This window comes from Apus apus, chromosome 1, assembly GCF_020740795.1.
Source record: "Apus apus isolate bApuApu2 chromosome 1, bApuApu2.pri.cur, whole genome shotgun sequence".
In the NCBI taxonomy this organism is placed as follows: Eukaryota; Metazoa; Chordata; class Aves; order Apodiformes; family Apodidae; genus Apus; species Apus apus.
Genome location: NC_067282.1, coordinates 76,763,578 through 76,835,666, shown reverse-complemented (window position 1 = coordinate 76,835,666; position 72,089 = coordinate 76,763,578). Strand labels below are relative to the sequence as shown.

The following is a 72,089-nucleotide window of genomic DNA, read 5'->3' as shown; positions in this document are numbered from 1 at the left end:
CCTACATAAAGGCTATGACTGAAGCTCATTCTAGTACATTTTACTTCAGTTTACTTAAATCACCATATTTCACAAATAAATTTCATTTGGAAGTGGAAAAAAAAAAAAAAAAAGAGGCTGAATTATTAAAACAAGTCAGAAACATATTTGTTTGACTAGAAACAGTGTTTTTCCCTGTATTAAAGGTCTAAGGTTTATTTTTTATCCTATTTTCCAAAAATATTGTTTGACCTTAGTAACAACATTGAAAAATCTTATTTATAATCACAAAATTACCCAACCCTAGCACTTCCTTCTAAACAATAATTTTAAATTGGGGTAGTTTTTATTTTTTCCCCCACTCATCCTGTTTGGAAAATACTCTTTGGAATTTAGTTACATTCATGCAATCTTTTTGTCTGCTCAAAATGGCTGTTTCAGAAGGTTTTATTTGCAAGAAATACTTCATTAAAATTGCGTAAGACTGGATAATCTTCTTCTTTGGCCTAGTCTGAATTACTTTGCCTCTTTTGGTACCTGGGATGAAAAAAGTGATAGTAAGAATGCATACCTCTGTGATAGGATGGCAATGGCTGATTTCTACAGCCAGTTTACCACCTTTCTCTGAGTCTGTCATCTGGATGCAAGTGATCTCTAGAGCCATCTGTGCTGTTTCTCTCAAGCTGTTCAGTACATTCTTCACAGCCCTGTGCTTCACATTTTCTTAGGGTCCCATCACAGTAGTTTAATAAATCCTCTCCCTGCACAAAAACCAGGCGATGCTTAACTTCCAGGTGCTGCTACCAACTTACACATTTTCTCCTGTCTTTGAATTTCTTTCTTTCTGCTCCCTCCCCCTGCGCCCCCCCCCCCCCCCCCCCCCCCTTAATTTAACAGAATTTTGAGCTCCAGTAGGAGGTATTCAATGAGGGCAGTATAGCTTGATCTTTATTTTTCTGTTCTATTCCACCTCTTTGTCCTCCATTCTTATTTTCTCTTGCCAAAATTAAGTCACTTTCACAATTTCTTTGTAATGTATTCTGTCCACTCCTTGTTCTTCAGAATTTCCAGGAATTCATGCTGCCTCCTTAGTTGACCTCTGTGGGAAACCTGCCACTTACAGACTATGTCTGTAAGTGTTGGGTGGTAGCTATTCTGAATTCTGATGAATAAAGCAAAAAATTTCAAACCTGCAATGCTTTGGAGACAATGAGCTACCTGCAGGTAAGATGCAATTATTACTATTCAGATGATTTACTAAGTTGTCCTTGATCACCAAACATATATAGGAAACCAACTTCAAGTGTGAGTCTAGTTTGGTCAGCTCAAGCTACTACATCAGTGCTAGAGTGAAGTTAATCTTTTCCCATAGGCAGGTACAGTTTAAGACAGATTGAAATTGCATTAATCAAGGGCAAGATACCATCATAAAATCTTGGCCTAACTCATTGCTTAGCTCATTTTATAAGTATTTATTTTTACAAAATGAAGACAATTATATTGAGGATCTCAGTCCTTTTTCACTGCTGTGAAGTCATAATCTGAGATAATGAGAAGCTCTCATGAGAACAATGGTCTTTTTTTCCATCCTCCTTCTCACACAGACTTACTTCTTCAACTCAAGACTTATAAGCAGATCATTCTAAAACACTATGGACTGTAAAAGCAGATATGTATGTGGGTGTAATTGATTCTCAGAAGCTGAGATAATGCTGTTTACTAACAACATATGTGCCATTTCTACTTGGTACACATCTGTGAAAAAAATTCTGCCAAACTTACTTTCCTTTTATCTTCATGTTGCCTACAGCACCCACAGCTATAGTATTCCTGGCATGAAGTTTTCAATAGTAGAGCTGAAAGAGTTAAAGTGTAAGGTTGCACACCCAGCGACTTTACTAAAAGCGAAGCTGGATGAAGAAGCAACATTATTTCCCTGACATTCCTTCTTCATAGTTATTGCATATGATCTGTTAATGGTAGCCTTTGGTAGAGCTCTGCTAGAGTACTCCTTATTTGTCCTCTTAACCACCAACAAGAATATGCTAATATCTGTGCAAATAGCAACCTGCACAAGTTCAGGTGAGGCACAGTTTGTGACCCCTTGCAAGTGCTCAAGAAACCAATTGCTTGCTAGTGTTCAGGCATTCCTATTTTAAGGATCATTGCAATGCAATTAGGAGTGCCTTGCTGTTAAAGAAGAACTCTGGAGCACCTTTAACTCAGGTCAAAATCAGATGGATGCAAATGGGAGTTTGCTTACAACAGAATAGACAGCATCATTGAAAATATTTTTTTTAAAGCTGCAAATGGAGTTAAAAGGAAGCTGTTCTGTTAATTTGTTCCTGCTAAAATCAAACAAAAAATACTCTTCTATATTAGACCAACTGCTCACACTGCTTTTTGGCTAAAATGCTCAGGAAAGCATTGTTTTCCTATGTGCTTGTGAGTAGCAGTGGATGCAGGACCTTCCAAGGCAATTGCAGTACACTTTGCATTTACTTCCTTGGAGTCTCTTAGGTTTCCCCTTACATTCAGGTCTGCCTCTCCTTTCTTTCCCCACTAAGAACACACTAACACAATAAAGAAAGAATCTAGCTCTTTCTTCCAGGAAATGATACAGAAAATCTACTCACTTTGGAAAGCCTAATAGGACTTTTGACAGCTCAGGTGCTATCTCTAAACACAATTCTATTAAACTCATTAAGGGCATAATACCTTCCCCTGACTCTCTCCCTCTCAGCCTCTCAGCCAGTACATTTTGTTGTGAAATGTCTTAGGACATTGAACATTGTGTCTTATTATCAAGTAATAAATGGACAGGCATACTCCAGGCAAACAATACCCACTTAAGGAGCACATGCCTTCCATTACTGGTTGTTGATTTAGAACAGATACTCTGTTAATCAGCCATTTTAGAATGAGTGAGTGGGTTTCAGGCAGGCAAACTTACAGCTGAAGGAAACCATAACTGAGGCTTCCATGCAGAAGGAGTTGGGCGTCAAAAGACAACTGTTGAGAGAACTTTGGTGGTCTTAAATTGCTCTGTTTTCCCTTCATTAGGAGATTCATCACCATACAGAATTGGGGCATCAGAGTAACCTTGCTGGATTTACAGAGTTGTAAAGACTATTACTGTAATGTCCCATTTGAGAGCTGAGGCATAAATGCCTGCAACGTCAGGGTGCCCTTCACTCCACAAAGGTGAAACCATATTGTCTCACAAAAAATAGATAACAATTTAAAAGATCATTCCAGCAAAGCATGCTCTTGAAGAAGTCAACAAAGTGAAACCTGGGTCCCATCTTCATGCTAAATCATGAAAGATTTCCAGGCTCTCCTGTGTGTGAATTGAAGCCTCAGATCTGGCTGTGACTATGCCCATGTCTGTTCTATAGAAAAATGCCTCTTGGAGAAGATGATTTCACTGTAATTCCTAAATCAAAACAAACACTGCTGGTTTTGTCAATGTCTAACACTACACAGCATGTGTTAGTGCATGACATTATTTTGCATGCCGGCACTTGCAATGGATCAAATTACAGAACAATTACCTTTGCGATAAAAATGTGCCTTCTTTTATAGTGTCTTCAATTTTAATGAAGATCAACTGTGACAAAGCCACATGGAGTAATGGAAGTACTAGAGCGAAATTGCTTTTTGAAAACAAAAAGCTTTTTAAAAAGTCACAAAAGGACTGGGCAAGCCATGAGTGCATTTTCTACCCTAACATTTTGGCATTGCTTTGTGGAACCTTCTGCTATCAGCAGGGAATGAAAAATTGCATTTGACATCTACACCTGGCATTTGTCTCCATTAATGGTTAATCTAGGGACTGTTCTCTCTTGGCTTAGTCTCTACCTGTCAGCTACTCTTTAGGAGAAAAGAAAGCAGGGATAAAACAAATAGATTTTGGCTTCCTTATTTTGAATCAGGTTTCCAGTGAAATCAATAGGCGAGGGCCAAATCCTCACCCTTAAGGAAACAATTATATTGTGGCCCTGCTTGTCTCATTCCCTTCAGATCCTCTGTTTCATCCACTCATTTCTGGAAATTTCCTGCCTGTTTTTTCATATCAGGAGCTAGAAATAATTTTTTAAATTTGAGGTATCCTTCAAAGATTTCGGAAAGCCTGTGGCGCAGGTGTATTTTGAAATAGAGAACATACTTCTATGTCTCTGACACAGAAAGTAAAATGCTGCTGAAAGCCAGAGTCTAAAGAGTGCTTGTTTGCTATGGGAACAACAGCTCCTTGTTGGAAACTTAATGAAGCAGCAAAGCTAGAAGGTGTCTTCATGTTGTTTCACCCTCAGAGGAATGTCCCACAGGCTGCCGGCAGTAGGCCTGACATGGATGTAATTGGTCTCAAATTCCCTGTCTCCTCCTAACTGAGATATGCTCTGTTGCATCCTCAAGGATCCCCTCTGGCATGATACGTTTGTGCAGAAAACTGGTGACTTTTTTATTGCATGGAGCAAGAACAACTGCAACTTAGGAAGGCAAAGCAAAAGTATCACGCTGGCTAGCTTTTAAACACACTGATGTTAGGGATATCACAGAATCAGATAATTTTTTGAGTTGGAAGGAACCTTAAAGATCATCAAGTTCAAACTTCCCTGCGTGGGCAGGGACACCTTCCACTAGAACAGGCTGCTCAAAGCCCCATCCAACCTGACCTTGAACACCTCCAGGGATGGAGCCCCCACAACATCTCTGGGCACCCTGTTCCAGTGTCTCACCACCCTTATACTGAAGAATTTACACCTGATCTCTAACCTAAATCTCTCTTCTTTCAGCTTAAAACCATTACCCCTCATCCTCTCACTGCAAGCCCCTGTAAAAAGCCCCTTCCCAGCTTTCCTGTAGGCCCCCTTCAGGTACTGGAAGGCCACTATGAGGTCGCCCCAGAGCTTTCTCTTTTCAGACTGAACAACCCCAACTCCCTCAGCCTGTCCTCATAAGAGAGGTTCTCCAGCCTTCAGATCATTTTCCTGGCCCTTCTCTGGACACTTTCCAACAGGTGCACATATTTCTTGTGCCGGGGGAACCAGAGCTGGACACAGTATTCTAGGTGAGGTCTCACTAGGGCAGAGTAAAGGGGCAGAATCACCTCTCTCGATCTGCTGGCCACACGTCTTTTGATACAGCCCAGGATGGAGTTGGCCTTCTGGGCTGCAACTGCACATTGGTGGCTCAGGTCGAGCTTTGGATCCACTAGTACCCCCAGGTCCACAGGGCTGCTCTCAAGTGTGAGAATATCCATATTGTCTTTAAAGCATGTTAGGTGCACAGACTCTATAATGACTTTTTATAGCTCCCAGGAGTACTTCTCAGCTTCTAGATTTGGATGAACGCTACATAAGTAGCCCAGCTCTGTAGTTTTTTGGACAAACATTCCCGCCATAAAATGGAAACCCAGGCCTAGTTCTTCTAAGGGAGCTGGGCCATGCTCCAGTCCTCTTCCATGGTTGAGACTTATCATTATCCAATGAAAGGTGCTTTTCAACCATGGCAAGTTAAAATATCTTTGAAAGACCACAGAATGCAATAAAAGGAATAACAAAATTAAAGTCTTGGCCAACACTGTTGCTGAGTAGAAAGGCAAGAGAGTTGTTATAGCAACAGATGAAGGAGATTTTTTTTTTAACAAGTCAAAGTACCTGAACCTTAGAAAGCTAATGTAGCTGTAACAGTGAGAAAGCCTAAATGGTACCTTTCAGGCTTATGTGCAATTGCTGAGCTTGCACTTCAAGCTGACCAAGGGCTTAAGCTCTTAAGACGTGTTGAGGAGCCAAGCATGTATCAGCCCAGCCCTTGTACAGCTTTAACTGGGACTTGCGGCTCTTGGATTAGAGTAATTTACACAATGCTCTGGCATACATGTGGACCAAGCTTGCATCTCCTCACAAGGTACTGTGGAGGCATGCCCTGACTGACATGACCTTGGAGAAATATTTCCCTCTTGGTTTGCTGTCCATAGCACAGTTCTAAAGACCAGAGTTATCTAAAGTGGGGTGGCAGCTCCTATTTGTCATCTGGCAAAAGACTGGTCCACCCTGCTCATTAATACCTGAACATCAGCCCTCTGAGGCCAGATTTGTGCTAGGATTCCTGTAGTACAACTAAAATGGTAGTTATTACAAGAGTCAGTTTTTCTGGTGCACAGAGAGCCAGGGAAGGGATTAGAAACAGCCACAAATAAGGCGTACATTAATACAGGTATGAGTAGAAGCCAATCAGTTATTTGACCTCAGGTTCAGTTTCTGTAAACATGCATCTTGGCAACGTATCTTTCAGTTCCTCAATACGATGCAATGCAAGCCCCTTCTCATTTATCTCAGCTGTCTTGTTGTGTTATGCTGCAAGTGATTGCTGCTAATTCAGCTTTCAATTGTGCCTAGCATAATTTATTTGCTATCTAGTGATTTTAACTGTTGGACATAACAAAATATGATTGTTTTCTCTTCTGCTTCCTTCTGCTTCTCATTTGTGGATGCTGAAAGCAGCTGGACCTGTTCCATGTGAATGGAAATAATTATGGGCATGTACAACAAATTCATTAATCTCAAGAAAACATCTTGTGTGGAGTTATTCCTGGAGTATTCTTCATGAACTGTCTTCCTCTTTCCTGCCCTTCCAAAATTACTTCCTTTTAATTTTCCATCACAAACCTGTTTTCTATGAATTTATCTCCCTCCTCTTGCTAATGGGGATTGGAAGCAAAACGCATTTCAACTAAAATTGGCAAAAATTACATGTTTCTTAAACCAACTTGCCTGTTCCAGATGTTCTGGAGCAGATGAAAGCTCTAAGCGCAATTGGAGCACTGGGACCGTTTCACACAACAGGAGCCCAAAAGAAGAATTTTTTTCCACATCATTGCCCCTTCCTTTTAAAATACATTTATTCTGGGTTCCAAATGCAGAGCACTCAGTACCCCTGTAATTTATTTTATGAACTTTAATATTCTGAATATATATCATGTTTCTTCTGTGATACTCTTATTCTTCATTTTGCATTTTAATTCTTGTGAGCAATTTGTCAGTCCCTTAAACAAACTACCAGCAAACCTTGTTTCAGTGGTGCCTAAAGGTACTTCTTGCCCTTAAATTCACTGTCTAACAAGGGACAGTCTGTTCAAATCTCATTCTACAGAGCACCTGAAGTGCTTGAGCAGGAGGAGCCCAAACAAAAGACCAAGCTCAGAGCAGTGTGCTGAGGTCAGGCAGTGACTGTGAAGGGCACCGTGATGGCTTTCAAAGAGAATAGCAGTGACACAGCCAGCGTAGCAACAGATGTGGGCATATTTCATTACATACACATTAGTGTACATATTTCAAGAGGATGGTTATTCATGCCCTTTCAGGTCTGAGCACAGTGATTTGTGTACATAACCCTATGGTATGGTTAATAAACTTTTCAAGATAGGCAGATAAAAATTGCTCCTCAGTCTCAAAATCAAAGTCGATAAGGCCTGTATTATTTCCTTTTGAATACAGTTGGGTTTCTTCTTATCAGGGAATATTTCCAGCTTATCCATATTCAATTTGGGTTACTTCTATTTCTTATTTACCATAAATACACTCCTCTATGTGAAAAATGAGGCCAGCATTTGATAAGGGCTTAATGGAAGCCTCTGAGGATCTCTCAGCTATTGTTCACTGTTATCTGCCAGCAGAAGAATGACAAAGTAGAAGAGAGTGCCTGCATTGTATATAATATGATTAGTCTTCTAATGCCAGGGATGTTGGGAAGAACACACTCAGCAGGTAAAATGCACCTTTGGGTAAATCCATAAAGAGCGCAAGGCAAGTTTGAAAACCAAAAAACATACAAAATCAGCAGTTTCTTCAGTTGTAGATTGTGTTTTTATGTATGTATAGTATTAATTTACTTTGGGGAGGAATTGCAGTCAGATTGCACGAAGATGGAGTGTCAGGAGAAGGAATGTAGAGACTATTGGTATGGTAAGTTTTTATTGAATCTTTACATCAATTAGATTTTGCAAAGCTACACCTCAGGCTGTAATCAGAATCATGAGAGCTGAATGATAGTAGAAATTCAATAATGTATTTATCTTATAATGCACTGAAAACCCATCTGCACGAGCAAAAAATTCAACCACCTAAAAATGAAGTCAGTTAGGAGCTGAGCTATATCTGCTACTCAGCACCAAAGTGAGATTCTGTGTTTTATTTGAATTCTGAATTCTTGCCCATTTTCCTATGAAGGGCTTGATGGTGGAACATAGAGCCTTCTGTTCACTTCTGTGAATGTGCTTCAGATCTATGTGTTAAGCCTCATTAGACTGTCAGTGCTTTCAAACTGGAAACTGGATTTCATGATCTTCAAGATTCCCAGAGGATACATGTATTTGCAAATTGTCACTATAACTAGTGCTGGTCAGAAACTTCTCACAAATATTTTAATCTTTATAAATTGCTGGTAAAAGTTGTTTTTGAAACATTGCTGTTTTTTTTTTTTTCCTGATATACTTCTGTATTAGTGCCATTGGTAAAGAATTGCCAGTCCATAATAGAATTCTCACTTGAAAAAGAGATAGGCACAATAGTAGGCATAATCTAGGAAATCAGTAGACTTTAACTAAGTTTGGTAGAGAAGGGGTTCATTCTCTGGTCTTCATACTGCTAGTGATTGCCACAGGTACCTGCATGCTGATGAGTCTGAGCTGTAGATACACATAATGCTCAACCCTCTCAATCCCCCTCATCAAACTGAAAGGCTGTGCAAAGTCTTAGGCTCATATAAATTAAAAAACCTCCACAGCTGAAAAACATTTGAGGATGAAAAAATCCTTAGTGGGAAGAAAAAAGCAGCTGCTCTTTCCTGACCTAAAATCCTGCCACTGCTTACAGCATGTCACTGCAACATTATTTTAAATTGGAATAAGTTGTTTATTAATGGAGGAGTTTTTCTAGTGTTATGGTCCTTTATATACCCCAGTTTTAGAACTATGGAACTAGTTTACTTCACACTTTCAAAAACTCAAGCACAAAATTTAAGAGGATTTTTTCTGGTGGCTCTTATGAGCAGAGCTCACTGAAAGGTCCAAAATAATTTTGATAGGAACACCTGAGTTCTTAATTCAAAATGCTGGATTTCCAATCGAACCCAAAGAACAGACCTGATTCATGGAGAACAGATTTTTTTGTTGGTCTTAATTTCTAAATCAAACCTGAGGATGGCAAACTGCATGTGCACATAGATCCACACGAGGAATTAGGGCAATAATTTGTCTTACAGATGGTCTCTGGCAACATACCGTTCCTTTTAAAATATCCTTTCTCTCCTAAACAGTGATACCTTCGGTTAGGTAATATATTGCAAGTGAGGAAAAACTCAGCTACTTCAGTAGAAACAAACATTACTTGGATTGCTGTTATTGTATATTTCCATATCAGTGAGGTACCATCTGCCTTAATTTTCTAGTGTTGCAACTTTTATATCTTTTCCAGTTCAATAGCATTTTCCAAGGGAAATATCTCAGCTGGTTTCTGTTATAGCCTCCCACCTAGGAAGAAGATTGCTGTGTCAGCAGATTGTTCTTGCTGGCATTGAGATTGTATTTTCTTCCACCCTCCCTGTGTACCCTAATGCCATTTTCTGTTCCTTGCCACAACTCTGCTAATGAACCAGCCAAGTAAAATTAAAGCATCTAGGCTTTCTAGCAACAGGAGTCTCCTAGGCAAAAAAGACTGTGTATCAAGACAGTCCTTTGTTATCAGCAAAATCTTCCTGACTATGGAGACCTTTGGAAAAATTTGGTTATGGCAGGGTATTGCACTAAATCTGATGCAGAATGAGAGAGTGGTAAAAAAAAAAAAAAAAAAAAAAAAAAAAAGAGAAGTAAGCAACTGCTCATGTGAATGTAGCAAGCTACATTCTGGTTCTTCACCAACTTTAGACTTTTTGACTTGAGAGCATAGAACTTCATTCCTACTGTCCTAATTAGGATGCCAGGGGAAGTAAATTGTTTAGATCTTTGTTTAGGATTCTGTAGATGTGGTAAGTCCAACAAGAGTAAGGGCTAGATCCATGGAGCTCTCTAGGGAAGAAGGAGACCTAAGGAAGCATGACAATAATTTAATGCATACAAATGCTGGACAAGAATAGTTATATCTAATGAAAATGCTGCTGTTGTGATAGGCACTGCTTTAATTTGGCTCTGGTTTCAGATTATATTTCCTGTATTTGCCTTCTTTGTGGATGTTTTCTGTGGAGTTTTAAATGTATAATTAATGCAGTGTAGAAATGTGCACTAACCATATTATTAAAATATAGCATGGCATTAGCTTTCAAAAATTAGTAACAAGGCAAAGCTAAAGCTGGAGAAAAATTGAGTTCTTTGTGAGTAGCTCCATCATACAAAGCATTGACATCTATCTCAATATTATTTTACTAGAGCTTTTTAATTACTACAGCAGACAAGCAGGGCTGCCCATTGTCATTGTAGAACATTTGTTTTAGTAATGTCACACAATTTGCAGGGATTGATAAAAAATATAATAATAAAAAATAAATAATAAATCTGCTGTCCCCATTAAGAACTTAGTTCAAGCTGATAGGCAAAAGCCAGTCTTCTCAGGTCAGAAGGTTCCCCATTCTCTTTCACAGGTCTCCTGAGTCATAGCCATTTTTCTCAATTGAATCACAGTCTTCCCTTTAACAATACAGCCAGAGAAAACATAAAATTCTCTGAGTATACCAGAAACAACAAGTTCTGAATGCATGCATGGTAGCCAGAAGCATAGTCACTTTTTTTCTTTTTAAAAAATTCTGCTGTTTACAGAATGCAAGACAAGATCATTTTGTAATCCAAAATTATGCTTTCAATTACTCACCACATAGTGGGTTTTTTTGGTTGGTTGTGTGTTGTTTGGGGGTTTTTTTTTGGAGATGAGGTGTTTTTTGGTTGTTTGGTTGGGGTTTTTTTGTCTAGATAAATAATGTGAAGCTCAGCAGTTTATTTCAAAGTACATCTTTGATACTATGTTTCTTAGTGGGATATTTGTAGCCATAAATAAGGGGTGAAACAGTAAGAGATCACATACCATATATTCTAGTCTACCTGTCATCTTCAAAAATAATTAAAATATCAAGTACTGACTGGATTTAAATTAGTAGTGGCAGTCTTCTCCTAATGCTACTGAACTCACCGAAGCCCTTTGTGTACTGTTCCTGCTTTGGAGTGATATCCAGAATTAAATATATCAGTCAGGAGTGATATTTTAGTGAAAAAATAACCAAATATTTATTCATGGATATCTTGTATCCTGCATGGTTCTGTAGTTAACCTATGGGAGATCCAGTCTCTGTATTCAGAACACACATAATGGAACAATGCAGAAATTCAGTGATTGTAGAAGCAACACAAAAATAATACCACATTCAGCTTATAATGAGATTTTTAAAGAACTGCTGAGAAGATTTCAAATATCGATATTGGCTGCAAGCAAATTTTTGTCCTTGAATTATCTTGACTTAATTCAGTTCAGGACAGTTCAATGTTTGCACTGTAACTTCACAGCACTGGGAATCAGACACAGAGAAGGGTCATGAAGATCCACTGCACTCCCTCTTCTTTGTTTGTCAAGACAGTGTTGTTCTTTAAATAATATTTTTCTGCCTGGCCTGAATAAAGATTTATTAGGCTGCTGTTGAAAAAGGAACAGCTAAGGAAAAGAGCCACACAGCCTGAAAATGAGAAGGCTTCCAAATTTGGAAGCTTAGAGATTGGGGTCCTGGAATTCATGCTAAAATAGGTAGGATGACTCCTACCAGTAAGTGTAAAATTGTTAGTAAGGGTATCCACTTGTGTCTTCCAGACATGAAAATGTAAGTGCTCTGTGAGATATAAATTTCACAACCAAAAGAAGCTACAGTCATGCCCTGGAAGAAATTAACAATTTTTTGGGATGCGGATAGAAAAGTGAAGGAATACTAGGATGAAGTCTTAGGTGCATCTGTTTGATTTGTGTTTTTTTCTATGAAGTCTGAGACTTAGATCCAATTGACACAGCTGGGAAAAAGCAAAGCAAGAAAACCTTTTCCTAATTTTAAAAAATTAAACAAATTATAACTTTTAACACAGATTCTTCTAAGATGTCCTTTTGGTCTCCTGGATAAAGGGAAGTGCTTCATCAAAGGGGGAAGTTATTAATTGTATGGCCAGCAGTAGAGTGCTAGAAAATTGGAATCGTGCCACTGAAGATGCACTTTATTTGCTAATCTTAGTGCTATCATGAACAAAATAATAAATATGAGGATACTTCAGATTTTTTAAAAAAAATAAATAATAGGATGAGTGGTTTGTTCAAATATTTATTTAAAAAAAAAAAAACATTTGTACAGCTCTTTCTGGTCTTCCTTGTAGGTTTTGTACAGCTTGTGGAGCACAGAAATAATTTGCAGACCAATGTGGAAATATGACAACTGAGGGGAAAAAAAAAAAAAAAAAAAAGAGATAACAAATGGAAGTTGCAGATTTTTGTGGTGTTAGATGGTTTACCATGAGGTATTACTGAAACAGATTGGATAGTTGCTGGTAAGAGTGTCTTTACCTATAATTTCTTTCTTTCAGTGTGCTTTTTAATATTACCATATTCAAATATAGTATCTGGTTTTGAAATATCAGAAACATCCTTCACAGTATGCTCCAAACTTCTGCAGCCAGAGCTCCTCCAGTTATATGTTAACTATTGTCATCTTCCTTTATGCAAGCACGCTTCTTTACAGTCTCATCCTGTCCTAAAAGACTTTTTTCCTTGATTTATGCATCCTTTGTCTTCCTCTCATGTGTTAGCCAAGTGCCCCTGTAGATCTTTGTGGGCATCTTTTAGTCCTTTGATAAGGACTGGAAAAGGAAAAAGACTTAAAATCCTATTTAAACTGTCAATGATAGTGCATGAGATAGAGCTCCTCAAAATGAGCTGGGTTGCCAGTGGTTGAGATCTATGGTCTCTCATCAAAACCTCAGGGAAATCTCTCCACAGCTGAAATCTTTCTTTGCAACCAGAGCAGTTACTGCAGTCCAGCAGATTATCGTGCTTCCAGTTACTCTATGCCAGCTATGCTGTAGCAACTGTCCTTCTGCTCACACACAGCATATATGAGGTAGTGCTAATTATTTTGAGCTTTTGTTCTCTGGAAAATCCTGGGTGCGTGTTTGCTGAGTTTCTTTGTTTTGCTTTTCCTTGACAGAGAGGTTGGCTTCCCAGAAGAGGATTCACACCAATCTGTTAGCTCAAGGCACCACTCCATATGGCCACACATTCCTCACTGTTTACGAGAAATTGCCACAAATGAATGGATATGCATTCTTCCATTTCCTCTGAAATGCTGTGGAGAAGAGAAGCCCTCACACAGGTAGGAGGGCTCTGACCTACAGCTCCATGATATGCTGCTTCTGGGAAAGGGAGTGGGACAGGGGCGAAGGGTGAAAAGTGACCTTGAAAAACTAAATCACAGCATGATAGGGGCTGCTATGCAAAGAATTAACTCCATCCCAGCCAGGTGCAGTACAAGTACAACAGATATTCAGTTCACAAGGAAAAGAGTGAAACAGCCCAATCCCCTCCACGCTGAGCCTGTCTGCAATGACCCTTACAAAATTCTCCATAAGCTGCCCAAACCAACTTATCATTTTTTCTCTGGCATGTACAACTGTACATTTACTGCAAGCCAAATTCTGCCCTAATTTGTGACACCTATACAAACACACTTGGCAGAAGTGTTTGGGTAGGACTGATTTCCTCCTCATGTTTACTGAGGGCCATGGGTGGGCAAGCAGCAACAGCATCCTTCCCTCTATCATGTGGTCTCAGTTAATTGGCAATCCAGAAAAAAAGAAGGGAGAGATTTCTAGTCATGGCAGTCTGCTATGTGATGGTTAACAGGGTGTGGATCTGCAGAGTAAAAATAATCTTCAAGCAGATCATCAGAGAGTCTTGGAATATTTATTTTCCTTTTTTTCTTCTCTGCCTCCAAAGGATGCCTCATGTGGAAAAGCATAAAAATATTAAGCATATGTAAATTTGTGAGCTGGAATTCTCTACTTGCATTTAGACATATAAGCCATTAAAAAATAAAATTTGTAAGGAAGATCAAACAAATGTAGAGCAGCCACTGTCAGGTCAAGCAGTTTGTCTGTTACTCATATACTTGAGCACCTGATACTTCCTGTGGGTTTCAGTGAGACCTGCCCTCCACATGTGCCTACTCTCCAACAGATTTCAGTGTAAGGGACAGGAAGATAGGCAACTATCAAGATTTAACACTGGGCCAGCAATTAAACAAGTGACAGATGCTATTAACTGCTCTCCCTTAAAAAAATAATAATAATTAAAAAAAAAAAAAAGGGAGAGACAATTTGTAAATTAAACTACACAGATTTAATGAAAAAGTAATTATTAAAAGGATAATAATTAAATACCTACAAATATATCCAAAACCACTATCACATTGTCCCCCAGTAAAGCTCACCTCACAGGTGAGCTGCAGGCTGCAGGGCATCCCTGAGAAAGTCCTGGTCTGGAGTCTTGGAGTCAGTGACAGACAGGACCTGGATGCAGGAACACATGGATTCGGGAACACATGGACTGGGTGGCAGGTGAATGGATGGAGTCCTCCCAGGCTATGAACACAGCCAGCTGTGGGTGGAGGGATGCTCCATATTTTTTGTTCCCAAACATTTGAGAGATAGCATGGACTAGTTTATAACCTGGAGCCCTTCCTTCAATAATAACTACTACTCAGCTTAAAAAAGGTTCCTAATAGAAAAGAGAAAATGGTCATGAAGGCCACACTTGTGTCCAGTGGCTTACAACAAGCTTTTTTCTTGTTGTTTGGGTTTGTTAAGCTATCAGTGCAGCATCAGTAGCTTCAGTACATGTCAATTTCAAGTTGATCTGAGTTCCAGTGTTTTCTGTAACTCTAGAGATGTTGCTTGCATAGAGCAAGATGAGGAACGCTACTCCCAGAGTTTATTCTGCTTTCATATGCTTCAGTGTGTCCATTGAGGGGGAATTAGACAAGGCTGGAGGGACTGCTAAACAAGACCAAGTGAAGATTCATCTCCATTGCCTCTTTCCTGCTCTTGTCTTATGTTCTACAGCTCTTCTGCTGTGTCAAAGAATCTTCCCAACTTCTCCAAAGCCAAAGGTAAGCCTGCACCAAGAACAGCATTGCTCCACTTTCTTCACCTGTAGATTTACTATACAGGTAAAGGCCTAAACACATGTTGCTGCAGTCTTGCCCCTGTTAAGTCATGGTTCAGGGAAATGCCTCTTCCTGTCTGCAGTGAACTTGCCACCGCTCCTGTAAGAATCTCCAGAACTGGGGACCTGTTGTAGGGGCTGGATGGAAGCTCAAGTCTGAAGTAACTTTTCAGAAGAAAAAAAACCACTCTGAACTAGAGTCTGGACAGTGAATAATTTGAGGTTAGTTTTCTGTATGTTCCTTTGCTGTTGCTTGAGACCTTCTTTCTGTAAGATGTCGTGAAGGCTTGTTGTTTCTCTGGGATGGAAATGGAATTTGTTGAACAAATTACAAATAAGATGTTTCTACTGTGAAAGCAGAGAGAGAGGATAGGGAGAATTTTTTTTGGTTGTTTGTTTTTCTTTTTTTCCTTTGATTGATTTATCTCTTCAAAATACAGTATGGGCTGATTTATTTGTCTGAACTGATATCATTGGTATTCTATTTATCTACAGAAAAAGTGCAGCTGAAACTGACACAGGTATAAGAAATGCTTTTCTATTTTTAACACCCGTCCATCAAGTGTCTTACCATAAATCCATTTCAAGTAGAGAGATCACTAAGTGACACTTTTTCATCACTCTCAAACTGGATTTGGACAAAGGGTGTTGACATAAGACTCATGGTCTCTGCCATCACTTCTAAACCACAAACCCTTCCCAGCCCTGTGTGTGATTTAAGGAAATGCTATTGTGCCCTCATATATAAAATGCCTTGTTTTCTTTAGAAGAAATACCCTGAGGCTTGGATATCATCTTCTTTTCTTTCTGTCTGTGAAAACCTGCTTATCGATAGGAGGAAAAAATAAAAATAGCTCTTGCAGGGTAGAAATACTGTTCTGTGGTGCCTTTGGTAACTGTTTTTAGAAAAGGCTGGTAAGCCCAATTAGGTTATCGATGAGCAATTAGTGCAGTGCAAGCTTTTTTTCTTCACCTCAAACATTTGCTTTTGACAAAGCTGTACACAACACTTGAACTGCAGAAGAAACACTATCACTTCCTAAACAGGGCATGGGAAATGCAAATGGTAATCTAGGATTATAAGCAAGTGTTAGCTAATTAAATTTTACCTGTGCCTCATATATTCTAACTCTTGTTCATGTGTTAGGTAGAAGACTAGACATAGATGAGTTGCTTAAGATTAAAATAAGAAATTAAACCAATATAATGTAGTTCTCTTCTTCAGACTCAACTAAAAGTAGTTACCATTTAAAAAAAAAAAAACTTTTTACAGGCAGTGAATGGCAAGATTACACTTTTGCATGTTCTTACAAGTTCCTTTCTCTTGGCATGCAAACAAGTTGCCAGTCATTGTAGAAAATGTTTTGGCAGTACCTTTCTGACAGTTCTGCGTGGGAGGTGTAAGAAGAAATAGCAAATTTGCTCTCTGCTGTAACCGTTCTCTCAAGAAGTGATATTTGAGGTGGAGATGCCTTCTGAGAGCTAAGCAATAGGGGTTGTCAGAGGTTTTCAAAGGAGGGAATTGCTTGAGTTCTCAAATGGCCTTTTAAAAAAATGTATTTATTTATTATTTTTCTTACCTGAGCAATAATCTCATGTGAACAAGCTTGTGTGCTGAGTCTAACCCATCTTCAACCAAACTCTAGCTTCCCAGGATCGAAGTTCAAGCTACTCGGATGTCTTATGGGGCTTGTGTGACTTCTGTGTGGGCCCTGGAAGCCCTCTAGATGGGGGACGACAGGGAAGCCAGGAAAAGAAAGGAGGAGTGATGTTCTCAGCACAGATTTTTCCTCCAAGAAGACACCTGAAAGCCCCGGTGATCTAGATTTCTTTGGAAACAAGAATCTGCACAAATACTGCAAGTTCAAAGAAAGAGTGGACAATCTCTTCTTCCTCTGAAGACTTTTGTGGGTCCCCCCAACCACAGCCCAGGCTGACTTCTCCCTCTCTCCTCCTGGCCAGTGGAAACACAATCCCAAAGATCGCAAATGCACTGCCCCTTGTTTAAAAAACACACACACTGTTTGCATTGTACATGAGTCTGCTCTGTCCAAGCTCATGGGAGGCCTGTTCCACTCCATCTCAAACCCCATAACCCTCCTCTGGTTTCATCAGCAGGTAAAGCTTTAGCGCTGGATGATGCCACTTCCCATTTCCTTTTGCTTCCTCCCACCAGTAAGGCAGGTATTTGCAGCTGCAGGCAGGTACATAATCCCAGAGCATGGCCCAGGCCCTTTTTGGATAAGGGCTGGAGTCTCCTCTGTGATCTCTTTTCAGCAGGCTTGCCTCCTTCCATTAATCCTGCTTAATGCAGAAACAAGCACAGTGACACACTGGTATAGTTGTTCCTGTAATGTTAAGCACTCTGCTGGGGGATTAAATTGCTCTGCCTCCCCCATGTTAGCCTTGAGCCAAAAGAAAATTTTAAAATTAAAAAAAAAAATAAAAAAATTAAATCTAGACTAATGCAAGTCAGAAGAGGCAGGAGGAGAGAAGCCTTTCAGAGGGTCAGCGTGGAAACCAATTTCCTGGAAAAGAGTGCTCTGTGTGCAAAATCTTTAAACTGTGAAGGTTTTAAAGGGCATTGTCACAACCCTGCTGTTGAGGAGCTGTTGAACTGTGGCAGGCTGCAGTCAAAACCCAAAGGCCAGGGCTGTTTCACTAACTTAGAAAAGAATAAGGGAAGGGGAATTCAAATGTGAGAAAGCCTGACATTTGTGGAACAACTGGGTTGAAAAAGGGATTACTAAAAATCCAGCTTGCTTTTTTTTTTTTTTTTAAGATAATTTTTTTCCAAGGTTTTTAATTTGGTCATTTTCCCTATTTAGTTTATTTTGTTTGGTCATTGCCAAATGACATTACAATAGTGATTATTAAGGCAGTTTCAGGGGACACTGGCATTTTTAGTGTTTGTTATTTTTATTTTGTAAAACATGCAAAATAAGCAATGGTCTAAGGAAATGGAAGCAGAGTTAACCTGGATCTGCCTTCCCTTTGCTTTGAAATCAAAGCAGAGTTGAAGAATAACATCTGTCCTCAGACTATTGGACTTGAACTGAATTAAAGCCCTGGGAAGAGCTTATCTTTGGCAGTTTGCTGCTCTCCTACTGTAGCAAAGTGCTAGGTGTTTATTAATTTATGCTGTAGTGCTATCCCAGACAGATGAACATCAGGGATCATCTGTTCCCTTGAATGGTTGATGCTGTAACACCTGAACTTGGACCTGCTGGTAGTTCAACAACAAATGCCTCTCATTTGATTTATTGGTGTGAAGACACAGGTGAGTGAAAACAAGCAGATATAGGTATGTAAATCAGTGTCAGGGAAAGTAAAAAAGCCACAATTAGTTTACTCTGCTGAGCCCAGATGTTAGATATGCTATCAGGCTTATACTCTCATGATAGGTAGGACTTTTTTTTTATCATTACTTTTATCTGAACAGCAGCTGGTGTGGTCATTCACCGCTTGAGTTATGGCTTTCTAGTTTTTAACACGTTAAAGCCACTATGGCTGCTTAAACTGCTTTTGTATTTTATTAAGGTCCTTCTCAGCAGCCGCTTTGGTGACCCGCCACCCGCCATTGTTCCTGGGTGGCATTTGAGCTTTTCCTAGCTGTGGAAAGGCTCCTTCCTTTCCTGAGGTCTTTGTCTCAGGGTCTTGTGAGTTTGCAAATCTTTCCTGTGACCTTCATCCCCCTCCACCTGCACTTACCATGTTTTGTCTTTAATCCTTTCTGAACTTCGGTGTGAGATGCCTGGATGCTCACCTGTTACCTAGCAATCACTTTCCACACAAACCAGGTTCAACTGAATTATGAATTCATCTGGATTAATCTGCAGCATCCAAAAGGGAGAGCACTGGCACAAATATTTATGAAAGTCAGTTCTGAGGAAACTGCTGCAATTCTATTGAAACTAAATCTAAAAGGTAACCCTCCACTTTCCTGTTTCCAGCTGCCTTGTACAGATGCTTTCCTTCTTCAGCAGTTCTGTGCTCGCAAGTGCCCGAGGCTCCAGACTGCATCTGGTGGAGACAAGGTGTGGGGAACGGTCCATCTTCTCTCCCCCCACATAAGACTAAACAAAAAGCCTTTCAAGCCAGCAAAGCAAGAGCAGCGTCTTTTTGCTGATTTAACCAAGGACAGACTGGAACAGGCCCCTTGCTCTACCAGTGAAGTCCACAACAAGAAAACAGCATAAGGTTTATGATACCTGGCAGAAAAATGGACAATAGGTTAAAGCCTGCCTCTGACAGAGTACATACCTGGCCAGTGCTAATTGGCTAATTTGAACAGTGGTACTTTACTTGAACAGTGGTTTCTGATCTGTAAAAGAAGGCAAGTTCTGCAGGCCCAGGGCTCTCTGCCTGCCAGGGAGGAGACCTTGCTGCAGCACCAGAAGCAGCCTGGGATGCCAGCATCGCTGTCCAGAGAATCCCGTGCGGAGATGCCCGTGCCTGCTCCGTGGGAAGCCAGCCTACTCCCTGAGGGATCCACTGCTCACCGGAGCCTGCCTGGCTTGAGCCTGCCCGACCTGGAGCCAAACCGGACTGGAGCCCACAGCTTCCTGCCCAGCCCTCCTGCTGCTGCTGCTGGGGAGTCACCCATGGTACTGGGGTGCCGGCCCCCTACGGACCTGCTACCGAGCCCTTCCAGCCGAAAAGAAGCCGCATCCCAGGAACCACATACAGAAGGGTAAACACGCACACACACGCACTCTCTAACTTTCCTGCTGGGCTCAACTCCTACCATTTTACTCCATTGATTCCACACCTCTCCCTCGGAGTGTACGTTTAATAAGACCATAGTGCTTTTGAATTATTTCCCTGATATATACCTAGCCTACCTCTCCTGAACCTTGGTCCCTTGGTCCCTCAGTTTGTGTTAACCCTTAATAAACCGGTTAATTCATAAACTAAACATTGGTCTCAGTAACAATTTCTGAGCGTGGTGAGGATAGTACTCTAATTTCCACTTTAAAATATTGTCCAACAGCGGCTGTTCCTCTGTGAGAGGTGAACGCCACGTGTGAGCCCTCGGTCTCATTCAAAAACCCCTCCACTTTGAGGGGGAAAGTCGTGGAAGCACCTGACAGCCGGTAGCCCCCCTGGCATGGGCTCATGACACAAGGTCTTCCAGCCAAACCCACTCGCTCGCATGGCCGATCTGCTCTCCTGGACACAGAGACAGGGTTATTTTTTTATTCAGGTTTTACTCTCCCAAACTGTATTTCTTTCCAGTGTTTTCAGAAGGATGCATTCCCACTAAATTGAGACTTGGTCTCCTCTTCAGAGAGGAAGCTGCAGGAGTATTTCCATAGCATATTATGTCCCATATCTAGCATTTAAGTAGCTTATTTAACTTTTTGTGAAGTTACCAAGGAGTAACACCCCTGTTTTTCTCCACTGTCTTCACAGACACTAATCTTTCAATGTGAAATGTCTCTATCTGCTGAATTTTCTATGGGGTACCAGTTCAAAAGTTGACCTTAACACTTGTCCAAACCTCCAAATCAGAACAATACATGCAGCTCATTACTAACTCTTGAGACTAGGCATGATGGTAATCAACTGATTTAGACTGACTGTCTGCTGATCCTTACTTTTGAGGAGTGATCCTGGCCTTACAGAAGCTGTTAGGATTGAGACTCTGGTTTTACCAGATGTTAAGTAGGGAAATGACTTTCACGACTGACAGTCTTGCAAGAAGAAACTCCTGAGTATTCCCATGTAGTTTTTAAAATCTGAGGCTCTTCTGGGAAGTATCTTCCTCACACACAGCTACGATAACAGTATGATGAGGAAGGAAAAGTCATTTGTGCAGTTATTCTAAACAAGCTGGACCTTAATAGGATAAAACAAAACTGTACAGAAGCTGTTGTAGTGAATTGATGGTGGCTGGCCTTTTTAAAGTGCTGTTTAATTAAGTAATTTTGCAAATTTAAGTCAATTTCATAGCCATTTGACTAACTTGATCTCCTTCGAAAGTGCTCAGAGAAAGTGTTTACTGTGTAAGTGGACCAAGTGTGGCCACAAGGCTGTGGGCTACTGCTAAAAAGTGGCTCTGCAACATGGAAGGGCATCCATGTAATTCAAATGTGTATTTATGCATATATAAGTAAAAATTCAAGTAATTTGTCTTCATTCTCAATTTTCAGCTGCAGTTCATATGGCATGAGTGTCTGTGCATGAATATTTGTGAGCTAAGAATTTTATTTGTTTTTCTGCTGGCCAGTAAAGTGAATGCCCAGTAGTAGCTGTGCTAGTTCCCCCTGGAAACAAAGACATCACAGTATGATCGGCAGGAAAAAATGTGGCTAGGCACTCCATAGTAAAATATGATTTTGTAGCTTCTAAAAGCTGTAATACCCTAAAATAAATAAATAAATAAATAAAAATAAAAAGCTGTAACATTTTAAAAATACACAAAAACAACTGAGAGATATAACTCTGAGCTGCTTAAAATTGTACAAACTTCTTCACTAACACTGAGCCCAGGAAAGAGATGAAATTGAAAAAATGAACTTGTATTACTGAATACACTGATAATACACTGCTAGCCTATTCATACATCTGTCTACTGTAATGATCTTTCTATTCCAGCTGTGCAATCTTTGCATGGATTCATCACTCTCCAGTGTTACTATTGATTAAGTACCTGTGCAACTGCTATTGTTAATTATTTCTGGAGGTACACACTGGCACTGGCATATCAGATTAGCAGGATGTCCATACATGCTGAAAAAAATCTTGGATCTCATTACCACCTTCAAATTCGATGACACTTCCAACCTTTTTCTGGAAAACCATATTCTCAGTGTGCACTGTTATATCATCTTAACAGTCAAATTTTTGGGGTTTGAAAGAATTCAGTAGTATATATTCACTTGTGCAAACACAAGTTTGAAGAACTATAAAACCCATAGTATAGCAGTCACCAAATAGTCTCTTCCACCTAGGACACTTGCTTGCTATGCAATGGGGAAAAAAAAGGCAAATTAATCAGGCATGTATATGTAGCATGTCCTCAAGGAGTCTTTCTGTAAAACTGTTGTGTAGTCACAAGTTAATAACAATCTTGTCACATGATAATGAGACAGGGACACTTATAATCCATTATTTTCATTGGACATAATGATTGATAGTGCTGTTACGCATTGTATGATCTTGTACTAGAAAGATAATGAATTCACATCTGCACTCTTTTGTGTTAGGAGACATTTTGTGTATAAACATACACATCTCAGGATGTCCAAGTTTAGAGGATGGCAAAATCAGCTCTTTAACTTGATAGAGTCCTCATGTTGCAGGACTTGTAAAAGAATACATATTTCATGTACGAGCGTCAAATGCAAAGGACAGATCCACTCCTTTTCCAGCCACCTTATTGGCATAGATGAGCTACTTTCAGTCTTTTCTCAGAACCAAACCCAAAAAGTTCAAAGCATTACTGAGTTCCCTTTCCAGACTAATAGTAGCAGCAGGTTCAAGCTAGTAGATTTCAGGGCTGATTAATTCAACTTGAAGAGGACTCCGAGAAAAAACTTGGCTGGCCCAGCTATCCTGTGGGCTTCTGAGACAAATACAGGGATCTCTTCCTAATTCTCCTGGGACTCATTTCTTCTAATCACCCAGCTACAATGCAGGTGATACAGCATTTTTCTGCGTTAATCCCTGCTTACTCATTAAGTGTTACTCAAGAAGCTTGTTTCAGGCATGCCTAATGTTTCCAGAATGTGTAGTTCCTGTAAACAGTACCTGTGGATTTACTTGGTCTAGATCTAAGCCTTTTGCAATTATTGAGGGAAAGAAAATAGACTTTAGCCTGGGGCAGAGAGGATGAGAAAGGAGTAGGGAACTGTGTAACAAACAGGGAGAGTATATTTTTTCTTTGTAGGAAAATTATTTCTGTAGTCCAAAGTACAGTGATTCTGACTAAATTGTTTGTACACCTAGAAAAAAGTAGTTGTCCCAAATGATGTAGGAGTAAAAGCATGGGGTTTTTTTCCCCTTTAGTTTCACTAAGATGTTTATAAACAGACTCTTCCTCATTTTGGTAAGCATTTCTGAATTAAAACCAAAAATTCAGTAAATGTAACTTTGGTACAATGAAATAGTAGTTGCCTTCTGAGGTACTATAGCAAAAATCAGACTGTATCCTGTGCGTGAGGCAACACTGGGAGGTATAGGTCCCATTCCATCAGAAAGCTTGTAGTAGGTTTCTCAGCACTGAGCTTCCTACCTGAACCCTGCAGCAAAGGTAACACCATACATACTTGAGCACAGACACCCAGAAGAAGCAGCACTTTATAGTTCTCCATGCAAGGTTCATCCAAAACATGTTTAAAACTGCAGACAAGATTGTTTTTAACTCATTCTTCTAAGTAACTACCTAATCTGTTATTTTGCGGTGCTGGGCAGCCACCACCAAGCTCGATGGTTGTTTTTGTAGCCACTTTCTTCCTGTGGTTGTTTTCCTGTCTTTAGACAGTCCTACCTGCACTTTGAGGTTGCCAGACTAACTGCTTTCTCATGGCACTTTGCACAATCAGGCCTTGGATTTATGATAATAATATTGACAGCAATTGTAAGGATGTTTTTTTCAAGCCTTCCCTGAACTAGTTCCCTGCTGTGCAGGAGCTTTCAATCACAACCAGGACACAGTTGAATTATTCAGACAGGATCTCACATGCTTATTTAGTCCTGCAAAGGAGGCAGTGACTGGCATGAAATCACCTTAGCTGTGGTGGTGAATGAGAAGTGTCACTCCAAGCTGACTATTTTGTAATGCCTTGTAAAGAAAGAAGCTTTTATAGGTTTATCTGTGAAGGCTTAAGTGCACCAGTCTGTCCCTTCTTCCTCCCCTATCCTTGCCTGGACTGCTGCTGGCATAGTGAAAGCTTGCTCCTCTAGGGATGTGCTGGTTAAATTCATGTTGTAGGACTCAGTGAGCATTTCTTTCACCTCTCAGCCTGCCAGAGCACTCTGCCTACCTAATGCTGTGGTAGGACATGCCTTTGGTCTGAGCTCAAAGAGAAAAGACATCTGCTGTTGATCACCTTTACAGAAATCCAGCTTGATACCACTCAGCTCTCATGAAAAGAACTGTTCCTCTTTTTCAGCTAGTGGAAAGTAGGTTCCACAGGTTTGATGTCATATTATTTTTGGGGGCAGAATAGTAATTCTTGATGTTTGTTTGCTTAAGATAAGAATCACACACAAAGAATGCTCATTTCTTTTCCTGACTGAACTTTTCAATTTTGGATAATTTTCTATCTTTACATTCTAACTACTGATCTCATTGTTTCGTATGGATGAAGAAAAATGTAATAATTTATTTTCCACTCTATATGGAGTGTTTATGGCAATGCACCTGCTGGTTTGCATATTTAATCAGCTAACAAAACATTGCTTTGAACACAGCTCACTTACAGCATTACAGCAGCAGGTATAGATTAAATTAATATTTTGCCTGAGTGGTTCGGTTTAAATCAAGACAATAGAAGATTAAGAGCAACGCAAATGCATAACAGTAATGCAATGCAAGCTCAAAAGGTTTATGCATTAAAATCATGAGACCAGATTCAATCATATGAATTACCATAATAATGAAGCAATGTGAAGATCTTTCACTGAAAACCAGGTGCCACTGTTCTTTCTCATTACTGCTATATGCTCACCTGTTGCCTTGAGTTTATAGAAAACAGTGTATCTTAGTACTTGCACCACATTCAGTATTTGTAATGTAGGTTATATATAGGTTATTTGGGTTCTAAAGCTTCCCTTATTTGTTCTGTTCAGAATTACTTGTTTTTCTCATTAAAAGAAAGCCCATGGAGTATTAATCTTTTCTTAATTATTACTGGAGAGATGAGCTTTCTTACTTCTTCTGTCACATCATACTCCACTTGAATCTTTCATCTGGTTCTCTAACAAAGCAAGGTTCTTATAATTGTGTTGTCTGGGTATGCATGTGTTTTTTTCCTCTGTCTAGCCACAGTAATTTTTTAACCCATGGTTTGTTTTCAATTCAACTTGACAGAGTAGCAGAGATTGCAACGGTAATTCAGTTTTTCTAAGCTTTGCAAAAATAGGGATCAAAGAAGCTGAGGGAATATTCAAGTGATCTGACTGAGGAAGGGGCTGCAGCACAATTCAGATCTGACATGGCACTAGAGCACCCCCGTGGGAGGGAGAACCTTTGCCTGGGGAAGAGTTTCTGCTGGACCTAGTAATCACAGAATAACAGAATCTTAGGGGTTGGAAGGAACCTCGAATGATCATCTAGCCCAACCCCCCTGCCAGAGCAGAGTCACCTAGAGCACATCACACAGGAACTTGTCCAGGCGGGTTTTGAATGTCTCCAGCAAAGGAGACTCCACAACCTCTCTGGGCAGCCTGTTCCAGTGCTCTGTCACTCTCACAGTAAAGAAGTTCTTCCTCATGTTGAGGTGGAACTTCCTGTGTTCCAATTTGCACCCATTTCCCCTTGTCCTATCACTGAACGTCACTGAAAAAAGCCTGGCTCCATCCTTCAGACACTCCATTATAACATATTTGTAAACACTGATAAGGTTGCCCCTCAGTCTCTTCTTCTCCAAGCTAAAGAGACCCAGCTCCCTCAGCCTTTCTTCATAAGGGAGATGTTCCACTCCATCATCTTTGTGGCTCTATACTGGACTCTCTCAAGCAGTTCCCTGTCCTTCTTGAACTGAGGGGCCCAGAACTGGACACAATATTCCAGACATGGCCTGACCAAGGCAGAACAGAGTGGGAGGAGAACCTCCCTTGACCTACTAACCACACCCTTTCTAATGCACCCCAGGATGCCATTGGCCTTCTTGGCCACAAGGGCACATTGCTGGCTCATGGTCATCCTCCTGTCTACCAGGACCCCCAGGTCTCTTTCACCTACACTACTCTCCAGCAGGTCAGCCCCCAACCTATACTGGGACATCGTGTTGTTCTTCCCCAAATGCAAAACTCTACACTTCCCCTTGTTGAATTTCATCAAGTTTCTCCCCGCCCAGTTCTCCATAAGAATCAACATGAAATACTCGGGCATCCTGATTTCTGTCATGCTGTTGATCTTAGACAGTTGCCCTGCTTGCATCACTCAGAAAAGTGTTGGAAACTCAGGACTGCCTGGTGGATGCCCTCCTGCATCTGTCCAGTTAACGTCCATATGGAGAAAAGCCTGACTTCAGATTTCTGTGACCACTCCTCCACTCCACCCATTTCGCCTCTTTCCCAGGATCTCTGCTGTGTCTGGCTTCAGGGATCTTTGGTGTTTTGTGGTTTAGGGGCTTTTTGCCCCTCAAAAATGTTGAAGTACTCAGAAACAAGTTAGAGGAACTGCTCTCCACTGTGCTAGAAGCAAAGATCTTGTGTTCTGAGGCCGGTATTTGCACCTTCATTACCAGCAGAGCTGTACGTGAAAATCTCTTTAGTTTAGCCCTGTTCTTTGGATTTATCATCAATAAGGTACTGCGTATATATATGTGCTGTGAAGAAAAAAAACATAGAGTGAAACCTGTAGAAGGTAACTTACAGATGTGCAAGGAAATGCAGCCAAGAAGGGTCCAAAGTTACTTGTGTTACAGCGCTGAAACAGTATGGGAAGCTAAATAAGGGGAGCAAATTCACGGGGTAAATATTTTTCCTTGTTATTAATAAATGCAGAGGAAGGAGTTTAACAATTCACAATGCCTGTGAAAGCCATTTGCTTGTTGTCACGAGCGGCATGTATTTTGATAACGCTAAATAAGCACCTCATCCTCTACTGCTACTCATGCGTGCACAATTCTTCCCATTTAATTCAGCAAGACTAATTATCTGAATTAGTGACATTAGCTTGAAGCTACAGCTTTGCAGATTGACGCTCTGGCTTTCAGAACAACTTCTTTAAAGGAATTAGTCATGTCTAAGTACAACAGAACTGTCAAATTGCATCCCCTGGATTTGTCTGGCACTTTGGTCACAAAGCCAGCCTTATGCAAGACTGTCCTCGTAGCAATAGACTTAAGGCAGTGGCTGTTCTAATTTGATGGCTCTGACAACCATAAAATGGCTCGTAAAAGTTGGGCAATCCCCTCATCAGCTGATAGTAGATGAGGTTAGGTACATTTCATTTTTCCATCCACCTCATTGGTGACCTTTGTCATCCACACTCCAGGGATGCCTGTTGTCCATTTGCAAATCAACTCCTGAACTAACTCCCATTTCAGATAAACATGCCGGCTGAAAACTGCAGCTAATTCTCAAGCAGATCCCAAAGCTCTGTCTTGGCAGCAACAGCATCAATTAGGGAGGCAGGCCTGAGAACAGCAGCACTTCAGGAACTGATGTGTAAGTTGCTAGTGCCTGACTGCCCACAGAGCAGCAATATCTCTGGGACCAGCAAGGTGCACAGCTGGAGGAGGTGGAGCTTTTGGTTTTTACTTTACAGACATTTAATATAAAAGGCAATTGGCAACGCTTATTTTTACAGGTCTGATTTTTGCTATAAATTGAAGAGTTCCAGTAACTCTGTCATGCCTGCACTGTTACCAAGGAAAATACTGGAAGGTTTAAGATCTGAAACACTCGTTTACCCAAGGTTGAGCAGCACAGGAAAGGGGAGCAGAGGGGACAGGCTATGACTATGTTTAACTAGTGAGGATTTTTTACTCTATACATCACTTGTCACCTGTTATCTTTGAATGAACTCTTCATAATTAAGTAGTGTGACTGAAGCTGTGAAATTCTACATGGCAAATAATGAACTTGCACCTCATTTATCTCTTTGAAGTGTTTAATGAATTTTCAGCTTCAGCTAATTAATAATGGCAATTTCAGGCCCATTGTCCTATGCAGGGAAATAAATAATGGCCTAAGGATACTTTTATACCTAGGAGCATGATAGAGAATGCCAAACTGGCAAAATATGCATTTCCAACAGTTATCTTCAAATTCATTGCAATTGTTATATCGTGCGTATCCACAAAGAACCCCAAACACACAACACAGAGAATCTGCTCTTTGGAGATAAATGTGAGAAAAATTGCTACCTTCACCTAGTCTGCTTTTAAGGTTACCATACATTTCCGTTTTCCCAACAGATCCTCTCTGTCCATGCAGAAAATTTGACCAGGGTCAAAAGCTTTTAATTGCTAGCTGTATATTAACAACACATAAAATAAATGCATGAGCCCGGTCCCATCTTCAAAGACATCCTAAAATAAGGTAGATTAATGGGTAGGAATGGGGAAACTTACAGACTTGGTAACATGGCGTAAAGAATATTTTGTCATCATTGCTTTTATTAGAAAATGACCTGTGAAAAAGTGTTTCTACCAGCTTCTACTTCCATGGAGTATGACAAAGTAAGTCACAGTGGTAGCTGTGGTTTCAGTTGGTTTCGGCATTAAGGACCAAGTACAAAAGTTTAAATGTGGAAAGCAAAGAATACATATGATCTAGATATATATTATAATATAGACATGATCTAGATATATAATATAGTAGTTTGACTGCAGCACTTGAAAAAATGGAAATGCACTTGAAGTACAGAAGTACACTCTTCTCACTCGCTAAACCTGTAACAAGTGTGCTCTACTTCTCTTACCCACCCAAAGTGAGATTTCCTTTTCTTAACTGCCTCTAATTGCATAGCTAAAGTAAAATACTAAGAAATAGAAAATGTGGGTTTCAGTCACAGAATCAGGAATGTACATTTAAAAACAGATGTTTAATCAAAAAAATGTTTTATCTGAAAACACAGGGGGTTTTAAACCTAATTTGTTAAAAGTTAATGGTTGCCTTGTCTTCAACTTCTTACTCAATTTACTATGACTTACACCTTACTTCTACTTATGAATATAAAATATGCAGTATTGAGAAAAATAGTGTGTTAATTTTGGTTTTAGACAGTGGGATGAGATAGTATCATCATATCAACTGCGTAATGGCAAATACACAACATGCCATATACTAATGTAGTGCGGTATGAAATGTAGGATTTAATAGCTCATCCTTGTCTGTTGCTGGAGGTGAGTCCCATGTTACTGTTGTAGCATGTCCATGTAAGATCTGATGTTGTCGCTAGAAAAGATGAAACAAATGGCTTTTAGAAAAAATGTGCAAAATTAATTTAAAGATCCTTTTGGCAGCCCCAGTCTTCAGTTTTCTAGCTTTTGCAAATGTTTTCTTCTGGAAGTACAGCCCCAGAACCAGATTCCTGCATATACTGTATAGTTTTGCTTTTCTTGGCCATCGCTGAAATATCATTAATCACAAACAATAAGGTTGAAAATCATTGGTTTACCTTATCCATAATGGGTTTTGTAACATCTATCTTGGTGTCATTGCTACTATGTGCCTTCATAAAAACTCCGGATCTTAATTTTGATCATATTAGCATTGGAAAGTTTATCTCAGTCTGGAACTTAACCAGCCTTGCTTTTAAATCAGAAACATGCTTCAGTGGAAGTGCCTATAAATGTGTTTCTGTAAACTGACTTTAATCCTGTCATATAACTATCATAAGAATTATCATTCTGGAGGCATAACTCATCTTGCAGTATGCCTGGCAGCTGTCAGGATCACAGCCTTCAGACACATGTATTGGACAACTAATAATTAGATGCAGTTAGGCATTTTCTATCTAAATAATTTTTCTATTGGAAAAGACAGGATGTTTTCTTTTCTAGAAAACTGAGCAAAGTGTCTCCAGGTAACTTCAGATTTGCCAGAAGGCAAAGTGACTGATGCTAGCCAAGAAAGCTGTTGTACCTATGAGTATTAAAAATGGTGGGAGAATATCCTGCTGCTATGTTTCAGTTGCCCAAAGGCACCAGCTGAAAGCTTGGCAGTAGGGCAGGGAAATAATGACTTTTACGTATTCTCTTTTACTTTCCTTCTGCACAGAGTGAGTGAAACTGGCATCACCTTTTAGGTGGAACAGTTCTAGAAAGCTCAATCTGAGACTCTTCAAATCAAATCCAAATTTCAAAATGAAACTTCATGCTCACTTTCAAAAAGAAAGCTACTTTTAAGTCAACGAAATTGAAAGCATCTTCAATTAAAAATATATTATGAGAAGTCTACTAATTTTCCTATTGATGGTTACAGTCAGACTGATCAGATTGCTGTCTTAGTAACTATTTTAAGCACTGAAACTTGAAGTTTAGTTCTACCCACTTGTGTCTGTTTCAGAGAACTGGAGTATCTTCTTTGAAAAGTGTTCCACAGCAATAATGTGTGGATTCTGCATTGTGCTTGTCAAACTGAATAATTTAGCAATTGTTCCGTAAACAAATTGTTCCGTAAACTTGACAAAATTATGTCCCAGAAATGTGTACATTTCAGCAAAGTCCTAAACAGTTTTTCTATGAAAATTTGAGACACTTCATTTCATATACTTGTGTGCTGATCTATAAACACAAGTTTTACCAACTGCTATGTCTCATTCTCTGTTTTGTTCTTCTGAGGTTTTATTCCACACTAAATACAGTTTTATTACTGAAAAACATGGGGGATTTATCATTTATTTGTCTCCTCAGAAATTGCTTTCTGTCTGCTTTTTAAATCAACTATGTAGGATAGGTTGCTGCAGTTTAGCTACTTTTAGAAAGACGTATATTCTTTAAGCTTTTAATTAATTATTCCAAAACATAATTAAAATAAAAACAACTTACCACAATAAAATTATCACATTTAAATAACAATAAAACTTGGAAAGTAAAACCAAATCCTATTTATTCTTTTCAAAATGTCTCTTATAATCAGGTTTGTTAATGTTTCCAGCTATGCCACTAAGACCCAGCTGCCAGCACCATTTTGTTGGTTAATTTTACATACTTCGTTAGAGCCATGCATTCTGAGTCTATGAAATGCTCTGCTGAGAAACCCTATCATACCTGGCAACTGAAGGCTCAAAGGCAAAAGAACCCAAGTCCATATAGTATTGTGCTGTGTCTCTCAAAGCTGTCCATGATTCACCAACCTGAAAGATGAAAACAGAAAATTCTGATGGCTGATACTGAAGAGATACAGCATGTAACTACTGAGCAACCTTGCCTGCGTTGATAAATCAGACAGGTTTCCTGCCTTGCCCCAAAGGATAACTGTTCTGTGTTAATCTCATACTTGTATTTTCTTTCTTTCAATAGTTGCTGCAAGATAGTGGAAGAAAATACCTGTTTAGCCAAAGTGTATCTCCATGCATTCTGACTGCTGCTTGGGTCCCAGTAGGTCTGAGAATATGGTATCTGTCGCTTAAGTCGTAAAAATTGATTTGCTGACTCTTCTGCCAGCAAAGGTGCTCCAAGGACACCTGAAATGGAAGCTGAGAAAAAAAAAAGAAAGTAATATCAGAAAAATATTTTGGAATGTGCACTTCAAAAAAACTTATTTATACCCAAGGAGCATGTCTTCAGACCCATAGTTGATTTAACTGAAATCAAAGATGGTCCTACTTTAGATCTTCAGAATTATTTTACATTTTTTTAAGCCTGACATTAATAAAACATCTGCAATAGAACATAATTTTGCTGTCATATCCAAAGTAAATAAAGTTACAATCAAATTAAGGCATTAATTTATTTTTAATAGAAGATTTTGTGACCAGAAAAGCCCTAAGACTGGAACTGCACCAGGTGTGTTGAGAAGCCTAAAGTGTTTTGGTCTATTTAGAAGACCCTAAACCAATCTATGAATTTAACTGTACTTTCTAAACTTCCTGGTTTAGATGTAGTATTTGTCTTCATCAGTAGGAATTATATGCATGGAAATTATGAGCAGAAGATATGGCATTTCTAATCTTGTTATCTCATTGCTTTAGTCAGGCTAGTCATCCTAAATACAGGAGTACATCTTATAGATCTTGAAATACACTATTCTGCCCACAAAAAAATGAGCTGAATACCTCACTACCTTCATATGAAACACCTTGGTACAGGAAAGTATTTTCTTTTTAGTCTCCCGTGTTTGAGACATAAATTCATTTGGGCCTTAACTGATCAGAAGTGACATGCCAGTCCAATTCATACAATTTTTAACCACTGATGAAGTTTAAACTTGGATACATTAACCCAGCTGAGGTCTCTGTCTGTAAACAACTGTCTTTCAATTTAGTGAGGAGGATTTAAATGGACACCTGAGGGTGACCTGAACACACTTGGTACAGATGGGCCAAAAACTTGAAGCCTTGTCTTTTGTGTCGTACAATGGGAGATCAGCAGGGCTGTCACCTCACTGACAGCCTTACAGTGCCCTATTTTGGAATTTCTAGGGGGAAAATCTATCTGAGAATGACCAGTGTTTGCTTTTTTTGTGCAATGCTCAGCTCAGTCCAGTTCAATTGCTATTATTGCTGGTTTTGCTGATCATCCACACTATTGTTGCTCTTTAGTTTTTTTAATAAAGTACTCCCTGAATGCATGTAGGTAGCAGATATGTGAGCTAGAGTATTTGCTGTTCCCTTTCAGTTTGTTTCTTTTCAAAGTAAGAAAATGTTCGAAAAGAAGGTGAGAAAATGCTTGATTATACAGTAACAAACAGAAAAAAAAACCTAAACAAAAAAAAACTAAACAAAGAAAAAGGGAAGGTAGTTGTCACTTTTTTGCTCTTAACAAAGACACAAAATAGCACTTCATAAAATTGACTTGGCAGGCAATGACAGCCCCAGTGGATCCTTCCTACTTCAGTTTCTTCCAAGCTACTATAATAATAAATTGGAGCAGAAATTTTGGGGTAGGGAGTTTTCAAGGAATACCTTTTGAAATATGTTAACATTTTAAAATATAACTTCAGTGGAAAAACCTAAGTTCAGACATTTGGTGTGAACATTCTTGCTGTGTGAACTGTTCTATCCCTTAGGGAACTGAGAAACAACTATTTCTGTACTTTATAAAACAAGTAAGATTTTGGCTCAAGGAGAAAAAAAAATAAATTCTTGCATTTGTCTATTAAGCTGCCACACTTCCCTTCCAGAGCCTCACAAGATAAAACTAAGCTTGTGCCAAATTTCATTATTTTTCTGGTGATTTACAATTATCTGGTTGAAAATCTATGAGCTGATAACGTCTCTTCAGTGATATATTATTAGTAGTATTAGTATATCTTTCTAAGCTCATTATTACAGTGTTGAAGTGAGATAAATGAACTGGGATCAGAAATTGGCCCACTAAGAGTTTTGCTTAAATATGTATATATATATATAGTTAGTAAGGACCATTTAACATTAAATTTTATAACTGCTATGTGGCCTTTCAGCTTTATGCTAGACAAAAGGACAAGTAAGCAGCTCTGCTTTTTGTATTTCTTTTCCCTGCTGACAGCATCTTCAAAAAATGAGCTTGTTATTCTGCTGGTGGGACAGTGAGGTGTAGTCTTTGCTACTGTGGTGCAGAGTGCTGCCTCTTAAGGGTATTAACTTTTGATTTTTAATACAAAGTCTGTTCTGCCTGGCCCTGTGTCCAATGAGGAATACCATTCCTAACCACGCTGAATATTCACTTTAAAGCACACTTGCCTGCTCTGAGGGGAGGCAGGGGTGTCAGCTCTTGGCTGCTTTTGCTTCTGTTGACACCCAGTCTTTGCTCTTTTCTAGGTGCTACCTCAAATCCTTCCACCTCTCATCTGGGACACTTGGGAGCCATCTCTGCAGGACTTGTCCCTAGCTCCTGATCATTTCAAAAAGGCATAAGTACCATAAGAAAATCAAGTAAGTGTCTTTATATTCAAGCTAATCCTCCAGGCTTAACAAATTTCTCTCTTCATCTGACTGTAAGGATCATTATATGTCTCTGAAGGGGGCAAACTTCATTTACATCCAGAAGAACTCTTGTGAGACCATTACTAGTGAAACCAGAAATAGTCCTGTTGGTCTTTCACTAGGACTGCACAGACATGCAGGATTGCACATTTGCTTGTGGTCTGGCAGAGATCACAGAAAGCAAGGTCTGAAAGCTCTAATGCAGATCTGGAGGCATCAGACCAGATGTCTCCATCTGAGTAGCTCCTCTAAATACAGTATATAGTCTTCAGCGTTGAGACAACGTCTTGTCTCAATGTAAGTTTCTCAGACTGGGTGCAATTTTTCCCCACCTTTTGGATGGCTTAATAAAAGATTGTGTAAGAGTTTGTGGCTCAGGTGGGTGCTTCATAAACACAGACTATTCCTGAAGGACTACAGCTCTCCATCTTGCAGAAGACTAACACAAAAACCAGAACAGAGTTTTGGAGCACCTGGCTGTGAGACTAGAGGGAGTTTGGAGCAGGTGGGTAATGTTAATAAATGGCTCACAGCGCATAAAACTGAGCTGAAAAAAAAGGAATAATTCTAAACTGTAATAAAAGAAAGTTAACTCACTGTGAAGAGCAGTCAGACATTGTATGCTAATGGTTTTATTCAATATTATTTTCCTGCTTTTATCTTAGGTAAATATGTTATTTGAAAAGCACATTTAGGAATTAATGGCCCAAAGGGAAAACAGGAGGAATGAATGCAGGGGCTGTATCAGCTGTTACCAGTTACAGTGTTTCCTTTCACCATCTCCTGAAAATTCACTCATTGTTCTTATGTAAAAAACAAATTCTGGAAAAATTGGTTGTTCTTCAAAAGCAGATGCTTAGCTCATGTAATTATTGCCTTCAGAGGGTAGATTTGCCTGTCCTATACATCTAAACAGATTGTCCAGAGAGAAAAGGATTAGTAGACATTATTGCTATGGTGTCTTTTGAGCATCCTGTTTTGGAGCTGTCCAAATTGGCATAAGACTAAACTTGAGAGAGGGAAGATGGTGATTAAACCTTGTCATCTTTGTCAAAATAGCCAATGTGCACTTAATCCAGCATTGACAAGAAAAAAAAAAAAAAAAACATAACTTATGAAAAAGGCATATCAAATAGCTTTTAGCATGTCAAGATAATAATAAGAAAGTATTACAGTATAATAAGCAAATTGCACTTAAAATGTTAAATCAACCTGCATCAGTTGTATATTATTCTGCATTAAAATACTAGACTCAAACAGACAGTTAACTCTATTGTGCAAGGATAGATTTCTAAAAAGCAAGATGGATGCAACTATGAAATCTTCCCAGGAAGGCATCACTCTGTGTCAGCTGAGTGTGCAATGACTGAATTCATCACACAATCAAAAATGTGAGTATGGGATTAAAAGCTGACAACTTTGCCTGCTTAGGCACCCATTTAATCTCTGTGCTTTTTCTGTTTGAAAAGCTGAGCAGTACAAGCCATTGTGTGCTAAGTGGTCTTTAGGGAGGGAGCAGCCAAGCATCTGTTTGCATGTCTAATGGTAGAGTTAAATGATAAGACAAAACTTCAAACTTTCTTTAGTCTAGAATATGCTTCTCATACACAAACAAGAAGCCTTTTTTACCTAGATCAGCAATATTGTGTAAGTGGTTGGGTGTGGGAGCAAAATTCAGCCCTGGTGTGCATCTACCACAGGGAAAAGTGGTTTATATTTGATTTGCTGTGACATTTACAAAAAAAAAATACAACTACTTAGCAAAATTTCAGTCACTGTCTGTGCACGTTGTCATATAAACTGGAGGTATTTGTTTCTCTCCCTAGTTTCTGAAGACTATTGCAAGTTTCCAGCAACCTGAAAACCTATTCCTGAAGTTACTCGTATCAATGGAATTTAAATGTCAAAAGTTGGCAATTTTCTTTTAGTCTATTAACTGTTCTTATTATCAGCTTTGGTGATTGGTCAAAATGTGAGCTCAAAGGGGTGTAAGGCTGCTGGTCATAAGTACTTTGGGACAGAGCTTGGACAGAGGCTAAACTGGCACAGAGCTAAACTTCAACCTTGGAGAGTTTAGCCTTGCTGAGGTGGCTGGTGCTGACGTGTTGGAACTTGGAAAAAGTAAATCAAATACTGCAACTGAGGTGTGTTTTTTAAGGTTAGAAATGAGCCAGAATGGACCCTCCTCATGCTTCAGCTATGTAACTTTCTAAGTTTCTAAAGATTCACAAAGCCAGACCCCAGGACTCAGCCTGAGGATTCAGAATACCACAGTACAACAGAATAAGTGCTAAAGAAAAAGCAGAGAGGCGCAGGGTTTCTCTAGGTTATGTGGCACTCCTTGGAAATCAAGATGTGGTTATCTGTGGAATGCTTTGCTGCTTTGTGTGCATGGGTGCATGGATTGTGGCAGAGAGAGACTTTTGGATTCTGCAGGCCACCTCTCCACCATGTGTCACATTTTCTCAGTTGAAAAGTACAATTACATGAAAGTCAAACACCTGCATGTTGCTTTTTAAAATTCAGAAGAAATGTGTATGCACAACAGCTGTGTGTCCCAAAGTGCTTGAATTGTATCAAGCCTTAAAATTAAATCAGTTAGATTTGCTAATACCCGTTGACAGCAAAACTTAAAGTAATTGACTATTAAGTGCTTCAACACTAATCATATCACCTAGTCTTTGAAATCTTGGTCTCAACTGCTTTTTTTTTTAAATCTTGAAGTACAGTAGCCTCTATTTTGCAGCACAGGACACAAGGTCTCTGGTTCAAGCAATGAGAGCTCAGTCATTAGCAATCATTCAAAATACAGCATGAGCCTCATTCCCTCATCAGCAAGGTAGACAAGTTACAGCCAGTTAATGCAAAATTAGCTATTGAATATGTTGCTGGTGTGATGCCAGGGGTCAGGAAAGCTGTCAGGTGTGGGTAAATAGCAAGAAAATTTGGCAAAAATCCTAGATAACCCAAGGGAATAAACTACTATCCCTGCAGTTACGTATTGAAAAAAGCATTGGTCCATTTGTACTGCTCAGAGGGTGCTGGCGAAATTTCCTTCCTAAATCCATATGTGGCCATCATTGTAACCTTGAGTTAATGGGCAAGACATTCCAAGAAGATATCTGAGAGACTTCAATAATGATCCCAGTGCCAGGACACCACATTCTTGTACCCCATCTCTTGCTGCTGCACAGGTTCAGCAACCAGCCCAGACAGCCCATTCCTAGAGCTGTGAAGATGTTTTCTATGGGGAGTGATTTATAGCAGCTGAGTTGAAGGTATGATGAAGAATCAAGCTCTCATTAGTGAGTCTTACAGCCTCTGTTTTAATTCAGATCACCTTGGTCGTTGCTGACAGGATTCACAATTAACAAAAAAACTGCACTATTTGTGATCGATGAAACTTTAAAGAGCTTGTTAAATATGTTTTTTGAAGACATGAACCTGGGAAAGAAAATAAACAAGGCTGTTGGTAAGGACAGAGAAATAAGGGAGATAAAAGCAAAGATAAATCTTCCAAAAAGAGGGGCAGGCTGGGCTCCCAGCTTGGCTTCAGGTGACACTATTTGTGTCATGGTGGCCTTCAGTGGAAAGGAGGTGAGGTTTAGAAAGACAGACCAAGTACCCAGGAATGGTCCAATACCAGGTGCACAGCATATCAGGAAGTGCAAATACTGGGAAAGGAAGGTTTCTAGGTGAGCTCTAAGTTGCAGAAGAGGGAAAAAGACTCTTTCCATCTCTTTCCCTCTTTGCAGAGCCTCACTGCAGCCAAAAATTAGGGTCATATGAAAAGAGAATTTGGCCCATAAGAGAGAGTACACCTGACTGTGGTCCAGATTCACGAAACACCTTCTTTTATTAATTAATTATTAAGCATTAATTCTGTCTACCTCATTTTGCTTTAGCTCTTCACATCATGTATTTAGTGACTATGTGTCAGAGCACTCTCTTCTAAGAAGTGCCTTTAATGCACGCATATGGATGGAGCAGCTTCCCATTACGTGGGCAATCACCTGAAAAGACAACAGTCACTGCCTGCCTGTTTTATTCTAACTTAGTGAGGAATAAATCTCACAGCACGTACATCACTGATCATTGACTGTATCAGTCCATGCTGCTTTGGGAAGATCTTTCTTTCAGCTTTGCTGCAGCCCTGACCCACCCATTTTCACTCTGGTCCAAGTTTTACAGGGTGAGTCTTGATTTTAGGTGCCTTGGCTGCAGCCTGGTGTGACAGTTCAATGACCAAATAGCCTGAGAGCTTTAAAAACATCAGTCTCCTTAAGCAATTCAAATCAGACATCCCAGAAATCCCTTGCGAATTATAATTTTAGGTCCTTATAAATCCATGTGAAATTGCTTCTTACAAACAATAAAATGTCAAGAACACAAAGTTTAGGGAAGATTCCAGAAAAACAGCATCAAACTCTTCAATTTTAACAGCTCAGGAAATCATCCTGTAAGAATCCTTTCCAGTCAGGAATGCATCCTTGGTCCTCATACCTGAGGGGCTGAGCACTAAAAGGTTCAAAAGTAGTCACAAGGAGCAGTATCAAGACTGTATTTCACAGAATTTGCTATGCAATCTTGTGCTCGCCCACTCTCCCATATGTCCCTGCTGCAGTAATTTTCAGTTAATTCTCTTCCATAAGTGCTGTTCCAGTGGTAACAGGGGATTTTTTGCCAGCTGATGATTTAACAAGCGAGAATAAAATGACATGAGACAGTGTGCCAGGCACTTACCTGTAAACAGCAGAGCAGACACCAAAATCTGAAACATATTCAGAGACATGGCAAATTATCCGGAAAGTATTTCCTTTGGAAAGCAGAGTCAGTCATACAGTTTTATACTTGGTTATCTTTAGACTTATAAATCATTTATCAGATACCTGTAAATTGTTGGTGCAGGCAGAGGGCAGGGTGCAGTGCTTTGTTCAGATTTGTCCTATATCCTTCTGTTTGTACACTTTGAACTCTGCAAGCTGAGCCTCTAATGAGTCATAATGGCTCATTATTGTGTGGCTACATTAACTTCTTCCTAAGCTTTATTACACAAAATAGCACATCGGGCTTGTTCCGGTCATGCTGAACAGGCAAGTATCTGTGAGTCAGTCTTCTGCATGATTGTTTTCCCCTCATTGTGGTGATGGGCATGTGCCATTTATAGCCTGTTGTGGATATCGATGGTGGGAGATGGTGCTTGAATCCACCTGCTCTGAGAGCACCACCCGAGTATGCAGCATATTTTAGCTTGGGTTGAGGAAAATAAACTGACCAAGAAAGCGCTAGGATGGGGAAGGAGAGAGGGAGCTGGATTCCTGTCCTGAACCGGGCACAGGTCACTGGGTCTCTTGTGTACTTCTGCTGGTGCCGGGACTCCATAGTGTGTGACATTGAGTTCGTGCTGTCTCACCTTTCCCACATCTCCAGTTCATGTTGCCTTTCGACACACAGCTCGCTGTCAGTAACAGTTGTCTTACTGCAGACCAGTTTATCTTCTAAAACTCACGTATGGTGATGACAACGGCCTACGGGGAAGCTGACCTTTATCACAAGTTGTGGTGAGTTCATCTGCAGTTCATCAGCACAGGAACGCGTGTACTCAAAGGCTGTTACGTCAGGGAGTTGGACCTTGCTGATGTGACAGGTCAGGCACCAGACTCCACGCAGATGAACAGTAGTACTTTATTCCTACGTTCACGGGGAGAATCATCCACTCTAGACAGTGGATGGAGCAAAGGTTTGTTGGGAAGTAAAAAACCATTTAGTTATGTAATTACAGAGTCTTACAGGTTTTGTCATGACACATTGATGGGCAGGAGGGGAGAATATTGAACAGCAGGTCCAACAGTAGAACCCTTAACCTTGCAGTAGGTTGCTTCACAACTTTAGTATTATTATTTTAGCATTATTCTAAAAAAAAATCAAACAACAACAATCAACCTCACCTAGCAAATCATGCATAGAGTCAGGTTTTCTGCACTCTGCTGCCTTGTTAACAGCAAATATTAATTGCCCAAAATTGAGATCAGCTTTCCCCATCTCTGAGCTACTGAATTAAATGTTAGCTGTCAGCATTTTTGTGAGCTAGCATGAATGGTGTAAGGAGTGAGGCATTTGCCAATGAGTGACACAGATGGCTGTGACAGAAAAGCTCTCAAGAACTGTAGATACCCTAGAACTAAGTTCTGGGAAAACACACAAGTTATCCTTTTCTCCCAAACTTTTCTGGGCCGTTTTCTCCAGCCTCCTCCATACTTATCTCTTACATGGACCTGCCTTTCTATTGCAGTTTCCCTTCCACAGACTTTTCAACCCATTTCCTAGTACAAGGTATGGAAGAACACGTTGGCATGTAATTTTATATTTATTGCAGTTATCTTTTCTTTGATGTGCAGTCTACTCATAAAGTTCTGGAGATATGGTCTAGACCAAAAAATATTATAGTAGCCAGCAAGACTTCCCTGCTGCCTCATAGCAGATCACAGGGAGCCATGCTGGACTGGCAATGCACATCCAAGACACCTACTCCTCCTATCTCATATTAGGGAGCAAGAGAATGAGATGATAAAGTTTTTCTCAGGAACAGGAGTTGAAAGAATGATAAAACAGTTACAGGCTACAGATCCCAGGAGACTGAGTATCCCAAGTCCAGGTTTACAGTACTTAAGAACTCATCCTTAGTCTTGCAATTTCCAAATGAAACCTGTTATGTGCTAGAGTATGACTTGTCTGCATTCTTTACTGTTGAAGCCTTGACTCTGTTACAGGGAAAGTCCTCACTGAGAGGCACAGAAAATCATCTGCTGGGGCCATGAAACGTGATGGGGATGTTGCAATGCCTGTTGTCTTCCCTCTGTTGCGTGCTCTTCAATTTCACATAAAATTATGCTATGCCTATAAACCCCAACTTCTTTAGATTGCAGAATTTATAAGTCTCTTATAAGGACAGTGGCTTCCCAGTGTGATTTCCCTTTGCTCCTCTCACATGCATCCTGATTCCCATCCTCACACAGGTGTGCAGCTGTCAGATTCATTCCCTCCCTCCCTCCTACCCCAGTCCTGCTATTGCCCAGCCTCACCTCTGCTCAGAATAGCCAGTGTTCTTCCTGGAGCCCCATAATGTATATTTAATCTGGGGGCTGTGTATGCCCAGCTGGCTCACATACAAAAACTTTCAGGAGACAGATGTGTTCTTAGCTGTTCTTTGAGGGCAATATGTAGGCAATCTGGATATCACTAAAAACCCATGAAAAGCATGAATGTGTTCATTCAATGTAGAATTTTAGCTGTTAATCGCTAACAGATATACAGTCTGCAGTTTTGGGGAAGATTTATTACTTGGCCCAATGGCTCAAATTTTCATATGGAGGAATGAATCATCTTATCATTTTCATATGATGCCCTCCTCCTCTTGTCAAATCTTTGTTCCTTACTTTAAAGAATGGAAAGCTTATTCAAAGGAGTTGTCATCAGAATACTCAGTGCAAGTTAAACTTGCCCACACACATCCTTATCTCATTTGTAGAAGTAGCTGAGATTTTTGCTGAAATGCTTCAAAAAAATTTCAGCCTCAGGCAGACACCTCACTTTTTTAATTTATTTTTTTTTAAGTAAAATTAAAAATCAGACCAAATTATGAAAGTAAAAGTGGGATTATATGAAGGGACATTTCACGGAATCTTCAGTGGTACCAGCCTTATCAATAAGGTATAAAGCAGGTTTCATATAGCAGAGCTCTAAGTTAGGAAAAGATCAGAATGTTCTTTCTTTTACATTTCATAATCTTAGACAGCAATTCACCATTTCAGGGGAAAGATCTATGTTCTTCCCTAACTAGCATCAATTTATTTTTTTTCTTTCAGTAAAAAGAATAAACATCCAAAATTGCAGGTGATTATAGCTGAAACAGTTTTAGGAAGAAAAGGAAGAAAAGAGATTTTGCTCATCTTAAAATCATCCTGGGGAAGATGATAACCACTGGCTATACAGTGAGGTCTCTCTCTCCTTGAATAATTTTCAGATGGATTTTTCACTAGTGAAGTAGTTATAAAATGACTAATTTGTAAAATATCTGCAAGACAGAAAACCTGAAAATCCTTAAGATTGCTTATTGCTTCAAGTTCATTGAAATCAGCTAACATATAAGTTATTGGGAAGGAGCAAACAGGTAGGAAATCATATACATAGCCTGGGTTAGGGAACAAAAAGGAAGATAAAGTTGAAAAATCTGAGCTGGAAAATCCACATTCTTTTTCTTCCTTGGCACCTGCTTCACACTTGTGTGTGGGTCTCGCAGCAGGAAGCTTAATTCTTTTGGTCCTATTTTGCTAAGTATAATGCTAATCTTTCAAACTTTGTAAACCACTATGTAACTGTTGAAAAATGTGATATTCTTCTGGTGTATTCAATATCAAATTCCTCATTTGTTTTAGCTTGTCTAGCATTTGCCTGTTCTGTTTGTTAATCTCTAAGACATGTTTGATTTAAGTGCATGTGCCTGCACTAGTGCTGAACTTTAAAGTATCTGAAAATGCCTGTTGTATTGCTGTGTTATCTTTTTGGAGTAGAGATGAGACAAGTGCAAGGTAATATTTAAGGGAACATTGAATATAAATGCAGTATGTGAAAAACCTCTCAAAGCAGAGAGGTTGTACATGGGGGGACAATATATATAAGGACTCAAAACAACTTATGTATTAGCAGCATAAAGAGTGCAGGGGCTTCTTTTGCCTTGTCCTGTTGTTACGATTGATATTCTCCACCTAATTTTGTCTCGTTAAACTGAGCAATGAGGCAGTGCAAAGGCAGACTTGAGCCACCTAAGTCAAGCAGCCCTCTTCCAGCAGCTATACCATAAGAGCACAGCATAAGACTTGTCATACTGGATTAAACTGGAAGCCTGCCATCCCATTCTTGACTCCGGTCAGCAGCACAGGTCTAGGGAGGGGGCTGAGAAAACAGCAACTATTGCTGTACCTTCTGTACAACCAGCACGTTGCGGCTGAGGACAAGGCAGTAGCTTAGCATTTAGTGTTTCTTCATAGATTCTCATTACCATAGTTTTGTAACTGATTTTAAAATCCATAGCTGAACTAGGTGCTGTTTTGGACCCCACACCAGACAATCATTTGGACAAAACTACTTCTGTTACTTTTGTCTCATGGGGAAAGCCTGGCTACATAATTCTGTGGGTTGTTTTCTGGCTGGTGGAAAGGCAGGAAGGCTAAAGTTGGGACTGTTTGCAGTGCTGACACTGCTGCAGCTCAATAGAAAAGACTATCCTTGGCAGGAACTTTAGTAAAGTACTGGATGATTTTCTGCATTCTGTGTCAGCCACTGATTCCAGTTACTGTTTGCCTATATCCTGCCCAGCTGCCTCCAAGTAGTGCAAATCTTGGAAGATACCTGCCATCAGCCTGCCACTGAGGGTGTGTATCCATGCGTGACCTCAGGGCAGCACTGGCTCCAGCTGCTGCAGGCGGTGCAGGAGGGGATGACTCTCCAAAGTCACCTGCAATGCCCTAGGATGGTTAAGTGCATTCTGTTGACTAGCCTGCTGGTTTAACATTTTCCTCCTTATAGGAATTTATTATCCCCTGCTTTTCCAAGGCGATGGTGTAAAGGCAATTTGTATAAATCTTTATGCAGCAGAACTGAGCTAAGACCTACAGGGAGCTCTAATGTGAGTATGTTAACAGGTCTTTTATTGGCTATTACTTAAAATGCCTAGTGTGTTTTGAGGTAGGCCTACTGGCATATGGTGAAGTATTTAGCACAGCAGGATTTTGCATTTTACACCTTCTGGCTTGGAGGTGTGCATGAGTTCAGTTTTATATTCTAACCAGCTACAGCACATGATAAGCCCACCTTTGTGCCAAACAGCACCACCAGGCTCATCCAGCTGCTCTTGTGATCAAGCCCTTTTGTTCTCTTTAGCTTTACAATTCCTGAGGTAACCAGTAACACCCTCTTCATGGGGGGAGAAGGCACGAGTGCTTTAACTTGCCATGTTTTCCCAAAATTACACTGTGTAAAAGTCTTACGTTTCAATGACATGTACCCCTCAGTTTGCCCGTTCCAGGTGCTTGAAGGGGCTCTCAGATCATGTCTCAGCACCCCTCAGGTTGCTGTTTGCAGCAGGGGCTGCTCCAGGGAAGCTCTTGCAAGGCAAAAGGAACAGTTGGGAGCAGGGACAGAAGCCCCCTTTTTAAGCTTCTCAATTTATGATTGACTTGGAGTCAGGATCTGAAAGCATCTGGTGGAATCATCCCCCATTTAATGGTCAGGACACCTTGCCATGTACTCTAAGAGTTCACTTGCTCTTTAGGTGCAGTGGGAGGACCTGTACCAGGATGCCACCAGAGTGGGCACCTGTGCCCTGGTATTTGGGCAGCATGGCCATGTCTCAAGCTGAGTCAGCATGCTGGTTTGTCCTCCCTCTGGCATGTAGATAGTAGTCAGCAGGTTTGTTCCTTCCGTGCCCTCAGCCATTCTCATCAAGTTCCCTCACAGGCATCACCCAGAGGTTTAAATCTCATAGTCCTCTTCTTAGCATGTAGCAAGTCACCACCACAGCCAGTGATGGTGGTTTCCTTTCTTTTCATCAGTACAAAGTTTAGAAAAGGCTGCCAACATTCAGGTAAGCAGCCTAGGAACTTAAATAAGCATTGCTTCAAATGGTCATCCTGTCTGCAAATTCATGACCTTCATACATTAATATAATGTCTAAGAAATACATCTCTTGTTGCTGAGATGCAGAGATTTTACTATGGTGTGTACCATTTTTCTGCATTTTCAGCAACTTCATTGTACTTTACATTATTTCTGATTTTGTACCTATTGAGTGTCCAATTTTCATGGGATAAGAGGTGACTTCAATGCATAGTGAAGTTAGAGGGGCTACAAGCATCAGAAATCTCTACTTTTTTTTTTAACCATCAAACCCAAGTACAAGTCCAAGGGTGTAATTGAGTGGCTAATGCAATCAGTCCCACTGATAATTCTGACACTGGTCCTACTCTTAGTCCACTTGAATGAAGCTGCCCCAGAGTAACAAGCAAATATGGTGGCATCAAATTGCACAATAAGCTGGAACAATGTGAAATTTGTCCAAGGGACTGTCAGTACTTGATCTTCTGAAGGCTCATGTCCTATTCTGTTTAAGATTATGCAGTCTCGGTGCTTTTGGTTTTAAATTTCAGGTTTCTACTTTAAAAACCTCCTATGGTAACATGACCTGTGGTTCTCGTGGTGGCAGCCAGAAATTGTCACAGCATTCCAGACAGGTTGCTACTGTCTGATCTTTTTGCAGTGTAGATATTAGCTGACAGGTCTTGGAGCCATTCTAATCCATCACTTCCATTCCACAATTGAGTAAGTATGTCTTGAAGAGAAAAAAATCACACATCATGTTCCTCTTGATATAATGTAAGACCACATCCAGAATCTTCTGTATGTTTTTCTTGCCTTTCTGCCAGTCATGATGAAGGAACTGTGGTACATGTGATTTGAAGCAATTTTAAATGCAGAATTCTTTAAGTCACTTCTCTTCTGGAAATTATTGCTGCCCCTGCAAAGATCTGGAGCCATGTTTATGAAATCAGGCTGATCTAGCCAGGGCAGGACCTGATGATTCTGATCCCTCTAACTAGAGCCCTTGGAGGGAGAGCATCTGGATGTCATTTCTCAGCTAAACTATAAAGCTGTTGGGAGTGTCTTATGCTGTCACCCCCTTTTACTTAAGTAGTGCAATTTCTAACATCTATAAACAAACAAATGTTTTAGCTTGCTGTAAAGCCGATTTTTATAACTACTTCTTAAGAGATGAATGACATACAGCCAAAAGAATTGACTTTGATGTATAGGACTGAGCATCAAGTTGTAGCCTGCATTCTTGTAGCCCTGTCATAAAACTGTGAAAATTAGTATCCCAATGAGAAATATGAAAAATTCTATAACTAGAGCAATATGAGGAGCATTTTCAGTGCTGTCACAGGCTGTAGTGGGAATTAGCTGCTCTTGGTGTGACTTATGCCACAGGTGTTTTTAACACAGTCAAGTTAAATCCTTGTTCTGTGAAGTCCGTCTGTTAATCTGGCTTCGATCCTCCTGTCACCTGCTGTTGCTGATTGTGGGATGAACTGATCCTTATGTGCACTTGGAAGATAAGGGCTGGTTTTAAATCTCATTATAATGGTAAAACAGGGATAGATCCACTACAAGTGGACCTACACAGGTGTGAAACCTGGTTTGATCTCTCTAATTACAAACATACGTGTCTGCCTAGCTCCAGCTCTTCACAGATCACTCCATTGCACTACGACAAGAGTGGGGTTTTTTTGGACTAGATTAAAAAAAACATGTATTAGCATTTTAACTCAGTAGAGAACAGCCCTGATAATTGTAACACCACTTAAGATACTGCAAATGAGTGTACAGAATACAACATAGAGGAAAGATCAAAACGTTGAGAAAGGGTGTTAGATGTCTTGGTTGGCTTTTTACTGTTTAGAAATCTTTAACAGAACCATTGGTGATTATGTATTTAAATCACTAGACAAAGCTGCTTTTACCTGATTTCATATGTCTGATACTGAGGATACTCATCCTGATCATTAGCATGACACAGTTATATGATTTCTCATTGCTAATTACTTCTAAGTATTTAAAATATTTGAATTGACTTATTTTAGCTCTAGTCATGACTTCCTTTTAAGAGTGACTTCAGAGATGTTTTATAATGCCTAGCAAATATTATATTTATAAGGACAAATTTTAATTTTTGTGTAATCTGTGTTGGCTGTCTAAGGAAGGAAGATATTCTCTGTCAGCTAGTTGGTAAGAGCTTTGACAAAATCAGACATGCTCCACAAATTTTGTACAGAAAATGGTAAATTACACAGGTTTGGTTTTGTTGTTTGTGTTGTTGTTGTTATTGTTGTTATCATTATTATCATTATTATTATTTATTGTTTGCTAATGGGAAAAAGCATTTTATTGAGCTGAACCTACACAGAATCGTAGAACCGTTTGGGTTGGAAGGGATCTTAAAGATCATCTCATTCCAACCTCCCACCAGACCAGGTTTCTCAGAGCCCCATCCAACCTGGCCTTGAACACTTCCAGGGATGGGGCAGCCACAGCTTCCCTGGGCAGCCTGTTCCAGTGTCTCGCCACTCTTACACTAAGAAATTTCCTCCTGATGTCTAACCTAAGTCTACCCTCTTCCAGTTTAAAACCATTACCCCTTGTCCTCTCACTATAAGCCCTTGCAAAAAAGCCCCTCCCCCCTTCTTCTGTAGGTCCCCTTCAGACACTGGAAAGCCACTATGTGGTTTCCCTAGAGCTTTCTCTTCTCCAGGCTGAACAGCCCGAACTGTCTCAGCTTCTCTTCATTGGAGAGGTGCTCCAGCCCTCTGGTCATCTTCATGGCCTTTCTCTGGACTTGCTTCAATGCTCCATGTCTTTCTTGTCCTGGGGACCCAGAACTGTACACAATACAGACCCCCCCAGGTGGGGGTCTCATGAGAGTGGAATATAGGGGGAGAATCACCTTTGTTGACCTGCTGGCCACACTTATTTTGATGCAGCCCAGGGTATGGTTGGCTTTATGGGCTGCAAACGCACATTGCTGACTCATGTTGAGCTTCTCATCAACCAGCACCCCAAAGGCCTTATCCTCAGGACTGCTCTAAACCCATTCTCTGCCCATCCTGAACTTGCATTGTCCGCCCATCCCATTTTTGCATTCACCACACAGCCTGTATTTGTGCTTGGGGTTGCCCTGACCCATGTGCAGGACCTTGCACTTGGCCTGATTAAATTTCATGAAGTTGAAAACAGCCCACCTCTCAAGCCAGTCAAGGACCCTCTGGATGGCCTCTCTTCCACCCAGAGTGTTGACCACACCACATGGTTTGGTGTTGTCAGCAAACTTGCTGAGGATGCACTTGATTCCACTGTCTATGTCACCGACAAAGATGTTAAACGGCACCGGTCCCGGTACTGAGCCCTGAGGAACACAAATCATAAATTACTGTATTTCCATTGCTATTGCAACACCAACTGATGTCTGGTGCTACTTCATCTCAAGAAATTATTGGTGATATTCACTGTATCTCATAGGAAAACACAGCTTAGAAAAGTGACAATGTAATAATGCTTTGGTCAAATGCTTGATAGAAACACAGTACTTACCAGTACTAAATTAGCATGATGGAGACATCGGTTGAAATCTCTGAGCCTCATGTCTTGATTTCCATGATCTTGTTTGTTTTAGGTGTAGGAAATGAAGGTTGTTCTGTCATTTTAACTGATGTACCATGTTATCTAATCTAGATGCAACACTTCTAAGTGGAAAAGCTTGGGTTGAAATTGGCATGTTACTTTGGGGAAAAAATTACATTTTATCTGTTGCAATTCATTGTTTCAGGAAAAGCTTCCCACCAGTCATTTCAACTAGTGTACAGAAGATCTGGTTTCTAGATGCTAGTTAGTCTTAACTTATTCTTTTAGCACAACTCATCAAAGAAGCAGTTATGGCTGACTGTGTCTTTGCCAGCTGCAATGACTAAAGAGTATATACCCTCTAAAACTCCTTTATTGTGCATACAGATTTATTGTTTTCCATTTTGTTATTTAATGGAATGAGTACTTTAAAATAACTATCAAGAATAAAAGAGAAATCACACAGGGGGCAAGTTGCTGGCCGAGGTTGCTTCGTATTGTGGAAACACAATAGCTCAGTAGTAGTACATGGGGAAATAGTAATTTTTAAATGTAATCATTTTTAATGTAAGTAAAATAACAACAAAAGGTAGTTTCCAATGTAATTCTAGAGATTTTCTTTTTAATCAAAAGCAAAGTTACCTTTTACAAGAAATTAAACACTTGTAAAGTCAGAAGGTCTAGAAAATTACTCTTTATAATTCAAGGATTTTTAAAGTGCAAAGTGCCTGGATACAACACTGAAACAGCATGTTAAGATAAAAGGAAATGGCAAGTATTTTTCAGCTTTCACAGTAGAGTATCTGTACTTAAACAGGAGGTGGGAGAGAAATTTCTTATGCTTATTTCCCAAAAGTCATTAAGTAAAACGTGCCACAAGAACAGGGTATAACAGAAATGGTATATTGACAAGGTGTTAATTCATTAGTGTGCTCCATGATCTCAAAGATGATATATAAAGATGTAAAATATATTTTCTGAGTTTCTTAGTGCCATCCTGGTAGGCTGGAGACAGGGGAGGGAAGAAAGGGTCATTTCCAATGTACTTGTGAATTAAAGGGTAATGTAAGGTAAGGTAATACTTAAGTTCCTCTCTACTTTGCAAGAAACTAATGGTCTTTGAGATCCTCATTGGTAGGGTGCATCTTGAAGTTTATAGGTGAGATTACTGAAGTGTAGAATGAAGCAATTACAGAGAGATTATTGCTGTGCTTTGCCTCTTGTCATTGACAAAGCTACAGAAAACACCTGGTCTTACCTCTCTTACCTCTGCCTTGTCCTTTTCCTGCCAAGTATTTGTAACACCTGGTAGAATTCTTCTACTGTCTGCTTCCCCCAACCCCCTCCTCCCCACCCCGCCCCTGACCACATGGTCTTGATAATAGTGAGATATAATGGAGAAGGTCTGCTTAACCATGCCATTAAATGATGGCGTGAAGAGGTAACTGTGAGAAGGACTGGGTCTTTGTGAAATTTCTTGTCAGTTTGGATCTCACCATACTCTAGCAGTTGGAGATGTGGAGCTCTGTCCACATCAATAGCATTCCAGTGTTAATAAAAATAAGCAATGAAATAACAAAGTTTCCACCCTCAGAGGCACTCTCAAATATCAGATAATTCCTGTGATGCAGTAGATACGTCCCAGCAAATTCCCTTGGCAAGTGCTGCGTGTCACTGTTGCATGTTCAGTCAAGACCTTGTCTTGGCAGGAAAATAATATTGAAGTACCAGGACCCTAAAAGCTGCATATCAACATCTGGAAGGCCTAATGGCTATTTTGTTATTTCTTAACTGTCCCTGAGGCATTTAAGCTTGCTGACCTTCTCCTTGTAACAGTAGCGCTCTCAGCTTCAGTTTGTTGTGAAATATTCAGTAGTTTGCCTTCTAGAGCTTTCCACCTCTTAATCCTCTGATTGTCTCTCTTGATATCAACCTTAGCTGCGTACAGGACAGCTTTTTCCAATATGTATGTGAACTAAATGGTTTGGATAAAAGCCAAGGAACGTCTTGCCTCTTGGAGAATTGTAGCAAACAGATACTGCATTAAGACTTTGCTTTAGTAGCAAAGCACCAACCTAGAAAACTATTGTATGAAAGACAGCTTAATTCTATAAAGCTTGTGAAGGACACACAAAGCTTGCTGCTTGTGGTTAGTTCCATTTGCTGTGGGGTGGTCAGCATCCCTGAGCTTGCCACAGATGGATAGAAATAGCTTTGAAGCCTAAACTATATCTCTTCCATATAGTGGCTTTATTTCTTTCCTGCAGATGACTTGCTAAAGTGAAAAGTACAACTTTTTAACTTTTTTTATTTGTTCTGTTTTTTTTGATTTCTTTTCTTTTAACCAAGACTTTTCTTCAGGAATCCCTTCCCTGCTGCAGTAGTCAGCCACAGGGCTGGGTTTTAAAGGAAGAAATAGGTTTATTTTCCCCACTTTTTGCATCTCAGGAGTAGGGAGGGAAGGGGAGGAGGAGTTTGTTGTGATTACTTGCATGTGGGAGGGGCCCTCAGCTCTGATTCCCCTTGCTAACATATTTTTTTAGTGTTGCCTTCTATACAACTCCTCAAGGGTGATGCTCTTCCTAAGTCATAAAGAGATTTTTAAATAAAAATAATTTAAAATAACTCTGTGGATTACTAAGAATTTTAAGATATTTGAGGCCACATGTCAGTGTGTTTATGTAGTGCAGCGCTAGCTAACAGCTCCACCAAGCAGCCTGATGTGGTCCTCGGATGCTCTGGGGGCTGTAGTAAGGAAAGGTGTTGTTTCTGGATCCCATTGGCTTGGGGCATCCCATCACTGGGTTGGTGTTTCCAGTTTCCTCAGGGCAGGCCACTGCAGCACAATGTGAGAAGGTGAAGATTTCTGCCCCTGCAGCATGAATCCAGCAGTGCAACAGGATAGGAGGGGACAGAAAAAAAACTAGATTAAAGCAGCCCAAAAGCTGGTTTGAGGCAGGTTTTTAGTTGAATATGTTCTGCTTCTGTGGAGATGTCACAAGGAAGTGCAAAGTCCTTTCTTTCAAGGGACTGTTCAATTAAAGTTTCTTTTTTGAGATTGTATAAGTAAAGAGGGTTCATTTTTCAATATAAAGGTTCTGTCAGTGAGTCTCTGGTGTTTATTTTCAGAGTCTCATGAGCAAGCAGACTTGACATATTCACTTGTAAGCACAGTGAGCCCCTTGATAGTGGAAGCGATGCTAATTGCCCCAGGGAAACATATGGAGAGTGTACTGGTCTGTGACCAGCTCTTCTATTTAACACTCCTGCCTGCACGCTGTCTCAGGAGTTGAAAGCTCAGCTTTGGAAATGTCAGGTGATGACATTTTCATTTCCCTTTGAAAACTATCCCACAGCCAAATGGATCTTGACTTTCAGGAAGCTTTTTTTTTTCCTTCTTTATTTTTTTCCCTTCCCTAAATTGTATTTATTCTTCAAAAAGAAGGCATGCAAAATTGCATGTTTTGTGTTTGGGTCCAAAAGCCTATTTCTTTGGCATTGCTGACACCAGTAAGCATGTTAATGACTGTCAGTTCAGGTTTCTTGCAGAAAAAGGTTTTTGTTTCTTATGGTGAGCTGTTTTCAACTGACCTTTCTATTCTTCATAGTTGATAGAAGAGGAATATCTGCTACACAGAGCTGAGCCTTCTCAAATTCATTTCAGTAGTTGATCTAGCTAGGAACTGGAGTTGAGCTGGTCTAATTCCCCTAATAACACTAGTTTCTGACAATAAAGATCCAACCATCTTTATTATCATCATTATAATTATAATTATCATTATCATCATTATTATTATTACTACATAGAAAACATATAAAAGAAATATTTTTATAATTCTGTGATGTCTCAGAAGCTAGCCTTCACTTATATTCCTCTCTTCTTCCTCCATGTGCATTATTTTCCTCTCTTGCTGCCAGGAGCATCAGATGCAGCCTTGAAGGAAAGCCAGCATTTGCATAGCTCTCATCAAGTTTGAAAGGAATGCCATCACAAGTTTCCTTTCTGCACAGCTTGGAACAAAATGAAATATGCCAATATGTAGAACACAACTGCAGTTAAAGGCAAAAAAAAAATTGAGTTAGAATAGCACATCAGAACATTTTATCAGCTCTTTTTTTGTGAGGGTGAAGGAAAACTCACAATCAAAAGACTGTTCATTTCCTGACACTTTTTTTTTTTTTTCCAGAGGTGGAAGTGAGCTAAAAGGAAAATATCTGCTGTGCTCTTTGGAAAATAGATGTGGCATGACCCCAACTAAGGTAGCTATGTAAGTGCTGAACTGCATGGTTAAAGGGAATTTCCTTTAAACTAATGGAATACCACACATATCAAGTAATTTATTATAAAAAGAAAAAATATGTCTGGATCAATAAAGAACATCTGTAAATTGTATTATGAGAAGAAAAATTAATATGAGGATGTGGGATTTGCTTTTTATTGTTTCTAAGATGACTATGCATTTTCAAAGCAATAAAATGTGAAATTGATCTTTAGAGAAGCCTATCTGACTTGCTTTAAGCAGTAGCACCACCACATGTCAGAAAGCAGCCAGGAGTCCAAAACACAGTATTAACTCTTAATTCTGTGATTAGAAAAAAACTCAGGAAAACCTGCTTTAAGAAAATATCCATTAGTTTTTGTTAATTCTATAAAAGTAGGATATCACTCACAGTTTGCAAGTCAGATTCTTTTTCCAGTTAAATATCCTTCCTGCAATTCTTCCTCCATCTTTGCTCGGTTTTAGGGCATTTCTCATACCATGCCTAAACTGCGTGAGGTCACAGAGAGTCCTCCCTGACTGCTGCATTGCCCTCACAGCAGAAGTCACATTTGTGTTTGCTGCAGCCCTTGCTGTATTGTACTTTAGGTTTGTCAGTGCAGAAGAAGTAAGGTGAAAGTCTAGCAGAAAAAAAATCACTGTCTTGCTGATGTCCTGAAAGCTGCTTTTTCTTTTAAATAGCATGTATCTAAGAATTAAGTCCAGGACTCTCACGCTCTCTTAGAAAGTAACATTGAGAAATCAAAAGAGCACTTGAGAACACTTTTTGCTGTGAATCCTCTAAGTCCCTTGTTCCATGTAGTTAGTGCTGTGGAAAGGTGACCTACAGCAGACCAGTCAGAGGATCACAAATAACAGAGGCACAAATGAGTGTGTATCACCTTTTGTGTTTAAGCTAATGAGGGAAGAAGGTTGCAAGGGATACTCATTCCTTTTCTTAAAATATGTAGAACTTTAATTAAACATGTTTTAAGCATTAATTATTGTGCACTAATTGTTACTGAGGTGCAGTTGACACCTGAATTTCCAGTTCCTATATTGGGCTTAAGCCAGGCAAAGGACGACCATTGGAGGTCAACTACCTAGACAAGGCCATTTATTCTCTAAATCAAATACTTTAAGGAAAACTCATAGCTATGCCATCTGCTTGTGAGAAAATTGTCGACGTGAACTCACATCACTGCATATTATATTTTTCTACATGATCCCACACGGACAGTTTCCTAAAAATTCTTTCTTTCAAATGACTATCACAGTGGTAACTTCCATTGGTTTGGAGACTCTATGGTAAAAAATTGCATAATTTTGCCATCGTGTTTTGCAAGTTGACATATGGATAACATCAAGAGTTCTGGTATTATAATGCTCTTGTTCATAGCTCATTTCTCTCTGAGGAAGAAGCTACACACTGCTGTAGTGGGGAGGCCTGAGCTGTCTAAAAAGTGTTTCCTGGCTTTTCTTGCTGTGTCTTTATAAGCTTATGTTTATATTTTTAAGACAGCATTTGCCCTTTTTCAAGTAGCCAAATAGACTTGTAATCAAAAAGGTGACTTTGTAATTTGATATCATGACTGTTTCATGTTACTGTTTCATGTCAAATAGATACTGCAAAGTCTGCGTCCTGGTATCTTTACATTTGACACAGGCTGAAAATAACCTGTTCCCAAAATGGAGTTGCCAGGTATTCTTGCAAGCCAGCTCTTCATATTAAGGCTTTGAAAGAAACCAAGCATGTGGATTTTCCTGAGAAAGAGCTCTTCATTAGTTTCAGCAGGTATCAGTACCTACCAGATCTGCTGACTCTGCATGCTTGCGTAACTTTTGTGATGGGGCACTGGATCACAGTCTGGTGTCTGATGTGGCCAGTGAGCTCACTAATCCCAGTTAGGAGCTGCTTGCCAATAATGGTGTTTCTCCTTAAATTAGAAATGGGAAAAATGCTCTTATGTTTTGTGAATATTGAAGATCAGTATACTAATGCTCCTGAAATATGCAGAGCATTGTATCAAATGTGATGCAAATATCAGCTAGTTTTAAAATAAAGCTTAATATTTATAGTTTGATATGAGTAAAGAGCGGATCAGACCATTGGAGTTTGGTCCCTTGTCTCTGAAATCCATCTCTGGCTTCTGCCAATGACTAGAGCCTGCTTGTGGGACAAGGAGATGCATGTGTGCGTTAGTTGTACCGAAGTTTACTGAGCAAGGGGAAAATGTGTTAAATGCCTAACAAGCTCAACAGATACTAATTCACACTCAAGTTCTGATAACTGCTTTGTCCTGAAGTGTTGTGGAGTTAATAGCACTAAGAAAAATACTGTATGTTTCTGAAACTGTCTATAGCACAGTTTAGGGTGTTATCTAATGCATGCCTCATATGCACAATTCAGTAAATGAAAAGCCTGCTTGTGTTTCAGAGGAAGCATATTATTTAATTTATTCTGGAAAGTTTTCTCAATGGATTTCAGGCTCCAGGATTATTAGCTGCGGACAACATGTGAAGTCCAAGGATTTGCTTTTAAATGACAGGCTAGTGGCCAGTTGTCTCTGTTAATTTAAAATAGTTGTTCATTTAATAGTAAGTTCCAAAACCCATGCAGAATACTTATATAACCATGAGTAGCGCAAAGCTATTGAGTTACCTAACTCACTGTGTGGATTACAGTTCTTGCTAATAAAACAGATGAAGCTCTAGGAAACTTATTTTCTGGTTATCAGGAATATTTTAGGAATGTGGAGGTTTTAATCATTCTGTCTCTTGTCGTCTAAAAGGTTTTCAGAAAAATGCTGCCTGTTGTTACTCATGTTCTTGCTTCATATGGACATAGCTTCTAAGTGATCTAGCAAAGAAAATCAGACAACTTCTTTGGTCCATAAATTCCACAGGGTAACCCTGGGACTAAAATGATTGTTTGTTATTCGACAACTTTGTTTATCCTTGAATTATCATGAACAGCACTATTACTGCAAATTTAACCTGAGCATGTTAGAAATGCTCAGGTAAAGTGCGTGTTAGGGGCATCAGATGTGTTTCCATCTTTTCCGAATAGAGCAACATCTTGACAACAAGCTTGAGCTTAGCTCTTTCCTAATTTGATTAGGCATGAATAGGAAAATATTTGATGTTATTCACTGAGGAAGAAGAAGCAATGATATAAGCGTTTCTCTGAAGCTTTTTCTCAGAAAGGAGGTCATAACGAGGTAGTTTGGTTTTCTTTAATTGTCACAGGAGCAATAAAGCTTTGAGTAAGCTATTTCTTCAATCTGATCAAATTTAAAACTCATGGATATTTGACTGGTGTTTCTAAATCAGCTGTTCATATTTTTTGAAAAATATATGTATTAAAACATACCTAGGAGAACTGAAAATTGTCTTTTTCTTTTCTTTAGAAAGGCTGCCTATGATCTTAGTTAAGTTAGTTATGTGGAGGGACTTCTTATTAGCTGAATAGTGAGAAGATAACTCACTGTCAGACATACCTCATGCTGTATGAAGTCCTGTGGTGAGATGCAGATCCCACCTGAGCCTCCCATTTCACCTGCTTCTCCTGCCCCTCTGACTGAACTGGAGGGTGCCCAGGGGGAGCTGTGTACAGTCCCCCTTTATGACGTGAACCAAGAGCTTCATGGAGCAAGGACCAAATAAACAAGTTTTTGTTCTCACGGTTTAACACTTGGCTGGCAATTAAATGAATGACAGATGCTTTCTATTAATCCCTCTCCCTTCCCAGAAAGGGAAAGGAAAGAGAATTAGGGAGAGAAGTTGGAAACTAAACTGCACAGCCTTAATGAAATAGTAAAGAATAAAAAATAAAATAATGAAATAAGTACAAATATATACAAAACCACTATTGCACTCCCCCCCAGTAACACTCATGTCATCACCAAGGCTGCAAGGCAGCTCTGAGAAAGTCCCAGACTGGGCTCCTGCAGTCAGCAGCAGATGGAAGTTGGACACTGGAACACACACAGATTCAGGAATTCATGGATCAGGGCCAAAGGCAGATGAACGGACAGAATCCTCCCAGGACGTCAGCCATGAAAGAAAATAACTTCACCCTTGTGATCCCTAAAATTCATATATTTCTGATGTTTATGAGATGTAATACTTTGTTTCATCAATTTTGGTCATCTGTCTGGTCCACTCCTCCCAAAAGGAGGGTCGCAGGTGTGGCCACTTCTCCTCCCATTTGTTTCTGGAACATAAGGTGTTTAGCAGAACCAAGCAGTGGCCTTGGTTCTGCATACTCCAGCAGTAATATTAACATCAAGCATTATCAATTCTAGAAGCAGACACTGACAAGAAAACTGTGTTAATTTCAGCAAGTGCACCTACTTAGAAGAAACTTAACTAAAATTTAAAATCACTAGAAAGAAAACTGGTTCTATCCTAGCTCAAACAAGAACACTTGTGCAACCTAACCCAACTTTCCTAGAGAAATGACCCATGCTTTTCACTCATTAATGGTTGTAAAGTTGATTCACTACAGCAAGCCTTGTGCAGTTGCCAGGGTAAGCAATAACATGAGAGCTGAAAAAAGTGGAAAAAATGTGGAGTTGAAAGAATGAGTAAGAAAAGAGAAAGTGACATAGTAAGAACTGTCGTAATGAAGCATCTAAGTCATAACACAATTGGTAATAGTCAGAGTGACCAGAGAGTGTGCGGTCTATACCATCAAGGTCAGTGCCCTCATTAATAACCCTTTTTGCTCAAAGGTTGGCTGATCATCTGCTGTTTGAGAAGGGAGAAACAAATGGAGTAAATGGATTGTGCCTGATCTTTGTGCACAAGAAGAGAGAGAAGGAAAGGTTGATGTATACTACAGCAGAGTTGCACTCTAACACTTCTGCAAGGTTTTTGTGCCGCTGTCAAGCACAGGAGAGAGGGGGTCTCTTAGTGGCTAAAAATTATGTCCCAGTAAAAACTGGGACAGTTTTCTGAGGAGCAGAAATCAAATAATTCAGTCTCTCTGTAGAAGAGACTCAGTGTTGATTTAAATCCTAGCAGTTCATAAGCTAGTGTGTTTAAAGACCTGTGAATTAATTATGGCCACCACCACCAACTAAAGAATATTTTCTCATACCCAGGCCTCCAGTAAGAAACCCAATAAATTTTCAGCATGTGTTCTCTGTGCTGTAAATGTAGCTTTGCATCTGCTAAGGAGAGATGTGATCACAGCATGACAATAAAAAAAAATGTCAAGCATTTTCATGCCATAAGAATTAAAATAAATAATTAAATAAATGAAACCCTCAAAAAGATTCCAGGTGTGTTAGGGGAAAAACCCACAAGCCAGAAACCCTAAATAAACGTCATACTTTTGTAGACCAGTTGCTGGGACCAGGAAACTAACTGCAAAGGAACATTTTCTTTTTAGAGGTTCTGTTTCTGCCCTGCTGCATTTCACGTGTTGCAATACACCAAGGCACAGACTGAAATTTCACAGGTTTTTAATGTGTTTCTGTGTTGTCTCTGGTAACTTTCCTCTTTCAAATATATAACTCAATAATAAGGTTATTGATATAATAAACTCAGGACTGTGGACAGCAGTAAGTCTGATCTGGGGTGTTCTGTGAAATTTTGTTTGATTAACAATTGTAATAACAGCTCATGATGCCTGCACAGAGTGCCAAACAAAGACAAGGAACGTTGTACGAGTTCTGTTTGTGAGTGATCTTTTTCAGGAAGCATACTGTAGTCTTCTCTGTTTTCTCCTAGGAAGAAAAAGCTTGCTTTTGTTAGAAAAGTGAATTGTCTTTCTCAGATATTTGTTTAGTCATTTCTCCTTGAGGTTATGAAGCCATGTATCTGTTTCAAGCATTGCAGATCTCTTTACCTTAGATAATTATTTACTTACTTTGAGAATTTGTCAGTAAAGGCCAAATAGTGCTTGAGTACATAATAAATTTCAATAGAATCTTCCAAGACAGCATCTCTGTGAAAAGTACGGTGCTGTTAGTTGATCTTTAGTACTTTACTTGATTTCTTTCAGATGGTCATTCAATGAACGTGTGGTAGAGAATCGGTCTAAACCCAGTTCTTTAGGTTGCGAGATTACAATAACAAAATAGTTAGGAAATTCCACTACAGGTTTACAGCTGATTATCATAGGTTGCAAGCTGGGTGATCAGCCACTTCTGCTACCTTTTTCAGAGGCAGTCCTTGAAAAGATCACTGCAGAAATAGTAATTGCAACATACAGTTTAGAACGGTTTATCCCAGGTCTTGGAAATAAAATGCAAACTGACAATTAGAAGATCACTTCTGTGGTCTTAAATTCCCTAACAAAAACTCATTACAATTGTCACTGTTCTCATCCTTTCTTTTGTGCTGCTAATTATCTTAAGGATAATTCTTTCCTTTATAATTTCTCAAAGAAATCAACAGTCCAAGAGTAAGAACATTCTTGAAAAAATAGTGCACAGATTATGCCTATTATTATTTTAGATGGTTGTCATAATGCTTTTGGAGTGATCAAGTACCAGAGAACCTATCATAGATACATTCCTATGTGTTGTGGAGGTGCCACTCACTTTGAAAAGCTCTCTTCTAAATGCTGAGGCTAAATTGATGCAATGGTTTGGTGCCCTCTATACTGTAGACAGTAAGTATATAAAGCTACTAGTTTAATGGTGATAATTCCGTAATGATCTTAAAATATAATTTATGTGCAGCCATGCTAATGTGCAGTAACATCGAAGCATCATTTGGGACACCATGTGGTAATTGTTTTTTAGAGCCCATTTGCTTAAATTTCTCTTTGGACAGGTTTAAATTGTTAAAATACTTCAAGCAAAAGCCATATGAAGTAACTCAGACTTTATTACAACAAAAATTAGTCAGACCTACTATATTTGTCCATGTAGATTCCATGCAGACATTTTTTTTCCTTCACCTGCTTTTGAGGGTAGGCTTTTTTCAGTGTCTTTACCAAGTCTGACATATGATGCAAGACTACCTTTGTTTTTAGCTTATGCCCTACAAATGACAGAGGTGCTTGGTTTGTTTCCCTTCCTGCCTTTATAGTTCTCATCTTACAAACACTTTTAAATTCTCCAATATTTCCCTCACTTCCTCCTCTCATTCTTGGCATAAAGCAGCACAGGGTATTATCCTAGTCACAATGGTCCAGGCATCTATAAGAGGCAAGATTTGGAAAGAGACAGAGCAGATACCATACGCTCCATCCCCAACTCTGCATCCTGAAGTAGGTCTAGTGAACATGCTTTTGCACCACTGGTGGTATTTCCTAGTAGGACTGGGACCTAAAACTGCAATTTTTACTTCTGTAGTTTCGTCTGAAGTGAAATAGACCTAAGAAAATAGTAGCCTTGTTTGTGTGTTTTTGAAAAATCAGTAATTTTTTTCAGGAACTTTACTTTTTTATTATTGCTTAAAACTTTAGGACAATGGAGAGCTCAGCTACATACAGAAGCATTTCAAATGCAGGGCTAATGAGCAGGTGACACAGCTTCATTGGTCTACTTGGATAATTTATTTAGCAGACACAGCAGGAGAATGACCTGTAATTATGGCAAGCTAAAAACACCTTTGGAGGTGAAAAATAGCATGGAAGTGATTGTGCTTTTTTTTTTTTTTTTTTTTTTTTTTTTAACAAAAGTCAATGATGAGGCTTAGTTGTGGAAATTAAATAGGACAGCATTCTGGCAATGCTCAGTTGCTTGTCAAGGATGTTGGATGAACAGTACAGGAAATGTTTGGGTTTGGGGTTTTGTTTGGTGTTTTTTGCTTTGTTTTATTTTTAAAGAAAGAAATCTACTGCCTGTGTAGACTAGGAATTTTTTACCAGAAGTACCCATGGGAAAAAAAACAAGAACAATAACAAAAAAGGCAAGCTCACCTCCTAATAAGGAGGAAGCCCCACTGGAAATAGAGGATGCTTTATTTAGTGAATAACCTTTGTATTTATTTCGGTTTTGGCTCACTTTTGTGTCTTCAGTAAATGCCCATGAGAACTGCTGCTTCAGTTAGTTTTTTTGTAAAGCATCAGTAACACACTACCACTTATATCATCCACTGTTGCTTTTAGAAAAAAGTTCAAAGTTACTGGGAATTTTTTTTTTCTTTTTCTTGCCATTTAGCTAAGGAGAATGTCAGATATGGCAGCAAATCCTGATTCTGAAATTTTGGAAGGAATATCTTAGAAATCATGATCCTACCGGAAGAAGAAATAGACTAAACAAAAAGGAAGTACCTGGTGGCCAAGGGTAGGTGTCAAAAAATAAATAAATAATGGAAGTTTTGAAAGATGAATCTTACAGAAAATCTGTGCCAGCTGGTGGTGTTCCCTGAACACACTGTCTCCACTTCTAATCTCCCATGCCTTGGTGCAGATTACAGTACAAAGCGCAGGGAGAAAAGTGGGGCTGAATCTTTGGTCCTGGTGCAGAGCTCCCTGCAAATGGGAGAAGGAAGAACATACTGCAAATCTACACTCAGTGGGCAGGAAACACAACAGATATCCTCGTGGGTGAGGGTCTTCCAAAGCCTTTGGCTAAAAACTATGACCAGGAAAGGAAGAACTGACAGATCCACAAAAGCAGGGCAGGGGGGCAGAGATACCTCTCTCTTCCAGCATCTCAGGCTTGATTCCTCCTTGTGCTCCACTATGACTCTTCATGCAGGATAGTGGCTTCTGGTCTGTGATTTAGCAACTGCAGGACAGCCATGCCTTGGGGCGACCCCTTTGTGTCATTAAATCCCACTGACTGGTAAATTTTCATTCTGCTTGGCCTCCGTATTCCATTCTAAATCTTTTTTCTCAACAAGTATATTGAGGGTTTAGTTCCAAGTCTAGGGAAAATGCTCAAAATGAAGTTTCCTAGCAAGGATCAGACAATCTTAGTCCAAAGAAAAGTCACAAAATCCTTTAATTTTCCACAAAGCATGAATAGGGCATCCAGGACACTTTAGTCTAATAACTCTGGGATGGTTGTGTGTTCTTCGCTTATTATGCACCTAATATTCTCCATATAATAGAGTTTTCACTTTGTGATCTGCAAAAAACTTATTTACACATCAAACATTTCAGCCTTCCAGGATGACAATCACCAGAAGACTATGAAGCTGTTATTGTGTTTTGATTCACAGATGATAATATATCTTCAAGCTGAGAAGAAGGAAAACATGTGCCTTTTTTTGTTGTTTGTTTATTCTTTTTCTTTTCTCTCTAGACTCAGGTGAGTAGATTTGCATTATTGTTACGCTTTTAGATATTCTAATTTTCAAACCAATGCACTTGAAAGCTCAAATAACCTTTTTTGTCATCGTGAGAAAATGACTTAAATGGCAGGGTGACTTATAATTTAGGCAAAGTTCAAATCAGATTGGCAGGCAAGTCTGCGCAAGTGTAACCATCTGTGACAAAAAAAAAAAACCAAACTTGGCAGTCGCTGCAATCTAAGGCAGCAAACATGATAGAATATACAGTCACCTTAAGAGGTACTTTTGGGTCTTTTTCTTTAATGTCTCCAAAGTGTATAAAAGTTGCAATTTAAGTTTATAGGTTATTTATTCAGTCATTCTTATATAAGGGACTCAATCTTTTAACACGTCTTTCACAGAGATTTGCTCCTGAAGTAAATCTTTCCATGCCTTATTTGTGGACAGATTCCCACTCTGTTTCAGACCTGATTCTGCTCCCTCCAATAGTACAGAGAGACTCTGACTCAGGGTACAAGCTGGAGGAATTCATTATTTAGCAGCTAAGCTGTTAACACAGGATCTTTGTGGACAGATTGATCATTGGCCCTATCAGTCTGTTGCACACGTGATAATATATAAAATGCTGCTGAATCTTGTTGTAGATGAGGTATGGGTACAAGGGCTCTGCTAAAGCATACTTCCAGTGTCTGAAATGCAACTTACCTGAACAAAGATACTGGAATTTCAAAACCCAGATGACTGGCACAGTGTAGTCCTGAGTTTATGGGGTGTTCAGCCTATGTTGATAGATTAAGGTCTGGCAGGCAAAAAAAAATTATCTGAGTTCATCTTGCTTTGTAGCCTGGCTGTGGCAGAGAGATGCTCGTGCCACAGCTTTTTCTAAGAGCTTTAAGAAAGTCCTTAGGAAGACTTGATTCCTGTCCTCATATGCTGCTGCCACTGATGAGTATTACAAGACCTGATTTTTATTTTGATCTGGTCTGTCATTTTTACCAGGTTTAAGCTTACTGCTGGTTTGGTGCATGTTTTCTTATAATGTTTGTATCTGTGGAGTCTAAAACTAGATTATTCACAAGTGCTTAACCTTGACCTTATTTCTGTCTTCTCAAGTGAATAGTGTTTGGCCAGCAGAATACTCCTTCCCTCCCCTTTGCTTGAATATCTGCTTGTTTGCTGCAGGGTGAGGTGCAGATTGTACCTGTCAGACACACAGCTGGATGCCACAAACTATTCACACCTACTTTCAAAAAAGTGCAGTTTTTATAAAAGTCCTTGTAGTAGGTGTATTATAAACTCAGCATGCCGTTGAGCCCAACAATGTAAATAGAAAAGGACCAAGGGTCTGCTGAATGTTTTGGATTATAGCCATACCTATCCTTAAAACAAAATTTTAATCACAGAATGAGCTACTTCTGGTCAAACTTCTGAAACTGGATCACAAACTTGTGGTTTTCTTTTTTCCTGTCTTGAGTAATTCTTGCTCTTTATTCTTGTTCCTTAATTTTTATATCTTGCTTTAGATATCTATATTTAAAAGTCTGGGTTCCAGATAATTATTTTCTTTCCAGCACTGTTAGCACTTCTCCTAATTCTTTTTCTACTTGTGATATCTACTAAACAATAATAAAGTAAGTGTTTCTGCTAGGCAAAGTTTTCCAGTCTGAGTTATAAACAATTTGTTCGGTTACTAGAGATGTTTGGGCAAGTTCATTATCTACCAAAGTATTTGTGTGGATTTTGTAAACATTTAAACTGAAATATATATCTGAAGTCAACTACTGAGCCCAGTAGAAAGCAACATACATAAGCCTGACAGGTACACTTGATGGGGGGAGAGATATCAAAGTGTGGGTGACATCTTGTAAAACGCTGAGCGCAAAGTTAAGAGGAGTAAAAAGATATGCTAAAGAGTGCTGGCTTAAAGAAAGTGAATGGTGATGATTTATGGCATTAACATAGTGAAATCTTTAGCTTCTGCCCTTAGGAGTTGCTTTTCATTCCTTGAAATCTCAAGGTGGCTGCCTGTTAAGTAGTGTCAAGAAATGAGTCGCTGCAGGTTTCGAGTTTTGAATTGGAAAGCAACCTGGATCAGAAAGGATTGCAGAAACCTAAGCTTTTCCATTTCTCCAGCAAAAAGTGAGTTAACTGGCATCTTCTAAATGACCTCTGAAAGTCACTTGTAATTCTTCAGTGTCCAGGCTGGAGAGACAGTGGGATGTGGAGCTGCTGCAATGCCACCGCAGCAGGCTCTGCTTTGAGGTTAGGGTCTCCTCTAACAAGAATCATCCAATTCCACCAACACTGCAGATGCTAGGTAAATACTAAAATCTTTGGGGGAGCAAAAAATATAATTCCTTCTGAAAATAAACTGACTATTTTTTGTTCTAAATGTGTGGTTTAGTGACAATATTCACTTTTTCCTTCCTTTTCTGAGTCTTATCTCTTTCTAGTGTTAGACTCATTTCATTTGCATGTTCCCTCTTTGTTCAATCACTTTTAAATATTAAGCCCATTATCTTGGTTCTCAGTCATATTTAATGGACTTTTCTGTGATTTGTTCTATTTTAAGTACCAATTGCCAGTTCTCTTTGTTAATGTATCATATTTGCGCTTCCTCATTTTTCCTATGAAATCAGAATCTCTTCAGATCTTATACTGTGCTGCCATATTCTTACATTTGTTACAAATTGAGAAAGTGATATTAAGATTAATGAACTTCATATGTTAACTCTTTCACCCAAGAGATCAGAGTTTGGTTCAGTTGGTGTTTACCTTCTCCTTTTTGTTCCCTCCATAAATGTGTGGTATTTAAAACTATTTTTATTTAGCTGAGAGAGGTGGCTGTAAGGCAAAGAAAGATCAATCAGATTGATTTTTGATACTGTTGCCTTTAATCTGTAGATTGTTTTCATATCTTTTTCAGGAGTGGAAATACCACAGAGAGTCATGTTTGTTGCTCATGTCAGCTAAAATCTGTCTTCTCCCCATGTCCTTCAGCTCCTCCACAAAACATTGCTCAGAATAGATGTGGGTATTGGTGCTCAACAAGCCTAATACAGATGTTTGTTTCCCTTTCATATATCTCTTCATTCACTGACCCCATAAGAATCAAACAGGAAAAGGGGTTGCTTACGCTAGGAATCCCCAATATCTCGTTTCTTCAACCACTCTTGCTTATTTCAGGGCAGGCTCCTTATCAGCTACCTTCCTCCTATGCCTGCCTTTCCTGCTGGCTTGGGATACAAGCCTGCACTTCAGACTATGTCAATAAAATTCCTTTACACAGACAAGAGGCAAGCAAAACACACTGTGCAGGACCAAGATGTGCACAATTGAGTCTACCTCTCAAGGAATCTGACTCCACATTCCCTACCCGCTGATTTAAATGTTTACTTTTTAGCTACCATCTCTCCAGCACTTAGGTTGTTTAATTACAGCATGCAAACATTAGGCATATGTTCAAGTTCCTGTTATTATCAGTGTCATTTCTTGTTTGGTTTATGCTCCATACAGGTTCTTTTTGCAATTATAATTTTGTTTGGACATTCCAGATTCTGCATGTTTCATGTAACACTGTTGCCAGTGCTCTGTGGGTGTTGGGACTTGAAATCCTCTGGACTAAATGTCTCGTCATTTGCCTACTGATCCCTCATACTGTTGAATGCTCAGTTGCTTCAGGTGCAATGGTTAGATCTGTCGGCTTTCAGACTCACCCTTTCAGCTTCCTGTAAGACTATTTTGGGTGGCATGAAAGATTTATGCTATCTATGCTCTTCCTATTTTGCTGTGTTACTGCATTCCTTTCTGATTTTCTAAGTGCTAAACAGTAGTTATTGATTAAGCAGCTTCACTTCAGCATCTTAGAGTTATGTAACCTCTGTCAACATGGCCCCAATGTGTAGGAAATACTTGGTTCATCTGCTGTTGTCTTAAAGGTTTCAGTAAAAAACGAAATTTCTGGCTCTGAGACACTCATTGAATCCATGAGGTGTATATATGAGACCAGTATTCATTGAAATAGAATATTTACTCACATTTGCTGCCATCAGGATAAAGAGTAGAATCTATTTTCTAAAACTGTAGCTACAGAATCATATTTCCTTACAAGACTGATTATAAATTTTTTTTGCCTCCTAGATATTCCTCCAGTTTAGTTAATGAACTCCATATCACCCAACCATTTCTTTAGGTTTTGTTGTACACCAAAAAATGGCACTAAAGGGCTGCAAAATGCTTGTTCACTTCATGGTCCTCAAATAGAAAGAGCATCTGTTGCTTCTTAAAACCACCGGAGTGGCAGCATCTATCTGAACTGAAAGCCATGCACACAAAACCTGAATTTCGTGCTAGTCAGAGACTGCAAGTAAATGCAGAAATGCACTCGTTACAATTTCTGTGAGTTTCAAAAACAGGGCAAGTTGATTGTCTTCCACTTCTCTAAGTATGGCTTAGCATACCTTGCACTGCCTGATCTTGAGCAGGAGTGCAAGTGCTGATCAGATGTCTGTGTTAAAACCAAAAAAATCTGTTTCGGGGCCTGCATAGATCCTCAGTTGCTCCAGTTCATTAGTGACTAATTATACCTAATTATACCCCTTCCGGTCGTTTCTTTTTGGTTCAGTAGGTGGAGCTGTAACATCTGTTTAAATTTTCCCTTGGCAGAGATGTGTCATTGCGGATGCACTTACAAATTTAACTGGGTTCCCAGCACTGCACTTATTTATCTACTTTTTCTGAGTTGGCATTTTGCATCACTTTGAAATTGCACATAAAAAAGAACCTCAAGTTCCATGCTCAATCTGCTAGTTGGGAAAAGCAATTGGTCTCTTTCTAATATGCAGTCTTCAGCTCTTGGATAGCTGTTTTCTACTGTTCAAAGAACATAAAACACATTTAGGCTGCATTTTAAAAGTCTGGGCTTTGGGAAAAAAATAATCTCTAATTTAGTATATTTTGCTTATTTTGCCAGTTTCTTATTAGAAACAGACTCTCTGGAGCAATCAAGAATTCATTAAATAATCTCATTAATTATTTTTCCATTTTAGAATCATATCAAATCCACCATCAATTGTTAGTTTTCATGTTCATTAATAGTTTAAACTTCATAAGATCAATGAAAACTTTTAACAGGACACTCACGCATAAATAGACATTTCTGACAATTTTTACAAAATGGCTCTTAAACAAACAGTCCTAGCAAAAAAAAAAAAAACAAAAAAAAAACACACACACACAAAAAAAAAGAACCCAAAAACAACAAACCACCCTGGTAATGAAACTAATTCACTCTTCAAATGTTACAGCATAATTTGAGCATTGTCCCATCATCTCAAAAAATTCTTAATTCTAAGAACCCTTTCCTATTTCAATTTTCTCTGGAAAGATTTCCATAAAAGAAGTAAGTATCTAAATTAATTTTAAAGGTCACAAAATTGTTTCTTTTTAGAGGAAGAGATGTCATATACTGATCTCCTGTATGAAATATTATCTTAATGATATCTTCTTTCATCTTAGTATTCTCTCTTGAATGGTTTGAGTGCTTTCTGGTTCTCTTTGGTTGCAGCTAAATATTTCAAGCAGATGTTAGAAACACTGCAGATTTGGGCTTGTATCCTTTTAATTCCTTGATGAGGGTTGGTGACATCTTTTCACAATGCACAAAAGAAGCCCACAGTTCCGAACCTTTTCCTTTATTTTTTATTTTTCATATGAGTTTCTAATGACCCTGACTTCCTCCTTTTCTGCTGCTTCACTACTACTACCTGTGCACTCTCCCATCCCTAGATGCACAGTGAGAGTGTTGCCATGACTGTCTCCAGCCTTGGCTCTTTGTCCTTGCCATGTTCCCTGTGTACACTGTGCTTCACTGAGGGGGGATTTAAGGAGGAAAGCCAGAGGGATGGAGAAAGGAAGGTTCATTTGCAGCATTAGTGCCTCTCTTGGCTAGCCTGTGTTACCACCTCCACAGTCAGTACATCCAGCAGAGCCCTGCAGCTTGTGTCCTGCTAAGCAGTTTACATTATACAGTGACATGTCTCTTGACTAAGGTGTGTATTAGCTAAAAAACACTAGTATAAACAAGGACGAGAAAAAAGCCAGTCTTTTCTAAAATGCCCACTTTTTCTTGTTAGCCATTGTACAAGCTTTTCCATGATATTTAACAATCTGAAATTGTATATTCACTTCCAGCTTGAAATTCAGCTGTCCCATTTGGAAATGTAGTTGTCAAGATGGGTGCTATCCAAGAGACTTTATTTGTCTAATCAGTTGAGCTGTCAGGTTGAGTTAGCAAATAGATCTGTATGAATCAAAGAGCAGCCTGTGGCTGTGGTGTATTAGTTTATTATATTTGTTAGGTACACATGCTAGATAGCTGAGATGTGGACATTATGATTCCTTTGCTATAGCCCCATGAAATTCAAAACCAAATCAGTCATCTTTATGGGGGGGGAGGGGGTGGGAAGGGAAAAGTACTGCAAAGATAGAAGAAACTTGTGGATTCTACACTGGCTTTGGGTGGGCAGAGCATTTTCGAGAAACTTGTTTAACCTTATAGCTAGTGGGTGCTCTGCATTATAGAGACGTGTTATTGCTTTGTCAGGAGGTAAATTAATCAAAACATTAGTAATGCATTACACAGCTCTCAATGTATTAAGAAATACTGTATGTACTTGTCACTGTCTTGAGGGGTGTGTGAAATCCAGCCTTTGAAGAAAAGGTTATACTGATTTGTGATATTCCTTCACAGCATGTATCCCTTCATCTCAATCACCATTAAAAGAGGCTCCAGTGAATTAAGTTAAAGACAAAAATGTAGCTGAAGATGGGTGTGTGTTCTCAACATGTTAGCACTATTTTGCTGCATTGTGTGCATGTTCATATTGCTGTGTAGTATGACCTTGTGGTTTACAAAGGCTAGCTAAGCTTACTTGCCAATAAAACTCTGTAGTATTGTATACTGTCACTTTACACTTTGTTCATAAACCTTCTCTGTACTTGCAGACTCTTAAGACTGTTTAAAAACAGCACCAATAGTGATAAGTGATCACTATGCAGACACAGCTTGCCTAGCAGGTGAGACTGTAGTGATTGCTCTCGTGACTGCTAAGCACAAGAGGAGTAGGGAGAGAGTGCTGCAGGGTTAAGTGTAAAAAGCAGAATGAAAATTTACTAAATTTATTAGTTATTTAATCCATACATTTCTTCTGTATATCTTCAGTTTAAACAAAATGCAAACTTTCTAATTTGATCCAGTGATTTCTCCATGGCAATGGACCTGAATTTTAATATCAGAAGTGTAAAACTGCTTCAAAAGGAGGAAATTCTCCTTTCTCTGAAAGAATTTTTATTTCCCCCATCACTTTCCTCATCCATCAGAAAAAAAAAAAAAAACACCTCTCCTCCAAATGAAATGTACTAATTGCGAACATGTTACTGCAAAATTATAGCTAAGAATTGAATTCCAAGTTTCCTAGAAGAGAGAGTTGTGAAGCAATTATTCTGAAGTGAAAGAAATTATATTTAATTGTTCCCTGGCAGTCTGAGAGCTATGAAATCTTGTCTCTGGGAGGCAGCCATCTTTTCATCTCTACAACTTAATGCCATCCCACCTCCCTGTACTTCCCATCTTGCTATTGTCAAAAAGTTTCATTAGTCAACATGCTCCTAAGAAATATTTTGGGTTTGTTGAGCAAGTATTTTCTGATTGTTGCAGGTTGCATTATTTGCTACTCTAACTGCATCTCTAGGTCTGCAATTGAGCTGCATTATCTCACTTAAAATGGACTCATTGTGAGCCATCTTGTAACATGAGTGGGTGAATATACTGCTCAGTCCAATAAATCTCTGAATAATTTTGTTAGGGTTGTGCATATAACTGAGGCTCCAAGAGTGAGCTTTCCCAGGGGATGATGTCCCTGCCTTCCCCAGCCCGACACCTTCAACCCCAGGCAGCCCACACTGAAAAGGTACCTTCAGACAGTTTACCAAGCACTCCTTGATGTGGTGAATGCCTGGAAGCAGAAAAGCACTCAGCATCTCACAGATACAAAACCAATGATTTTTAAATATAGCATGGTATAGTTGTCATGGCAATTATCAAGTGAATGTCCATATTTCCTGTAAAGATGTGTTTTATAATACTCTAAACTACACTTTAAGTGACTACTTCATGCAGGCTGTCTAGGCGAACAAGCTGTAAAAGAAGCTAAGTGCCAATTAAAGCACTGAGAAGAACCTCTCTTGCATGAACTTGGCAAGGCATTGTAGTGTAAATAATATCTCTCATACAAATTTTGAAATGTTGCCTTTCATTTCCAATATGCTACAGCAACACCTGGTTTAGAGGACCCACGGTACTCCTATGGAAAATCAACAATGGCATGATTTTGGAAAACTACCCAGTTTATGTTTAATGTAATTGCTCCAAACCATGTTAAGAACAAACTGAATGAAAGGTTTTTGAAATTTATCCCACTGGTAGCATTAAACAGTAGAGATAAACAGAACAATTTGCTGTTAATTACTTATTTACTGTTACCAAGGAGGAAGTATTTTGTAGCTTTGGGATCAAATCCTATCATTCCTCCAATATAAGGTTTTAAGCAACTGGGCTGATGATACTTCCCTAAGGTTATGTGTACTGCATTGTTTATATTTCTTTATGTCAAAATCAGTTGTATTGTGGGAGACAACAAATGTTTGGGGTTTTACCATTTATTTTTTTCCACAGTCTTCTGTCTCTTCACATGTATACTGGCTCAAATTCCCTCTGTAGTTTCTCCAGGGGGTGATAACAGCAAGACTTCTTCCCTCTGGAAGCAAACGTCTTTGCTGAATTGATAAATGCATGGTAGAGAATAACCAGCAGCAGATGCAGGTAGATAAACCATTGCTAACACTTGAACCTATATGATTTGATAAATTATTATTTTGACAGTGTTCACACTTCACAGTATTTGAAGGAGTCTGCCATTTTTAACTCTGTTCCACTGTTAATTTTATTTTACTTGTCAAAGCCGTTGGTTTTGTTTATTTGTTTTTCTTATCTTACATGACTGGTTTTGATTTTTCTGTCACTTCTGTGGAAAGTAAATTCCTCTAAGAGGCTAGCATCAGGGTATCCTGCTGTTTCCTTCAGCTCCATCGCCTCTACTGAACAGTGGGAGCCAAGGCTTACCAGCCTTTTAAACTTACTCAGAATTCAGTTTCCAGTGTGCAAACATTAAGTAGAAACACCAAGTCAACTTTCAGAATAAGGGGTAGCTTTGCAAGCAGCATGCAATCCAGACCATTTTCTCTTTTACAGGAAAATGTAAATTGCTCTGTTTTACCTGATGCAAAATTAAGTTGATTTTTCTCTTCCTTCCTCTGCAAAAATCACCTGCTTAAGCTGTATTACTGTATGCTCAGTAAAATGCATCAAGAGTGTATCAGGAAGCTTGAAGAGAAACAAAAGCAAGATGTAAAATATTAAAAGAATGGTTCCTCCACTTAAGGGACAGCAAAAAAAAGCAGCTGCGAGATAGTTGTAGTGCATAAATGAAAGCAGTATCTAAAATGTTGTTTCCATTTGGTAGAAATGCTGGAGAAAAATTTCCTCTGTTCCTGGTGATTAAATCAAGCCTATGTCACACTAGGTGTTCTGGGGCCCCTACATGTAGCAGAGCAACTCAGGACAGCAAGCGTGCACCACACAAGTCTATACAACTGTGGGTTTTGAGAGGAATATTCTGCTGTTAGACTACAGCTAGTGTTTTCCTGCACTGGTTCCTGGGTAAAGCATGTATTTGTTTCTTTGCAATTTTCTATTAAAACAGTTTGTCTCATAATCCTTACTCTTAGGAATATTTTTATACATTTAGTGTAGTCTTTTGGAAAGCAGGAAGGAAATAGAGAACCTGGATTGTCTTCCTTGGCCAGATCCTCTTCAGAGCAGATCTAAGATAGCCTTGGGAATACCTCCTGAAGACACCAGTATGCTGCAGTGTTCTGGAGGTATGCTGAACTCTTTTATCACCTTCTCAGCACAAGTCAGGCTTTGTTTTCTCTGGAAGAACACCTGAACTCGTAAGCTGCCTCCATTGGCTGTCAAAAATTCTACTTATCTTCTGCTTCAGCAAAATGCTTTGACTTTTCATGTTCATCATTGCAGGAAAATCCTCTGTTGCTCATATTCACTGTATCAGCTGCCAGTATTTGGAAGTCCCTAACTTTCTTTGTTATCAAAGAGAATAAGGTGGGTTTTTTCAGTTTTGCTATTATTTTGTGTTTCACATTTACAGCCAATCACTGGCAGTGATCAAATTCTTTCTAAATATAGCTTGGCAATGACCATTAAACTGGAAGTATGTTAAGTATTTACAAAAATTAAGAAGAAACAGCCTGTCCATTTTTCACTCTCTAGAAAATTAAGAAAGTCAAAGA

The 72,089-nt window shown here is 39.4% G+C and overlaps 1 protein-coding gene across 1 annotated transcript; it reads right to left on the bottom strand.

Moving 5' to 3' along the window:
* Window positions 1-29,254: 29,254 nt before the first annotated feature.
* Window positions 29,255-38,761, bottom strand: C1H3orf85 (chromosome 1 C3orf85 homolog). The gene is made up of 4 exons (XM_051608476.1): window positions 38,713-38,761; window positions 31,391-31,539; window positions 31,112-31,197; window positions 29,255-29,294 (listed from the first exon to the last, which is right to left on the bottom strand). Exons 1-4 carry the CDS (start codon window positions 38,759-38,761, stop codon window positions 29,255-29,257), a joined length of 324 nt encoding a protein of 107 aa, XP_051464436.1.
* Window positions 38,762-72,089: the final 33,328 nt, after the last annotated feature.

Bases quoted from the DNA above. Each gene is read 5' to 3' on its own strand.
- C1H3orf85 (XM_051608476.1), bottom strand. From the start codon at position 38,761: ATGTCTCTGAATATGTTTCAGATTTTGGTGTCTGCTCTGCTGTTTACA. The intron at 31,540-38,712 runs GTAAGTGCCTGG...TTTTTTTCTCAG, and splicing joins GTCTGCTCTGCTGTTTACAG to CTTCCATTTCAGGTGTCCTT. The intron at 29,295-31,111 runs GTATGATAGGGT...CATCTTTTCTAG, and splicing joins TTTGAGCCTTCAGTTGCCAG to CGACAACATCAGATCTTACA.